General features: G+C 37.0%; 2 protein-coding genes across 2 annotated transcripts; both read right to left on the reverse strand.

The window, feature by feature from the left end:
- Positions 1-10837: 10837 nt before the first annotated feature.
- Positions 10838-15802, reverse strand: LOC139731161 (fibropellin-3-like). The gene is made up of 6 exons (XM_071642042.1): positions 15676-15802; positions 15137-15259; positions 13289-13402; positions 12636-12764; positions 11705-11903; positions 10838-10898 (listed from the first exon to the last, which is right to left on the reverse strand). Exons 1-6 carry the CDS (start codon positions 15800-15802, stop codon positions 10838-10840), a joined length of 753 nt encoding a protein of 250 aa, XP_071498143.1.
- Positions 15803-16481: 679 nt separating this feature from the next.
- On the reverse strand, positions 16482-51161 carry LOC139731162 (uncharacterized). The gene is made up of 22 exons (XM_071642043.1): positions 51092-51161; positions 45353-45514; positions 43912-44238; positions 42910-43023; positions 40842-40955; positions 38212-38325; positions 37795-37908; positions 37081-37200; positions 31038-31151; positions 29942-30055; positions 28749-28862; positions 27680-27793; positions 27131-27244; positions 26558-26658; positions 25884-25890; positions 25362-25475; positions 24957-25070; positions 19976-20089; positions 19192-19305; positions 18740-18853; positions 17735-17848; positions 16482-16609 (listed from the first exon to the last, which is right to left on the reverse strand). Exons 1-22 carry the CDS (start codon positions 51159-51161, stop codon positions 16482-16484), a joined length of 2625 nt encoding a protein of 874 aa, XP_071498144.1.
- Between the last annotated feature and the right edge of the window lie 20928 nt (positions 51162-72089).

A 72089-nucleotide genomic window follows, 5' to 3' on the forward strand; every position in this document is an offset into this window, starting at 1 on the left:
CCCCCCGGAAAAACAGAAGGAACATTAATACTGAAGAGATTACACTTGCGGCAGAAAAACAGCATTTCGTCATCTGCCATTTAGTTAGTGGTATCTACCTTCAGAGTGGATCGTCTCAAGTCTTCACACAGGACCACTCTCCAAGTGGCATCGACACGTGTGTGTGGATGTTTCCCCAAGTCAAACCAGAAGAGAGGGAAGAGCCCTTAGAATTTCGATAAAGGGAAGCTCGTGACATCAGAGGACTCTCTTTCTAAAAGCTTCTGTCTTCGAGCTGCACAAATAATAATGATAATAAATAATAATGATGATGATAATAATAGTAATAATAATAATAACAATAATAATGACAATAATAGTGACCTCGTCTTTCTCTTTTTTCTTTTTGAGTTTCCGTTTTCATCTACTCTAGGGTGATGCGAGTCTGTACACGGAAACTCATAGCGTATTTTCAACGGTCGAGGAAGCGACACGCACAGCCGAGCATACACACAGTCAAGGGGAAAACGTTTTATGGCAATGACAAATATCTACGGATTGTCAATCAGAATAAGGACCCCTGCCTTCGTCAGATTTTTTTTTTCAATCGTCTCGTCTATCATGCAAGATGTATGTGTCCGGCTCTCAAATAGAGTTCAGCGAAATGTGACTATTGCGTCCATTTTTTTCTTTTCTGCCTGTCATTTGTTCATGACAAAATTTCAATGTATTGTAAGGTTGTACTTTAGACGAACATCATTATGTATTTTCTTTGGTTTTACCTGTGCTTTGTAAAAACTAACTTCTGGTGTATTCTGAAGGGGGCGTCGGCACGGGATTTTTGACCGGTGACTCACACACACTCCATTCATGACATTCAATTTATATCAGGGTATAGCAACATGACACACCCTAAATGTTTAGAAATAAACAGGTCTATATGGAATCTTTTGGAATATGTGGAAACATTTTAGTTATATGGATGGTTAAAGTAGGAATGCGACTTCACTGTTATTTCAAAGTTTTCAATTTTCAATTTTCGATTTCGATTTATCATGCAACGCATTTTCCTTCAAAAAAAAAAAGTGTAGGAAATATAAAACAATTAGGGCCTATGTAAGTCCCGGGACAAATGAAATAGTTACACAATGCATAAATTCGTTCTCAAAACAGATAAAGTAGTAAATTGATTGGGAAATATAGTAGAGAAACAAAAATTTACCACAACCATCTATCCACAGTTCAACAGGCAAACATGAAATGCTAAATATCGGACGTCACTGTAAGCAGAGCTTGAAGGTCTAACCGTCCGAAACAAAAGAAAGTACAATTTATCAAAAGGAAATGAAACCCAAAATCATACATTTAAAGCAGCAATGTTAGTAGAACACATAACTCAATGTTTGACGAAAATTGGACAAGCCGTTCAAAAGTTATGCTACTTTAAAATCATGATGCAGTCATCGCTGGATGAGAACATGACTACTCTACCATGTATACAATTCGTGATGTTGCATATGGAATATAATATACAGAAAATATAAAGAGAATTCCAAACATATTAATTTTGTAAGGAACAATATGCATTCCTTGACTTGATACATTATACTAACAAAATTTTTTAGGGTATTACTATTCCCTCACCTTCCTGGAAGACGTAAGTGCTCTTTCATTATGCTAGAATAAGTGAAAATGTGTTGAATTATCTTTTTATTTCTTCGTCTCGTGTCCCATATGTGATCGTCACAAAATGTAAGTGATCGTCACAAAGTGTAACAATTCATAACTTTTGCACAGATAGTGCAATTTTCCCATAAACTCCCACTTCTGTGTTCTACTAATCTTGCTTCATTCACTCAAACTACATATGTATACATACATGATATATATATATACATATATATATATATATATATATATATATATATATATATATATATATATATGATTGTGTGTGTGTGTGATTGTGTTAATATGGATTTCATTATCCTTTAATAAAGATTTTATGTCCATAAGTAGGCCCTACTACTGGTAAACTGGAATATTTAGGGTAGGGAAAGATCGCAGACGAAAGGACAGATGAAGTCCGGAACAATGCGTGTCAGGCTAGATATTCATCCATTCTTTCATTCATTCATTCATTTTATTTCTTCACGGACACTTGTTTCAGCCACATGCTGTTCTTCCACAAGTCAGTGCATGTTTAAAAAAAAAACAGTTACATAACATGATACAGGAACATACTGGAATATAATATACAAATCATACAAAAATGAAGTATACAATAAAAAGTACAAAACAACATCAAAAGACATCAGCATTTGGCTTGCAGGCTACAATAACGATCCCTATACCCCAAACACACACACGAATAGCTCGACGCAAGATTATTCGCGTTTGAACTTCGAATTATGTCATTATTATGATCATACACGTGTAAATGTGTGTGCAAGTATCACCTCGATCTAAATACATGTAGGTTATCGCCTGAAAGATACATCTTATTCAGTTGACTGGGGGGGGGGGGGATTCCCGAATTCCAAAAGTGAGAATGATATTCCATTCCAGGTTAGCTAAGCACTGATCAGTACTGCCTGCTCACTTAAGCCATCAAGAGCTGCTTCAGAAATCGTCATCTTGTCATCAAATTAGCAAAAAGTTATTTCCGTGTTGAGAAATAGATATAAACGTCAATCTCATTAATTGTTCATGTGTCTTTCAATTCGAGAATCACTTGGAAACTTTCAGAAAGAGATGCTTTTTGATTCTGCTACTTACATCATAGGTATATAAATGACATATGGCTCATACGAAAGACATATGAAAAATAAAAAGACGTCTCCCCAACCACAAAAATGTAGAATTTGACTTTTTTTTACAGTTCTGATAAGTTCATTGTTCACTTTTGAAAAGCACTTTGTTCTCTCGAATTACAGAAAAATAAAGTGCTATTTGTTTTCGCACATGTATGTTAGCACTGGTAGTCGAAGCGTGGTAAAGGCTACGATGTGCCTAGATGAACAGAACCACACGGAACGAAAGTGCCCACTATTTATATACCGTGATGTTGATGTGTGTAAACCAGAATAATTCCCACGAAACAGTATATCAAGCGTGACTAGATGATCAGCTCTGGGTAAACTCCTATTAGGCATTATACAGGTGGCTGTATTCATTAACCCAAATCTGTGACAGGCATCCCTGTGCCATGATTTTCCCCAAATAATGTCAACTATGTAACATGACATTTTCGTCGCATCATATCCAATAGATTGTAACAAACACGGAAACTGTTACGGAAAGTGATAATGAAAAATCTATGATGTATGAGCAAAATCGTAACCTGCCAAACACACGTTGATCTTGATAAGGTTCTCCTTTGTTTGATCTTACCGTTCTGTGTACCCCCACTGATCATTTTTCATACCCTGCAAGCTTGATTGTATAAAGCCACATTTATTGTGCACTAGCTGCATTGTTCCCAGCACCAGACGAGGAGGCATCTTTTTTTTTAGAACGCACGCACTCACATTCCATTACACGCAAACATATCGTGTATCTATGCATATATCATGTGTGTCAGTGCATGTGTGTTCTGTGTGTGTTCATGTTTGTACGTATCCGATGATATCGTATATTGTGTCCTTTCGTCTTTTTTTTAACTTCAACGTATTTCCAGCATACAAAATAGAAATGTATTCATTAATCATCAACGGAGCTGAGATCCCATAAAAAAAGGCTGCATGTTTTATTGTTCAGGGGACGAGATAACATTTTTCTCATTTTCACGGGGTATGCGAACAATCTCATCAAAAGCACCGTTGGCTCCAATGCTGGAAGAGGGAACATGAGAAGAATAACTTCTTTTGAGAATTCAAAATGTATACACCTTTCAACTTCCTCTTTTGTGATCTTTCTGCATTGGTGATCAAGGAAGAAAACAGAAGGGTTAAAGCGACATCATGCTCTCACAGCATGTGATGGCATGCAAACTCCAGGAAAGGACACAATAATATCTAGATTACATTGCTACGAAATTCAAATGAGTCAATGTTTGTCCAGAAGTCAGTAACGATCTGCATTTCTAATGAATGAGTGAATGAGTGAATGAATGAATGAATGAATGAATGAATGAATGAATGAATGAATGAATGAATGAATGAATGAATGAATGAATGAATGAATGAATATACCGGAATATAAGCTTTACATGTTTTCTTCTGTGCGCTTTCACAATCCATTATCCCTTTTTGAGTCAGAAATTCCTGGTCAATGAAATCTGACTGTGCAAACTTTGACTTCGACTGAAGACATGCGCTCTCTGTGTTGCATATTTTGAATTGAAAGGTGTGGTGTTTACGTTTGGTAACTGGAAAGATTGAGTAAGAAGGTGGACTCCTCACACTTCGAGTAACACAATAATTCCATAAAATATGTTAATATTCTGATGTTGTGTTTTTTTTATCTTAATTGAATATGACACTAGCTATGAACAAGCTGTTTTTTAATGTAGCTTCGAAGTTTTAGTGTTTACCAAGGTGAGTGTATATAATACAAACGCAATTGTGATGTCGAGCAGTGTAAATATGAGCATATATTATTCTCCGCTTGTCAAAGAAAGATATTCAAAAGAATGTTTACCTTTAGGATCACAAAGGTTGCGATCAATGCCAGAGTTTGCCCTTGAACAACGGAAATCGCTCTTTAATTTCAGTAGAGTATAGACAACAAACAATCTTTGGAAGTGCACACATGTGAAAGCACAGGTACACACACACACACACACACACACACACACACACACAGAAATATAAGATCATTACATATATATATATGTATATATAAAGTAGATTGTTGATGAAAGAGCTAGCTTCATTCGTTATACCGTGTATATCATTTAAGATATTGGGCATAAACTAATAAAACCTATGCAAGTTTGTGGTTGATTTGCCTCTGTATCAGATATTCCTAGATACGAGTGCACGTGAGTGTAAACATATTTTTTCTCTTTCTGAACAGACCTAACCATTTTTTATGTAAGAGGTGATGCATTCATCAATTCAATTCAATTCAATGTTTTATTTCATTTTTCGACAAAAATATAAACATCACTTTTTTTGTAACAGAAAATAAGGTGCGTAAACTATGTAACATGAAAAGAATGTACAATGATTGTACCACCTTACAATAATTATACACTATCATAAAACTCAAGTGATTAGAAGTAACTAAACAGTATGCAGATTATTGATAACTCAAATATTAAACCCATTTAATAATCACGTAGGTGTGTCTACTTCAACACCATTATTTGCGCTGAATGTGGAAACATCTCATTGCTAAAAGGCGTGGAGAACACACACATAAAACGTCTAGTCAGCTATTAGTGCGGCGTGACTGATATCCGTGTGTACATGGTATGTTTGGTTATCAGTGTTTACTAATATGAATAATCACTTATATTAGTTATCCTGTTAGAAACAGGCGATGATCATGGTTGTCTCCTTTCAGCCGAGTCGTAGGCATATTTTACTCGCGCTATTAGCATCCATGCTGACAGGTATTTGATTCGACAGCTAAAAGATGCCTAGTTATTTGATGTGAAGACAAAAATAAGTATGGGCCTTCAACTGGTTTTTGATGTTTTGTTTTGTTTTGTCTTTTGTTTTTGCGTCTAGTCTGTTTGTCTATCTGTCTCGTTCTAGCTCTCTCCATCTCTTTTTTTTTCTCTTTCTCTTCTCAAGTGGGACCACAGTGCTACACTGGGTAGCGGTTTCTCGGTTCGAATCCCGTCCGGAATGATTTCAAGGGATTGTTGGATATAAAGTTACACAGGTGTGGTGTGAGAATTTCGCGCAGGGCGTGAGTGCATGGGGTGATGATATCGGCGGCGCCCCCCCCCCCCCCCCGGAAAAACAGAAGGAACATTAATACTGAAGAGATTACACTTGCGGCAGAAAAACAGCATTTCGTCATCTGCCATTAACCTTCAGAGTGGATCGTCTCAAGTCTTCACGAGGACCACTCTCCAAGTGGCATCAACACGTGTGTGTGGATGTTTCCCAAGTCAAACTAGAAGAGAGGGAAGAGCCCTTAGAATTTCGATAAAGGGAAGCTCATGACATCAGAAGACTCTCTTTGTAGAAGCTTCTGTCTTCGAGCTGCACAAATAATAATGATAACAATAATAATGATGATGATGATGATGATAACAATAATAATAACGATAATAATAACAATAACAATAATAATAATAGTAATAATAATAATAATAGTGACCTCGTCTTCTCTTTTTTCTTTTTGAGTTTCCGTTTTCATCTACTCTAGGGTGGTGCGAGTCTGTACACGGAAACTCATCGCGTATTTTCAACGGTCGAGAAAGCGACACGCACAGCCGAGCATACACAAGTCAAGGGGAAAACGTTTTATGGCAGTGACAATATCTGCGGATTGTCAATCAGAATAAGGACCCCGGCCTTCGTCAGTGTTTTTTTTTCAATCATCTCGTCTATCATGCAAGATGTATGTGTCCGGCTCTCAAATAGAGTTCAGCGAAATGTGACTAATGCGTCCATTTTTTTTTCTTTTCTGCCTGTCATTTGTTCATGACAAAATTTCAATGTATTGTCAGGTTGTACTTTAGACGTACATCATTATGTATGTTCTCTGGTTTTACCTGTGCTTTGTAATAACTAACTTCTGGTGTATTCTGAAGGGGGCGTCGGCACGGGATTTTTGACCGGTGACTCACACACGCTCCATTCATGACATTCAATTTATCTTAGGGTAAGATAGCAACATGACACACCCTAAATGTTTAGAAATAAACAGGTCTATATGGAATCTTTGGAATATGTGGAAACATTTTAGTTACATGGATGGTTAAAGTAGGAATGCGAATTCACTGTTATTTCAAAGATTTCAAAGTTTTCAATTTTCAGTTTTCGATTTCGATTTATCATGCAACGCATTTTCCTTCAAAAAAAAAGTGTAGGAAATATAAGACAATTAGGGCCTATGTAAGTCCCGGGACAAATGAAATAGTTACACAATGCATAAATTTGTTCTCAAAACAGATAAAAGTAGTAACTTGATTGGGAAATATAGTAGAGAAACAAAAATTTACCACAACCATCTATCCACAGTTCAACAGGCAAACATGAAATGCTAAATATCGGACGTCACTGTAAGGAGAGCTTGAAAGTCTAACCGTCCGAAACAAAAGAAAGTACAATTTATCAAAAGGAAATGAAACCCCAAATCATACATTTAAAGCAGCAATGTTAGTAGAACACATAACTCAATGTTTGACGAAAATTGGACAAGCCGTTCAAAAGTTATGCTACTTTAAAATCATGATGCAGTCATCGCTGGATGAGAACATGACTACTCTACCATGTATACAATTCGTGATGTTGCATATGGAATATAATATACAGAAAATATAAAGAGAATTCCAAACATATTAATTTTGTAAGGAACAATATGCATTCCTTGACTTGATACATTATACTAACAAAATTTTTTAGGGTATTACTATTCCCTCACCTTCCTGGAAGACGTAAGTGCTCTTTCATTATGCTAGAATAAGTGAAAATGTGTTGAATTATCTTTTTATTTCTTCGTCTCGTGTCCCATATGTGATCGTCACAAAATGTAAGTGATCGTCACAAAGTGTAACAATTCATAACTTTTGCACAGATAGTGCAATTTTCCCATAAACTCCCACTTCTGTGTTCTACTAATCTTGCTTCATTCACTCAAACTACATATGTATACATACATGATATATATATATACATATATATATATATATATATATATATATATATATATATATATATATATATATGATTGTGTGTGTGTGTGATTGTGTTAATATGGATTTCATTATCCTTTAATAAAGATTTTATGTCCATAAGTAGGCCCTACTACTGGTAAACTGGAATATTTAGGGTAGGGAAAGATCGCAGACGAAAGGACAGATGAAGTCCGGAACAATGCGTGTCAGGCTAGATATTCATCCATTCTTTCATTCATTCATTCATTTTATTTCTTCACGGACACTTGTTTCAGCCACATGCTGTTCTTCCACAAGTCAGTGCATGTTTAAAAAAAAAACAGTTACATAACATGATACAGGAACATACTGGAATATAATATACAAATCATACAAAAATGAAGTATACAATAAAAAGTACAAAACAACATCAAAAGACATCAGCATTTGGCTTGCAGGCTACAATAACGATCCCTATACCCCAAACACACACACGAATAGCTCGACGCAAGATTATTCGCGTTTGAACTTCGAATTATGTCATTATTATGATCATACACGTGTAAATGTGTGTGCAAGTATCACCTCGATCTAAATACATGTAGGTTATCGCCTGAAAGATACATCTTATTCAGTTGACTGGGGGGGGGGGGGGGGGAATTCCCGAATTCCAAAAGTGAGAATGATATTCCATTCCAGGTTAGCTAAGCACTGATCAGTACTGCCTGCTCACTTAAGCCATCAAGAGCTGCTTCAGAAATCGTCATCTTGTCATCAAATTAGCAAAAGTTATTTCCGTGTTGAGAAATAGATATAAACGTCAATCTCATTAATTGTTCATGTGTCTTTCAATTCGAGAATCACTTGGAAACTTTCAGAAAGAGATGCTTTTTGATTCTGCTACTTACATCATAGGTATATAAATGACATATGGCTCATACGAAAGACATATGAAAAATAAAAAGACGTCTCCCCAACCACAAAAATGTAGAATTTGACTTTTTTTACAGTTCTGATAAGTTCATTGTTCACTTTTGAAAAGCACTTTGTTCTCTCGAATTACAGAAAAATAAAGTGCTATTTGTTTTCGCACATGTATGTTAGCACTGGTAGTCGAAGCGTGGTAAAGGCTACGATGTGCCTAGATGAACAGAACCACACGGAACGAATGTGCCCACTATTTATATGCCGTGATGTTGATGTGTGTAAACCAGAATAATTCCCACGAAACAGTATATCAAGCGTGACTAGATGATCAGCTCTGGGTAAACTCCTATTAGGCATTATTCAGGTGGCTGTATTCATTAACCCAAATCTGTGACAGGCATCCATGTGCCATGATTTTCCCCCAAATAATGTCAACTATGTAACATGACATTTTCGTCGCATCATATCCAATAGATTGTAACAAACACGGAAACTGTCACGGAAAGTGATAATGAAAAATCTATGATGTATGAGCAAAATCGTAACCTGCCAAACACACGTTGATCTTGATAAGGTTCTCCTTTGTTCGATCTTACCGTTCTGTGTACCCCCACTGATCATTTTTCATACCCTGCAAGCTTGATTGTATAAAGCCACATTTATTGTGCACTAGCTGCATTGTTCCCAGCACCAGACGAGGAGGCATCTTTTTTTTTTAGAACGCACACACTCACATTCCATTACACGCAAACATATCGTGTATCTATGCATATATCATGTGTGTCAGTGCATGTGTGTTCTGTGTGTGTTCATGTTTGTACGTATCCGATGATATCGTATATTGTGTCCTTTCGTCTTTTTTTTTAACTTCAACGTATTTCCAGCATACAAAATAGAAATGTATTCATTAATCATCAACGGAGCTGAGATCCCATAAAAAAAGGCTGCATGTTTTATTGTTCAGGGGACGAGATAACATTTTTCTCATTTTCACGGGGTATGCGAACAATCTCATCAAAAGCACCGTTGGCTCCAATGCTGGAAGAGGGAACATGAGAAGAATAACTTCTTTTGAGAATTCAAAATGTATACACCTTTCAACTTCCTCTTTTGTGATCTTTCTGCATTGGTGATCAAGGCAGAAATCAGAATCAGGGTTAAAGCGACATCATGCTCTCATAGCATGTGATGGCATGCAAACTCCAGGAAAGGACACAATAATATCTAGATTACATTGCTACGATATTCAAATTAGTCAATGTTTGTCCAGAAGTCAGTAACGATCTGCATTTCTAATTGAATACCTGAATATAAAAACGACCTTAGTTCAAAATTTGGCTATCGTCCTTGGAGACCTTTCACGGAGTCATACAAAGATAGACAATCAGTCAAATGAATGTTTTACAGTTAAATTTGTATAATTAACCTTCCACTAATTGGAAAAAAAGCTAAAAGCATTGGGAAATTATTAAATGATTTCCATTTTTTCTAGATTTTCTGGAATGGATTTGGGTCGTTTTTATATTCAGATATTCAATTTCTTATTTAACTATCTTAAAAAGGACAAATTCCTATCTGTTTTACTCGACAGAAAGATGCCTTTTCACTTTTGGCAAACCCGGACAATATTCTCCATGAACATGATGAAGGCAAAGTTTACGAGGCCTTGATACTAAGTAATCCTTCCCCAAAATAATAAAGATGATAAGAATAAAAGTAAATAGATAAAGATAAATATGATGAAAAAAAAACCTCATTACATGTTCAAATTCAAAGCTTAATGAATTCTTCTGGAGGGGTTGTTCCCCACCAACTACTTGACATATTCAACATATTGGTGTATTCTTTTTATCATTTTCATCTCCATCTAAACCATCTCCATGTCCTCATTCCTCTCCTCCTCCCCCTCCTCCTCCTCCTCCTCTTTCTGCTTCCATGACGACTACAACTCTTCATCTTATTCATCTTTTTTTTCCAGAAGAGCCATTTCAATAATTTATTGATAAATCATTTAAGACTACCATAACCTTTATGCCAATTAAGCACATATTTGGGGATAGTTTACTCGCAGTTTGAATGTATGGGACGCAAGTATGACTGATTAAATATTTCAGTTGCTTATTTTCTCTTTGTTTTTTCTTTAAAGTGCCTCTACGGTATTTCAGCAGGGGCGAGACTTTGTCTATAGCGTGTCCACCTGTCTTGCCCAACCCTGCAGAGAGAGAAAAAAACAAAACAAAACAAAAGAAACACAAGAAAAAAATTAGTACATGTGCAAATCCTTGAATTAGGGGTATGTGGAAAACTAAGACCGTGCATATGACAATGGAAAGAGTTTGAGATGAAAAATGATAGAACACTGTATATATTATTTTTACAGAAGTAGTTATGAGAAAGTACATCAAGACTTATTGACACAGCCATGATCATGATAATAACATTACATTATTGTGGAAGTCGCTGATAGCACATTGAACCAACTGCCTATGGCTACAATCTGATTGGATTCCCTAGCTATCACAGTTGATGTTTCATGTACTTTTCCACGAAATCAAAAATACAAGACCAGAAATATGAATCTTTAATTTCATGCATTTGAAGAGTTTTCCTTCTAAAATTGTCGTGTTACTACACTTTTTGATATGAAATCCAGCCGAACCGAAATTAAGGTAAGGTAAAAAGGTTTTTAATGTTCCATTTTACGGACAATGAAAGGGTAATGTTATTTTCAGCACGAACGAATGGTGGCGCTGTTACGGATCGATGCAAAGGCAGATTTAGATAAATTTCATCTCGATATATGCACATACACAAGAAAAGGCCTTTAAATGCTTGACAAAAAATGTCGGGTTATACATCCAAAGTGGACTCACTTCAGACGAAATTCCCCAGAAGATCATTGCAAATCACTTAATTCCACAGCACGTTACAAATCATCGCGATAATTTTGGCAGAGTAGCACAGATTTTTAATGGGGTAGGAGACAGTATTTTTGTTTTCATCAACATTATGTCTTACCTGAAGGCTTTCTTAATATCCTTACAGCTTTCCACGCGAGTGCTTGAGGACCACGTGGTGTGGAGTACCTCTTCGGTCCCGCACAGCATGCACTGCCCGCTCCATATCGTAGTCATCTGGCCGGAGTTCTCCGACATCGTGAACCCGAGAGTTGAGGGACAGCGGCGTCTGTTCGAGTACCCCACTAAAAATCCCGAAGCTACAGTAAATGTTTATGAGACAATACATGCAGATACGCGTGAATCGACTTATTTTGTAGTAACCTGGATGATAGATATTGAGGATTGCCGGCTCACACAACAGTCATATTTTGTTCTTCTTTCTTGCGTTCTCTTCGGACAAGTTGAAGTTGTGCTTTTGACACTGTTTGATTTCATGACGCAAGTAATATCATAAAATTTGCAGTTATACCTTTCAAGTGATGTCTTCGGGAACAGGTTTCGAATTGCATTGGCTCATAATGTATGTATAACATGTAAATAATTTTATGCAAACACTCATAGGCGCACTTATATACACACTCACATAATCTGGTCGTTCAGCTTTCATCTTTATAGCAAAGAGTGTCTAACATTGCAAATTTGTACTTACAAAAGCTATATATTATATTAGTCACAGCATCTTGGCTTTTTATACAAAAAACAAAAACAAAAAATAATGATGCCTCCATATATAAGTTCATTGTTGCCATAACTGTGGATGGGTCACCACTCTTTTCTAACTGTAAGAAGTTATTCTTACTTTCCTGTTTTATGCCTTTCTCTAGGGCATTGATACTACAAATGTATCAGGTAAATCTGGTAAAGACGGTATAAACGCCAGGAGAATAGATCTAACACCTGCAAAGGCAGGCCAAAGTGATGATGTTCTCAGATCAGACATTAGATATAACCTGATTATGATTAATTAGACAGGTGTTGTTGATACATACGCATGTTTCCCTGTGAGACCTCGATGTCGGTGATGAATTCACCAAGGATCAATCCTGTATTTGTGTGCGTTATGGTGATACGATCATTGCACGAGTTAAACCACGTTCCCTCGATGTCACAGAAGCCAACTTTTAAAAGAGAAAATAGAACAAGTAGATCTTTAAAGTAAGAGAAGAACAATACGGAGTCAAGGAGACATATCCGTTGTTATTGATATTTCAGCTTTCTGCCGTGTCGTAACTCGAAGCATACGTCTTCTAAGGGTTTACAGTGAGCATTATATGCATACTCGTAAAATCATAGAGATTAGATATTTGTGTCCCCATACGATCTCATTAATCATGTCATTTTATTCACTGTAAACGTCACAGATGAATACTGTATGACATTTGAAATCAACGAGAACAGTCATGCAATTGTGGACGCATTCCAAGCTACCCATATCAAAACTTCTTTTGACGTTATCGTCATAGGCCTACTTGTGCTTCAAATATACTGGAAGAGAATGAAGGGGGGAAAACCCAAGATGGTGACTTATGTAGCTGTCAAAAATATTCTCCAAAGATGGTCGACTTTAGTTACGCAAAACGATGACTTTCTGTTACCATGGACCTGCTGTTACAAACTAGAAAGATATGCGCGCGACATTTACCCGTTTGACAGTTGACCCCGCTATAGCCCTGTCGACATTGACAAAGGTATGAGCCAGGCATGTCGATACACGTCCCTCCATTCTGACATGGTAGGCTGCTGCACTCGTTGATATCTGCCAAAAAAGATTACATAATATATTGCCAATTTGGCCAATAAGACAAGGTTAACCCATCAAGCTCCAGCCGCCACAAACACACACGATATATAAAATCATAATGAATACTTATAAGGAAATTAAGGAAAATCATTTTAAACATTGCAGAAGTCTCAATGGCGGAAAAAAAAGGGGAAAAATTCATATGATCCGTTCGACCCATTGGCGATTTCATCTGGCGAATTTGATGCGTCCATTGCTTGTATGGACATCATCGAAAGTCGTGATATATCATCTTCTTCAGGAGGGGTGTTCTTTAGAGAGAAAAGATTCTACGTAAATGAATCTCTGACACTTTAGTTTCTTGATCAACATGGTATTAAGGATTTCTTGTTTAATTGCGCCAGCCGCTCACTCAGTTGTAAACTTTTTATCCAATCGGTTGTTGAATACCATGTAACTTGTTTATGATCTTCTATAACTTACACCTATAAGTATTGTACATTACCACCCTCTTCACTCCTGTAAATTGTTCTGTCTGATTACTAAACAAAGAGCTTATGTCGCTCAGAATTACGTGCAATGTCTCTTTTTTTCAAATGATAGAACTTATTGATTTCTCGAAGCAACATAATTATACAGAGGATGGATGAAATACATAATTATTACTTCAACACCATATAAAGCCATTTCTTTGGTACAGACAATTTAAACACTTATCTGTGTTTTTTTCATTTTGTTTTTTCAAATATTCAAGTAACTCCTTACTAACAAAGATACAATAAAGGGATAAACTTTAATTATAACGTTTTCTACCATCAATGCACAATACATAAACTCATTATAAATGCTATATTATTATTCGATGGATATCATGCCGAAAACTATTTATAGTATCTTTATTTCTATCATGCGTGCAATGGTACACAATAATGCAGACAAATGGCTGCACCCAACCAAAAGTGATTTGCCAGGGACCTACGAAAGCAGCTGATTATTACCAGCCCGCCTCCGTAGTGCAGACAAGAGTATTTTTCATTCACATAGTTATTCAATTCCATTTCGAATATAGGACAAAATAACTCTCGGCAGTCCAAAAGCCCGCCCAGGCCCACCCGACATAGCGACGACGAGTGCACAGTGGTAAGTTCCACAGGACCATTGCAATGTACAGCTGAAAAAGGAAATTCGTCAATACTAATAGGCCCCATGGAAAGAAAATCTAAAAATTAGCCAACCACATGACCCCGCCGTCTCCACGCTCAGGCAGGCCTCCGGCGGACCTCCAGCAAGCCATTGGGTCGCCAAGGACCTACCCTGCCCGAAAGCATGCATACATTTACTTACACAATAAAAACGAACTGCATACAGTTGAATAAACCCGCTGGTTTATTTCATGCATACTACTTCAACAGAGGTTGCCACCGGCAACCCGAAGAATCCCTTTCGAGCAAGGATGATGTCTCTTTGCAAACACCGATGCATTTCCCAAGTTATTGTTGTTGTTTGTTGTTGTTGTTTTTGTACAGTGTCATCTGTTATTCACAATGAAAGCAAAACATTCGCCAAAGATTTTCCCTTATGTGCCTTGCATTAGATAATTATTTTGTGAATTTCTTTTGTGTTATTGTTTTTCATAAAAGCAGTCATTCAGTAGTCGGAAACCCAGTATTATTGAAAATTGTACACTGTCGACGCAGAGCTTGTAGAAAGCCTACAAAGCTGGAAATGTTTGCTGACTCGACGACATACCGATTTCGCAACTTCTCCCGTCGAATCCGGGACGGCACTCACAAATGTAGTCGTCCCTACCACTTCCGGTTGAGACGCACGTTGCTCCGTTAACACACAGCCAATCCCGGCAGGCTTGGAGTACTGAAGAATATAGCACAGAATATGGAAAGCAGGTGAAATTTCTACATCTCGTATCAAGACTAATACATAAGTTGTATCGATCTCTTAGATGCATTTTTCATGATTATCTAATGTTTATTACGATAGTCATGCTAACTAAAGTGTAAGTCGTATTACTCGGACAAAATATTTATACTGCTCATTAATTATGATAAACCTGTATTACATTCATATTTATCACGAATATAAAATGTACCTAAGTTCCATATTTTGTATATATTTTTTTTGTGGTAAAAGTTTGTTCAAGAAAAGTTGTCCAAAGCCACTAAATAAAAGGAAATGAAATGAAATACGAAAGAAAACAATCATTGGTCTGTGGTTATCCCTCAACAGTAGAAGGAAATTTCACATTCTCCCTTTCTTTATATGTTTTTTACCTGACGAACAGTCGACGCCGGTCCAACCTGCTGCACATGCGCAGTTAAATCTGTTGATGCCGTCTTCACAGGAACCTCCATTCTGACACGGGTTACTCGCGCATTCATCAACATCTGGGTTGCACATTATGAACGACATTTTTATGGAATCTCAGGAGTCATATGTGAAGTGAATTTGATAAAGTCTACCTCTTGAGATAATAACAAATCAAAAAAGGATTTCTACGAGTATTTCATATAGCAGTCATAATCTGATTCCAAATCGGACTATAGAGCATCATAAATTTTAGGTGAATAAGTAATCTATTTCTTAGCGTTTTTGTTGATTTGATGCGCTAAATCATTTGTTAATGGAGCCACAACACGGAACTACAGTAGCGCCATGATTTGTTGTACCTCATGTAAACCAATAATGTGTGTTCTACACATTCAATATTGCCAGTTGCACCAGTGTTTGAATCACGTTTGTTATGTTTCATGACTCAAATTTCTGAGTCTTTTGAGCTTCTAAAAAATGAAACCACAGGCACTCAAAGAGGTGAAACTGAAGTTTGAGAAACGGATGAAGTCATTACAAGAAAGAGTAGGAAAGAAGTTTTGAATCATCAATTAGGCTCTTCAGTCAAGACAGTATACAATAATTGTTACTGGTCGAGAAGGACACGTAAACCATAGATTGAATTAAGATTAAGCTCAGATCTTAAATCATAATCTTGGGAATCTTATTGGACAACTGCAGTGTATCTAATGTCAATAGCATTAATCAAAGAAGACTATTGATATAGAGAGTGACGTGAAGCCACGCCCTAATTTGTACCTGTCTGGCAAAGCTCCCCTTCGAATCCCGGCAGACATTCACACGCGAACATGCCGCCATCATTTCGACAAGAAGCACCGTTTTGACAAGGGTTGCTGGCGCAGTCGTTATCGGTGTCTGTGTACGAGAAGGGTGAATATTGTATTGTAAAATTGTAAAAATCGTTTGTTTGTTTTTTTGCCCAATAGCCGTTATATTAACAATGTTGCGTTTCGAACCAAATAGTTAAAGTTAGAACCATGTATCGTTATTGAACACTAATTGTTTAGTCAGTCCCTCCTCCGCCCTTGCTCTTATTCAGACTAAAGAGTTATCGTATGGATATACGACGGATGGATATGGGACGTCTTTCATGCGAGTGAATGGACGTATATTGATACATCGTATATATACTAGTATGTTGGTACAACATAAATCGAAAGAATGGATTTAGTGTAATAGAGAGACTCATTTTCTTATGAAACATAATAATACGCAAGGTCTGCAGCCATTAAGATTATCGTATCACATGCATGTATATTAGGACGTATGACTATGTCTGAATGGTCTCATATAAATACATGTACGTTGTATATCCGAACGTCGTATGAACAGACAATGATTTGGTGTTTCTGAAAACGATAAAAAATGTAAGAACGAAAAGTACCACCTATTCGTAAGAAACAATTAATGCCCTCACAAGAAGGCAAATTCTACAAGAAGGAAGAAGACCAAAACAAACAAACAAAGAAACAAACAAACAAACAAACAAACAAACGAATCAAATCAAATCAAAACAAAAAATAAAGAAAAACACATTAACATACCAAGGAAACGAAATTGTGTCTCCGGGTATTATGACTACCTATCTTATTCTATGTCCCTTGCCGCAATCAGCTGCACCAGCTCATAAAGCAAGACAGGTTGAAAACACATCATTCCATCTTTCCTGTCATAGGCTTGATCCTTCAGCATTCTCAACATAGCTGAGACTATAATAGATCACTGCTTTCGATGTGTCATTCTGCCACATACATCTTGCTGTTGTGAATTTGTGCATTAATCATGAAAACGCATATCGTTAGGCTTCGTGGAGTTCAGCTGTGTTTACTTTGGATTTCATTACGACATTGCAAGGAGATTGCCTTAAATAATTTTCTTACATTTTATAAATGTACCTTTGTGTGTATGATATGTCGCAATGTATGGTCAAGTAAATAGATAAATGAATAAATAGATGAATAGTAGATAAATTTCGCTCACAATTGTTGCAGTTGATTCCAGTATAGCCAGGTTGGCAGTCACACATATAAGCATTGATGCTGTCCAGACATGTGGCGTTATTCAAACATGGCATGCTCGCGCACTCATCAATGTCTAGAATATTTGGGGAAGACAAACAGAAAATAAAATGAACATAATAACAATGCAGGGATTTTTTTAATTATTTGGAATGATACTGAAATGGGCTTTGTGTATTTTTTCGTCCAACATGTCCAACATCTCACACATTCAATTCCCTTTTCTCAAACGCGCTCTTCTTTTGAAACCTACTTTGCATACTTGTAAACTTAATCGAATACATGTCATTTAATTTGTTTTGTGCAACGATCATTTTTCCACTATAGGTCTAACAGCTCTTTGTCAAATCATTATGAAAAACGACTAGCCTTTGGTGGCATGTGAAAAGAGAGAAATGTCAAATAACACATGGATGTGGACGTGCACATATCAGACAAAACAAAACTCGTCATTTTCCATATAGAATTCCTCAAAAGTCCGATACACACCGTGACCCAACAACGCATGTTGCCCCACTGCATTGCAAGGATTACTGTCATCGTATACATATCAGTATTTGAGAAATGAAACCGATATCAAATCCATGGATTTTTTTCTTTTACGCGTAGTTGTTTCTTTTGTTAATGTTCAATGTCAATGGTCATTAGCTTTATTTTCTACAAAACGCTGGGAATACATCGTAATATGCGCTGTATACATTGTTCATATTATTGTTATCTACAGCTGTTTAGTATACAGGATTGATCACAAGCATGAACCTTCCGGTAGCCGTATAGTAATGTAATAAAGCTGATCAGAAAGTGTGATTAGAAACCTGTTTTTAATGATATGTAATTCTCAAACTAATATCAGTGGCTACAGTGTTAAAAAAAATCGCTCAAAGAGAAGAGACTGAACAGAAACCTAACAAAATAAAAACAATGTAAACATAAAACCAAACAAACATAAAACAAACATCACGCGCACTTTGGTTACACGTGGCGCCCGTGAATCCAGATGGGCACGAACACTGGAATCCGTTGATTACGTCATCACACATTCCTCCATTTTGACAAGGGGTGCTAGCACATTCATCAATGTCTGTTTGACAGGGGGAAAAAAATCAAAATTTGCAAGGAATGCAATATATAGGTAATATACACTCAGTCTTAAAAAAAATGAAGTAACTTAACGGCTAAATACGTTTGTGATTATGATATCACCAAAAATATACACTTGTGAAAGTAGTCGAGGAAACACGTACAGATTAGATTAAAAGAAAATAAAAAGTTAGCTATTTACACCATAGCGTGATATGATAAAAAATATACAGTATTTATAACATCTACGTCCATGGTCACATAGTGTCACAAATTGAGTAAAATGTTGCATATTTCACTATCAGCAACGACCAGTAAATCGCAGTTTGGTCTATTTACCAGTGTCACAATTGCGTCCAGTGAATCCCTGGGAACAGTCACATTGGTATCCACTGATCCCATCTCGACAGGTGGCACCGTTTTGGCAGGGACTACTGGCACACTCGTTTGTATCTGAGAGGGAGAAGCAGAAGAATCAAACTTTTCCCCCGCTTTTTTTTTTTCGTAAAACACGCTTTGACTAACTTTATGAGTTTTTCATATCTGCAGTAAAATCTTGAGGCTGGAAATCGATCGACTAAAAAGATCAATCATACGCATATTCATTTTTTGTTAGAGTAGATCAGCAATCAAAATTTTCAACCGTGTAAATTTCTCCTGTGCACAGTAAGACTAAAATAAACCCCTACACAACAAACACACATAAACAAGGATAACCCGCACCTTGATCGCACATGATGCTCCAAAATCCAGACGAACACTAACGCTGGAATCCGTCAATCTTGTCATTGCATGTTCCTCCATTTTTACAAGGATCACATTCATCTATATCTCTTCCAATGGGAAACATTCTAACATGCGACTGATTATCATGAATGGTTGATACAAGGAATTTTGATAAATGCATGTAGTTGCACATGACAAACAAACGTAGAACTTTAGATATCATAGGCAGCTACCTTCCATCGTGGGTAGTAGGATCTTTGTTTGTTTGATTTTTCTTGAAGGTTTATAAACATTAAATCTAAAGACTGATATCGACTCCTACAGGTTATATCTATTCAATACATGTAACTATAGAACCTTGTTACCTTTCTTTATGACGTCAGACTTTTTGTCTTACCTGAACTACAGTTGACTCCAGTATATCCAGACGGACAGAGACACATAAATCCATTGACGCCATCTTGGCAGGTCCCATTGGCTCCACATGGATTGCTGGCACATTCGTCTATGTCTATCAAGAGTGAACAGGTAGAGTGGAATGTTTAATGTACATTCTGTTTATACACATATAATGATAATATAATAGATAAAATATGATAATAACAATAATAATAATAATAATAATAATAATAATAATAATGATAAACGCAAACAAGGGGAAACTGACCAGAAACGAAAGATTTTCTATTAAAACTTGAGCAAAGAAGATGGGATTCCATCGGGATTCGAACCACAGGCTTGCTAGCCCGGTGCTCTACCGACTGAACTATAGAAAGCACTAGTAAACCGTTCGTCCCAGAAACCCTTGATTCTCAATGCTCGAATGGTCAGAAGCTATGGTGTGTGTATGTGTGACACAGACACACAGACACAGACACAGACACGCACACACACACACACACACACACACACACACACACACCATTAACCATGCATAAACCCGAAGGATGCAAATCAATTTGGGGGATAAATGCAAGGGATAACTGAACTGATGCAGCTTTTTGAATGTAATATAAACGCAAACAAACATTGTTCATAGAGTTCATTCTGCAGAGCCAACTGTGATGGTAAACATGTCTACCTATCACAGCCACGACCGCTAGCTCCATTATAGACAACAAAACCAATGCAGACCAAACACAAAATATATATCTAATGTTTCACTCATTCTGGTACAACTGTAATGGTTAAGACATGCCTATAAAACAGTAATACATACTAAAACCACATTATCATCATCATCGACAACAACAACAACAGCAACAACTCTTATCACGACTGCGTTGGTATGTATAGGCCTTTTGTCATTTCCAAATATAGCCTACATAGTGTTTAAATGCTTAAATAGTGGAAGTTCAAGTTACATTCAAATTGTGTGTATTCTTTTATTAGTACAGTACTGTGATTTTGAGCGGAAGTGACGTGTCAAAGAGTACACGGGAGAATGACAAGCGTTATGGAAAAAGGAATATTTGTGTCTCAAAGCGAATAGTCAGACATGTAACAGTTTTCTGATGAGCAAAAGTGAGCAGCCTCATCTTGTCAGCAGTATTTGTGTGAGGCGTGGATTAGACCTCAAACTTCAAGTAGGCATACGGAATTCAAGACAGGAGCAATTTGAGCCTTGCTAAGTGATGGATTGGGAGTGACTCTTGTATTCTTACACTTTGCGCAAATAATGCAAGCGAAAAGCATCAACACCTATAACAGTGGAATTCTTACGCAATCCGTAGGGCTCTATAGAAAACCCGGCTGGCATTATCCATTGACCACTCATGTCTATTGAACCTCACTCCTCGACCGTACCTAAAGATTACATGGTGTTTAAAGTTCATTTTCAATGAAGGGTAGCGTCTATCAAAAGATCTATTGAAACTGTCATCCTTTTTCACAACCTGTTGTTTAGAGAATCACTGAAGGAGCTCTTGGATTGTGGCTTCGAGGGGGTTAACCCATCAAAGTTCCTTTACAGCGACGGGTAAATCTACCAACAGGTGTATTGAAAATGTCCTCACTATATTCACAACCTGCTGTTTATAGTGAATCATCCGAACTCTGGGATTGTGGTTTCGAGGGGGTTAATTCTTTATTTTGCGGCTGCATTGTGAGCACTTGATTCGGACAATAAAGGGTGTGGTCTTTACACGCAAGTCTTTTTCACATTACCCCACATAATGTAATTGTGCTGTTGCCGGTGTCCTCTCTGGATCCATAGAGAAAGCGGCTGGCAAGAAAAGCCTAGCTACTCGGGTTTGTTAGACGCTCTACTCTCTAGATTTAGGGGGAAAACGGCTGGCAAGAAAGCCTATGCTACTCGGGATCACTCATGCAGAACACCCAGAAGTCAATAAAAGAGATGCAACCCCCGAATGGTTGGGCGGAATTCTCCCTGATGGTCTCCGTGAGTGGGCGTGTATAACACAAGACCCCCCACCCTGCACAAAACCAACGCACACGACAGACACAGGATACCCAACCACCCACCACACAGAGGGAGGTGAAACAAGTGGAACACACCCTCCGAACAACATCAACACGGCGATAATGCCTTGTGGAACAAGCGGAAATCACTACTACCGTAATCGCGAGGAGAACACAAAGTCTGGTGCCACAGTCAAAGTCAGTGTTTTGAAATAGGCCTACTATTCAAGGTGGAAACCAAAATGCTGGTACCACAGTCAGAGTGAGTGATTTGAGATATTCAAGTTGGCAAAACTGGTTTTACCCTGTTTCGAGGTTGCTTTAAGTCGATGTTGCGTCCTTGAGGTTTTGAGATATTCAAAATTGCGGTTCAATACCTATATAATATCCTAATAATAATAATAACATACATCGTATCTTGGTGATTTACAGTAAGATATCTCAATAGGATGTCTAACACTTTATATTACGCGAAAAAGACGTAAAATTTAAATTTCAAAATGGCCGCCAAGATGGCTCCCAAGATGTGCATTTATCTATGGTGTTGTTAAATTATTGGACGTGTGAAAAAAGTTTGCCTATTCTTGATTTAAACAAGTGCCAAATTGTGTCTCGCCCATTCGCGTGCAAGAAATTAATATTTTTTCAACTCCCAGAAGTTCATTGACCTGCCTATGACCTTTGACCTTGTGGTGACCTTCAACTCCCCAAGGGACATTTACCATCCAAGTTTGGTCACAAACAGACAAAGGGATCAAAAGTTATGAGCCATAATCGAAAAGCGCCATAAAAATTTAATGGGCCCTAAAAATTTGTTGACCCCTTTCTGTGACCTTTGACCTTGTGATGACCTTTGATTCCCCAAGGGATATCTACCGTCCAAGTTTGGTCACAAACGGACATACGGATCAAAAGTTCTAAGCCACAATCGAGCCCTAAAAGCTTAACATTTGGCCCTAAAAATTCGTTGACCCCTGTCTGTGACCTTTGACCTTGTGATGACCTTCAACTCCCCAAGGAACATTAACTATCAAAGTTTGGTCACAAACAGACAAAGGTATCAAAAGTTATGAGCCATAATCGAAACGCGCCATAAAAACTTAACATTGGGCCCTAAAAGTTCGTTGACCCCTGCCTGTGACCTTTGACCTTGTGGTGACCATCAAATCCCCAAGGTACATCTACCATCCAAGTGTGGTCACAAATACACTTACGGATCAAAAGTTATGGCCCATAATCGAAACGCACCGTAAAAACTTAACATTGGGCCCTAAAGTTCATTGACCTCTGCCTGTGACCTTTGACCTTGACGTGCCCTTCATGTTTGGTAAAATGTGTAACTTTGTATAACCACCCTTCCCTCCAAGTTTGACCGAAATTGAAATCCTCAGTAAAGAGTTATTCAAGTTTTACGGACGGACGACGGACGGACGGACGACGGACGGACAGACGCCGCAGGCGATCCCTTAGTCTCTCCACACCTCCGGTGGGCTCGACAAAAACTAATTACTGAGGACTTGGAAACAGATCTTTATTTTGGTCGATCTAATTTGATTTGATTTGATTTATTATGTTACCCTTTTTTTTTTACTGATTCAAATGTCGATATGGAATGTCACTATATGAACTTCAATTAGGTAGAAATGCCTTTCTGATAAACCCTATTCTCCATATGTGTAAATTGGCAGAGATCGGTACTCACACCAACACACACACGCACACACACACACACAAACATACACACATTTCTTCTGCGTGACCGCAGCCTCGAATCTTAACTGTTAACATTCTTACTTTTCCATGTTGTTTGTGTTTTTTTATGGATCTTGTATCTGCGAGCCTCTTGAAAATGTAGATGCGGTGGATATAGATTATTTTTTGATTGAAGATTTTCCAAATGTTCTATCAAAGGTTGGCACCATGTTGTTGAATCTCAATTCTAAAAATTCTAAAAAATGCCCTAGTGCGAGTGGGGCATACCCCCGTCTCCCTTTGTTCCACCATGATTAGACTAGTACACAACGAAGACGCACATGCGGACCAAGGGGTGACATACACCACGTTTTACAGCCAATCACATTGCCTCTGACTTCTCAAGCTTTTGATTTTTTGTTGAAAAAATCCAGATTTCCAACCAAAAGTGTGCATCAGAATATTGAATTTCACTTCTAAGGATGAATATTATGTTACTTTGTGTTGCAGGGGCGACCCCGCCCACATCCTCTCCTCCCTTGCGTGTGCAGGTAGAGCACAAGTTTTCACAATTCTTGAGGAAATATAAGCCTAAAGGAATTCCAAATTTGGCAAGCAATATTTTGAATATCTCAAAACCTTCAGGGATAGGAAAGTTGCATCACCCACATTCGGAGTCAGTACTCTCCAAAAAGGGTAAAACCAACATTTTGTTTCAATTTTCACAATTCGTAAAAGAATATGATATTTCAGATACTGGCGCCATTTTGGACGACCTTTTTGGTGGTTAGTTCGTCAGCCATCTTGAATATCTCAAAACTTATTAAGAATAAAAGAGCGGCATCATCCAGATTCGGAATCAGCACCTACGAAATAGGGTTATACCGTCTAATTGTTTTCGATTTTCACCGCTTATAAGTAAACATAATAAGGAGTTTCAATTTCTTGTGGCCAATTTGAATACCTCACAAGGACCCTTGAGGATGCAAGAGTTGCATAATCCAGATTCTTATTCAGCACCCTCGAAATAGGAGAAACCGCCGAAAAAAATAAAAACATTGAGCAGATGGTAAAACGAGGTTCAGCCACTGCACCCAGACCAAACAACACAGTCACACTCATTACACACACATACGCACATACGCGCAAGCATATCATGTAAGCAACTTTACTGTCTATTTCAATAGACCAAAAAAAAAAAAAAAAAAAAAGAGAGGAAAGTCTATTGAAAATGGCAAGATGTGCTGTCAGACTTTATGTCTTACCTGAACTACAGTTGACTCCAGTATATCCAGACGGACAGAGACACATAAATCCATCGACACCATCTTGGCAGGTCCCATCGTCTCCACATGGACTGCTGGCACATTCGTCTATGTCTGATATGAATGAACAGGCAGATGGAGATGGACTTTTATATTTCATCATAATTATATACCACGCCGACACTTCGCGTTGAACCACATTTTCTATAAGAAATACTATACTTTCACATATTATTAGGAAAGAAATAGGAGGGTGAATTACTAACATTTTAGGCCTAGTTGAAGTTTCTTATATACACGTATAATGCGTAACATCATCTTGATCTTGTCTAGTCAAAGTACTTGGCAATAACTAGCATTGTGTGACAGTCACAACAATGAATAATGCATCGTTGTCTTTTTTACCAGTGTCACAATCTAGTCCAGCAAACCCCGTGGGACAGTCACATTGGTATCCATTGATCCCATCTTGACAAGTGGCACCGTTTTGGCAGGGACTACTAGCACACTCATTTATATCTGGGAAAGGAGAAACAGAGGAATGAAACATTTTTCTAATCTTTCTAAGAATGAGATATGACCGTATCTATGAAGGCTATCGAGCCATCACCTGGAAATGTACTATGGTGTATTAGCTGATCGTTTCAAAAGTTGCAAAAATGTAATGATTTTAAATTATGAAGGCACATAGAATTGAATCACCCACGTATGACATCAGGACTTATTCACGTCCTGACATACAGTCATTGGCTCTGTGAGACGTAATGAAATCTTGATAATAAATACACTTGGAAAATGTGTTAACCGGAGATATTAATCCACATTTGATGTTTTGTCCTATACATGATATTTGGAAGTCCACTACCATTGATTGATACCAGTAGACCAGTACGTCATAAGCTTCGTAAGTTTTTCTTGACCACAAACCTCTGACCTGCACATAATCATATGCAAACATGAACATAAATAACACATAATGTCTTTTTATCTACCCGTTCCACAATCTAGTCCTGTGAACCCGGAGGGACAGTCACATTGGTATCCATTGATCCCATCTTGACAGGTTGCACCGTTTTGGCAGGGATTACTGGCGCACTCATTTATATCTGGGAGGGAGAAGCAGAAAAACGAAACTTTTGTTTACCTTTCCAAGGACGAGAAATCACCATGTCTATGAAGACGATCCAGCCATCACATGGAAATCTACTATGGTATATTAGCTGATCATTATATTCAAAAGTTGTAAAAATGTAATGGTAGGCCATTAAATACATACATACACGTGTATAAAGGCACGTTGAACTGAATCACCCACATATTTAATGACATCAAGCCTTACCTAAAGTCATTGACTCTGTAAGAGGTAATGCAGTCTTGATAATGAAATGCACTTGGAAAACGTGTCAACCGGAATGATTACTCTATACATTTGATGTGTTTGTCCTATACATGAGTATCGAAAACCACTACCATTAGTTGATGCCGGTATACCGTAGCTTCGTAAGTTTTTCCTGACCACAAACCTCTGACCTGCACTTGATAATATGCAAACATGAACATAGATAACACGTAATGTCTTTTTATCTACCCGTTCCACAAACTTGTCCAGTAAACCCTGGAGGACAGTCACATTCGTATTCATTGATCCCATCTCGACAGGTGGCACCGTTTTGACAGGGGCTACTGGCACACTCGTTTATATCTGGAAAGAATGAAACATTTTTCTTTTAGTCTTTCTAAGAGCAAGGTGTGATCGTGCCTATAAAGACAATTGAGCCATCACATGGAAATCTAGTATGATATATTAGCTAACCATTTCAAAAGTTGTAAAAAATGCAATGATTTTAAATACATACAGATGAAGGGACATTGAATTGAATCACCCACGTATGACATCAGACCTTAGATCCGTCCTGACTTAACGTCACTGGCTCTGTGAGAGGTAATGAAATCTTGATCATGAAATACACTTGGAAAACGTGTCAACTGGATAGATTAATCTATATTTGATGTGTTTTGGAATTGTCCTATACATGAGTATCGAAAACCATTACCATTGATTGATAGCGGTATGTCGTAAGCTTCGTAAGTTTTATCCTGAGCACAAACCCCTGACCTGCACATAATAATATGCAAACACATGCATAAATAACACATAAGCTCTTTTTATCTACCCGTTCCACAAACTTGTCCGGTAAATCCAGGGGGACAGTCACATTGGTATCCATTGATCACATCTCGACAGGTGGCACCGTTTAGACAGGGATTACTGGCACACTCGTTTATATCTGTCAAAGAAGAAGCAGAAGAATTAGATATTGTCTTTTCCCCAAAATGAAGGGACAATTATATCCATTCAGGTGATCGAGTCACATGGAAGTGTTCTAGATATCTACACAGTACTCTGTATGTATCATCAGCCTGCTTGTATATTTAAATGCCGGGGTCATAAGCATTACCTAAATACGACCAAACATTCTTCTTGGAACAAGTACTGTGGAAAAAGATATGGAACGCAAAACATACACAAAGAATTTGGACACAATGAATGACAGACTTGAAACATCATTTCATGATACAATAAAACTAAACTGCGCACACACGTATCAATATGATTTTGTCGTAAGATTTAGAAAAAAAATGATATCAAGAGAAAAAACCCAGATTTATGCGTAATTTATCGCAGAACACGATGAAAAAGAATTCTTTGTGTTCCTATTTACCGGTATTACAATCCAGTCCAGTGAACCCCGGGGGACAGACACATTGGTATCCATTGATCCCATCTTGACAGGTGGCGCCGTTTTGACAGGGACTACTGGCACACTCGTTTATATCTGGCATAGGAGATGAAGATGAATTAGACATATCTGTTTGTCTGATTCAAGAACAATTTACAACTACAAATAGTGGGGTGACCAAGACACTTCTTATGTAGGCCAAAGTTTAAATCTATGGTATTATACGTCACAGGTCCATGCATGCATCAAGAAAGACGCCAAAGAAAGCTGCTACATAGTTATTGCTATGACAATCTAAATAAATTATATATATATTTATAGTTCGTGAAGGCCGATCGAAATGATGCAAGTACATGTATGAGAGTCTTAAAATCTATTGGGATAGGTGCACTAAAATTGTCTGGCGTTATTGTCTCTGTACTCTTCAAAGTTAATGCAGAGTTTGTCCCATGTGTCATGCAACTTTTACCTGTTTGGCAGAGCGAATCGGTGAACCCATCAGGACACAGGCAAGTGAAGGAGTCTAAGCCGTCCATACAAGTGCCTCCATTTTCACATGGTGAGCTGGCACACTCATCGATGTCTTTGTGTTCAAGAAGAGGCAGATACAATAGATAGAAAGCAAAAGGCTACATTGATGAACGTCAATTTGTCATTTTTTTTTTAATTTAGCTCGCAATACAGCAAGAGAAGAAGCAATCTTGCTATGATGACCTAGGAATGCCAGCGATTCTAAAACTTTACTTAAAGCGGATTGCTGAAAAATTCAATGGATGAACTAAAATATTAAGTATCTTTAACTTTGCTTCCTTGCATTTCTTAATATAGGAGGCAGGCAAAAGATGATATCACATGTTTTCACATGTGTCTTATTTCGAACTTTCTTCTAAATCGAACGCATGATACCTAGTTTGCTTGGTTGCTTGTTTGTTTGTTGCTGTTTTCAGTGAACACAAACATTAATGATAAAACTTAATAACGAGTTTATTTGCACGAATTTCATTGAATTGCAGAAAGTAATGCATTTCTAAATCAAAGTCATTTCTTGTACCTGAACTACAATTTTCACCAGTGTAACCCGGAGGACAGTCACACACAAATCCGTTTACAGCATCTACGCAGGTTCCACCATTTGCACACGGATTGCTGGCACACTCGTCTATATCTGTTGGAAAACAAAATGACGTGAAAGGGATGGTATAGTTTAGGTTAAAAAGCGGATCTAGGTTTTAATCTTTTACAAGATAATTAGGAACCACTTATATGAAATAAGAAAGAGCAGGAATTCAAAGTTTATTTGATGAAATCGGTTTTGAAATGGCTGAGATGTTAAAAAAAAACTAAAGTAAAATAAAGTGGTCCTGATAAAAGGTGGGTCCCACCTTTCCCATCTGTTTTAATGTTTCAAGAATAAAAACAACTACAAATAGAAAACGATCGAGACACTTCAAAACGTGTGCTATAGTGTAAAAAGATCCAGGCATATATCAAGAAAAAGGCCAACAAAGCATTTACTGCTATAATAATCATTAAAAAAAAAGAACTTTATCGTTAGAAAGGAGTAATGGGATTGGTCTAAAGGCATAAATGAATTATGAAATTTGTGCACTTGTCCGGCGTAAGCGTCTCTGTACTCTTCAAAGATAATGCAGAGTTTAATTGTTTCATGTGTCTTGTAACTTATACCCGTCTGGCAGCGCGACTCGGTGAACCCATCAGGACACAGGCAAGTGAAGTAGTTTAAGCCGTCCATACAAGTGCCTCCGTTTTCACATGGTGAGCTGTTACACTCATCGATGTCTTTGTATGTTCCAAGACAAGACAGATAGATAGACAAAAGGAAGCAACATTAAAGTGCGTTGACTTGTCACGTTCATCATACTTTGCAACAGAATATAAGCGATAATCTATTTTTACATAATACATGGCTGAAAATATGTATGGATTATTTGTTTTTAGTCACAATGAACCTAAATGAAAGGACTTATACCTCGTTTCCTTAAATTATCTAAAACAAGAGGTAGACAAAAAATGATATCAGACACTCATCACGAGTTTCATTTCGAACTTTTTGGTAAATGAAACGCAGTAAGCAAACCTTACTTGTTGTTTTTTTTTGTGTGTGTGTGTTTGCTTACCACAAACACAAACATTTATGACAAAACTTGATGATGCGATTATTTTTACAAACTGTCATTGAAATGCAGAAAGTAATATATTTCTAAATCAAAGTAATTTCTTTACCTGAGCTACAATTTTCACCAGTGTAACCCGGAGTACAGTAGCACACAAATCCGTTCACAGCATCCATGCAGGTTCCATTATTCACACACGGATTGCTGGCACATTCGTCTATATCTGTTGTAAAAAAAAAATGACATTAAAGGTAGTAATAATACGCAAACAGATGCATTCGTGGTCGTTATAAAATTTTCTTTCTTCCAGTGATTTTGTTTGTTTGTTTGTTTGGTTGTTTGTTTTTGTTTTGTTTTGTTTTTTTTTTTGGGGGGGGGGAGAGGGGGAGGGGTCATCCATGACCCTCGCTCAAAGCCTTCCAAGTTAAATATGGAAAATTCGCTTTGCATAGTTTAGCTGACACAGGTAAAGGATACACTTTTAGGAGCTTCATGTTGTTTCAAAAAAAGGGGGACTACTTACGTAAAAGAGACATTAATTGCTTTTAGTCTTGATATTCTAAAATAAATGTTTATTTTGTTAACATGGTTAAGAAATTTCTTGATGCAAAGTGATGTATCAATTATGCAGAGCTATGATTTTAGTAAGGCCTGCTTGACAAAACCCCTGCTTTGAAGCTCATCATTAGTAAACAAACATACATACATAATACATACATACATACGTACGTACATACATACATACAACAAAACACCGCGAAGGGAATTGCGTCGGTATTTTGAATTAGATTCGTTGACATCATCAAGGGATAGCATCCCTGCATCACAATATGGCACAAACGAAAGGGAGCACATTTGAGTATTTTGCCACTACGCCTCAAGCTCTTCATGCTGTAAACAGATTACTGCAGATATGAATAAATCAACTATCTTTAAAAGTGCTTAAAAAAAAGGTAGATCAAAATGATCAATATGACACTCTGGCAATTTTTGTTGAGTGGCATAGACAGTGGTTCGCAAAGGAAACACACGTACACACACGCACAGTCACACACACACACGGACGCACGCACATGCACACACAGACATAAAAATTCTCATACTACACACACAAACACATGAACACAAACACGAGCACAAGAAATTTAAATTTAGGCTGACTTTTTGAACCAAAAAGCATTATCATTATTTTTTTTTCTTTTTACCAGTGCCGCAATCTAGTCCAGTGAACCCCGGGAGACAGTCACATTGGTATCCATTGATCTCATCTTGACAGGTGGCACCGTTTTGACAGGGACTACTGGCGCACTCGTTTATATCTGGGAAGGGAATGTACAAGAATATTTCATTCGTGAATGTATTTTTTTTTTTTAGCCATCATGTCAAGTCGGAGATAGTTTCAAGTATAACAAATGTTGACGCCATGCATGGATATATTATGACTAAACATGTCAACTGTAGAATAAAATGTGTGAGAAACACTAGAAGATAACTCAATACACTCTACACGGTTTTCGCGGGGATTGCTTGAGCATTCGTCGATTTCTGTTGAGATCACATCGATTTATCCTCGGAGGGTTTCCATGGTGGTTCAACATTTGGTGGTGGGTGGTTTCACGGTACACCATGATAATTCTTTCTTGGATGTGAATGAGTGTGGCCCTAAAAAGTACCTAATCAAAATGAGAGACATTGTGATTTGTATAGATTTATGTTTTCTACTGATTTTCTACTGATTACAAGAGATAACCGGTACTTGAAAAAAAAAAAGAAAAAAAAAGAATTGTAATATGATGCTATTATGCTAAGATAAAGCTTATTTTGATTAATATTCCTGTGTTGCTGTTCATTCAAACTGAACGAGCCACTCTCAATATTGCAAAGTTACGAAGAAAATATATTTTTTTTCCTTTTCATTTGATTTTCTCACGTTGAGACTAATTTCTTCTCAGACGTGTTATGAATGTACGACCGCTCTGTATTAAGGTTGACTTATCAATGATTTATTATGATAGTCTGCCAAGTAGGATGATTTAAAACATACGTGTTTATACGGTGCACACAGAGCTGCATATTATGGTACTTGTGACACCTAGGTGTAATACATAGGTAATGATTGTGTTCTATTGTTTCATTAATGCAGTCCGAAGCGTGGCGCCTCCCTGTCACGTGGTTGTTTGTTGAAGCCTTTATTGAGGTACTGCTTGGCGGTCTCCTGCCTCATCGGCGGGGCGTGGCAGAGGGCACCATGCTGGTGGTTACTGACCTACGTTTCCCTATACAATTAACTCACCTTTTTCTCATTCCTTCATCTGCGCGTTTATACTGTGTACACAAAGCTGAATATGCTATATTTGTGACACCCAAGTGTAATACACAGGTGATGATTGCGTTCTATTGTTTCATTGTACATTGCAGTCCGAAGCATGGCGCCTCCCCGTCACGTGGTTGTTTGTTGGCGCCTTCATTGAGGTACTGCTTGGCGATCCCTTGCCTCATCGGCGGGGCGTGGCAGGGGGCGCCATGCTGGTGGTTATTGATCGTTCGCGCTGTGACCATACAATGGTGGGCATTCACCCATTCGCATTCAACCAGTGTTGTATCTATGTCATCCCATGTACATAAATTTGTGAATGTAAATCATTCAATTCAAGATGTCTGCATCTGGTATGGGAGTGGTGTTTTATTTTTTTCCTATTTTTTTTCTATCACTCTCTGAAAATGGTTAATGTAATACTCATAAATGTCAAGGGACATTTTACCTAGTTTGTTTTTTTTTTTCTTTTTCCTTCTGTAACCTGATTTCTTAACTGGTGTAGGCCTATTCTAATTCCTATTATATAGTAGAGCAAGGCTGAAGACGCTCTTTGATAATTGTTAATACGTTATTCTGTAATATATGTGGTACCTCGTGTATGGGATTAATGTTACATTGACTCTGTTTCCAACTAAGATGTAGCATTTTCTTTCTTTTTAGTCTCGTACATCACAGACATTCTAGATGTCAAAATCCCCTGTGCTGCACTCGACAGGTGCCCTCGTGGACACAAGCAATGGCAATCACGCTCACCCTGTACTACACAATCCAATAGACACTGCATTCAATTCAATTACTGATGATGATTTTTTCGATACGGTAGGACCTTCTTTGGCAGAAAGAGAAGTAAATATTGATCAAAATAATATGTTTTTCGATAATTGTGTTTCAGATAGTTTTAATACATCGTCGAAAGAATTTCATTATGACTTTGATATAGAAAACCAATTGCAAAGCCCATCTTCAGAATATCTTACTCTCAACCAGTTTAATAATGTTGTCAAGGAATATGATCACACCATTTTTTCACTCATACATCTTAATATTAGGAGTATTAATAAACATTTTGAGGAACTGAGGTTACTTTTAGATGATCCCATCAGGAAAAAATTTTCGATAATAGGTTTAACCGAAACCTGGCTTTCCAATGATTTAAGTCTTCCTTTCGCCCTCGACGGATATGATTTTGTAGTTAATAACAGGCAAATTAGGGCGGGTGGGGGCGTTGCTTTATATGTTTCACAAAAGTATGATTATATAGTTCGTAAAGAGCTCAACTGTATGACTGAAGTTATTGAATCTCTTTTCATTGAAATTACAGTCCCTGGCAGTAGAAATATAATCATAGGTGTAATGTATAGACCACCCAGTGCGAATATGAAATCATTTTTGGAATATTTTGCGAATCTAATGAAGGATCCAGTTTTTATTCATAAAAAATGTTTCATAATGGGAGATTTTAATATAGATTTACTGAAACAAAATACAATCTCACAAGATTTTATGGAAATATTTCTATCTGCTTCTTTCTTACCTTTGATATCTAAGCCCACGCGTATAGTTAATGAATCCGCCTCCCTTATTGATAATATTTTTTCTAATATTCTGCCGTCTCCTGATTCTCTTATATTACTTTCAGATATTACAGATCACTTCCCCATTTCGACTAGTTTCTTTTTAAATGATATCATTGATAATAAAGCTAGTTCTTTATTTAGACGAAGAATTACACATGAAAATGTAGCCAGTCTGGGTGCTAGTTTAGACAGGACAGACTGGTCGTCTATTTTTGACTCAAATGATGTGAATTTGTCATTTGAATATTTTATGCATATTTTTACTCAACTCTTGGACATTCATATTCCAAAACGAAGAGAAAAGTCATCCAACTATAAAAAGGTACCCAGGTTACCTTGGATTTCTAAGTCACTTTTGCGTTCAATAAATAGAAAGAATAATTTATATTATAAATTTAAAATGAAACCTACTGAGCAATCAAAACTGAAATATACTAGTTATAAAAATACTTTGACGAAAATTATACGTATTGAAAAGAAAAAAATATTATACTAAGCAGTTACAATTTTATAAGCATGATATGCAAAATACATGGAAAGTTTTAAAGCAAGCAATGAATATATCAAATAACAAGTCGAATATTACCAAAATTAGATTTGATGATAAAATTCATGAAGATCCTCATTATATTTGTAATATTCTAAATAATCATTTTTCTTCCATTGGGGAAAATCTTGCAAGCAAAATTCCATCTTCAAATAAACATTTTTCTGAATTTTTAGGTCCACCAAATTTAAACTCAATATTTTTTAGTCCAACATATAGTCAGGAGATAATCAATATTGTTTCTGATTTTCGTTCCAAAAAAAGTGCTGGGCACGATGACATCAGTAATTTTTTGCTGAAGGGGGTAATATCTTCAATTGCGGATCCTTTATCTCATATATTCAATTTATCTCTTTTTTATGGTATTGTTCCTGAAAGTATGAAAATAGCAAAAGTCATCCCTTTGTTTAAAAAAGGTGACAAATTAGATGTTAATAATTATAGACCAATTTCTTTGTTATGTACATTGTCCAAAATTCTTGAAAAAATTGTTTACAAAAGAACTCTTACTTTTTTGAAATTCAATAATATACTCTCAAATACTCAGTTTGGTTTTAGAGAAAAACATAGCACCTCACATGCATTATTGAGTTTTGTTGAAAAAGTAGCACATGCTATCGACAAATCTTCACATCTCATAGGTTTGTTCCTGGACTTCTCCAAGGCCTTTGACACCATTAATCATGATATTTTACTTAATAAACTACAACATTACGGAGTCCGTGGGAAGGCCTTGGAGTGGTTCAGGAGCTACCTCTCGAACAGGAAGCAATATGTCTCTTTAAATGGTTGCAATTCACAAATGTTAAATGTTAAATGTGGGGTCCCACAGGGAAGTTTATTAGGTCCGCTTCTGTTTCTTATTTATATGAATGATTTCTGTAAATCATAAGATATTCTTTCTTTCATTCTCTTTGCGGATGATTCAAATTTGTTTTTTTCGCATAATAATCCTTTCACCTTAGTAAAGACATTAAATTTTGAATTAGAAAAAGTTGCTCAATGGATAAAAGCTAATAAATTATCTCTCAATCTCCAAAAAACAAAATATATGCTTTTCAGCAACTCCATTGAGGCACTACCTGCTGATATTATTTTTGATGGCACACCACTGGAAAATGTTTCTCATATCAAATTTCTGGGAATAACAGTTGATAATAAGCTTTCATGGAAATTTCATATTGATAGTATATGTAAGATTATTTCTCGAAACATCGGTATAATCAACAAGATTAAATTTTGTCTTCCTTTGTCGTCCCTGCTTACATTATATTCATCCCTCATATTGCCTTATTTAAATTACGGTATTCTTGTATGGGGAAATACATATCAAACTCTTTTGGATAAATTACTTCTGCTACAAAAGAAGTCACTGCGTATTATATGTCACACTGCATATTTGTCTCATACTGATCCGTTATTTTTTGAAAATAAAATATTTAAAATTAAAGATTTGTATTTGTTTAATTTAGGACAATTTATGTATAATTACAATACAAATAATCTTCCATATATATTTGAATCAATGTTTTCAAAAAATCAATCTGTTCATAATTATCCTACAAGGCAATCCAACGAATTTCATTTACCATTTTTTAGGACTTTGCTGGCTCAGCAAACCTTCATCTACGAGGGGCCTAAGTATTGGAACTCACTTCCCAACGACATAATAACAGCACAAACTTTGAATTCTTTTAAGAATAAATTAAAATTCTTTCTGTTGAAATCTTATGATATACAACCAAATTAGCTTCGGTTTCATTCTCTCAATCAAGTCGTTTGTTTGTTTGTTTGTTTGTTTGTTTTTACAAGTATTAAGATATCACACAGAAATCATCTTTTAAGGAAAACAATCTGTCTAACATAAGTTTACCTCAGATATTTATTTTATTGTACCAGTAACAGTGAGTCTATTCTCTTTCTCTTTTTTCTTATATCCGTTCCTATGCATTCATACCGGCATATGCACCCAATCAATCGCAATTTCAAACCAGGGAGCGTTGTATTGTTTTGTTATTGCATTTTAATCATGAAGTACAGTATGCTTGTGTCCACGATGGCGCGTGTTGTACCATAGTCTTATTTCCCCCTTTTTTTTGTTCTTTTTTTTTCTTCTTCTTTTTTTCCCCTTCCTAAGTTAATTTCATGTCAGTTGACATTGGTTTCTTTGACCTTGTGTACGTATTTTTTGAGGGTCCCATACCCTACAAGCTTTGCTTTTTAAGTGGGACCCTCCATTTCCATTCTAATCTTTGTATTAGGTATATACCTTAGAAACGAAATTCTGTTGTTACTCGTGACCATTTGTACGTTTTCTTTGAAATTGTTATAAATTTGTTCTGTAAATGTATTGTATATATTTTTTCTGTTTATTCAATGGAAATGGAAATAAAATTGAAATTGAAATTGAAAATGTATTTCCTCAATATCTTCTCTTTTTTTGCAAGGAAAATAGAGATCACCCCAAACACGAATTCTAGTTGTGTCCGAAGAACATACTGAAACAGCAGGGGAAAGTAATGACATCACTGACAGTGCTAATACAGATTTCTCCATTATGTAAAGACTTCTATCCTAAAGACATCCTATTACAAGAAGTAAAAGATCTCTGGACCATATTGCATACCACAGTGCGATGAGATGTGAAGGTACTTAGTCTTGACGCCCGTCAACAGAATGACCGACAGAGGAATCGGACAGGAACTTTTGCCATCATTTCAATAACACGTTAAACTGGCTTCCTTAAAGTTGTGGAAAGGTGATAGATCCTCCCACGTTGTAAATAAAGTTAAGTCAATCTCCCGTACCTTCACTGCATGTGGGACCAGTGAATCCTGACGCACAGGTGCACTCATAAGCGTTGACGAGACCGTCGTCTGAACACGTGCCTCCATTCCGGCACGGTGAGCTTGCGCACTCGTCGATGTCTTTACGAAGAGCATAAGAATAGGGGTCCATTCAGAGGAGGAATATCATGGGAAGGTGAATGGTTCATTTAGGGACTATTCTGATTTTGCTTCAAAGACAGGTTAAAGAAGTCTCCATTCCATAATACATTAAGCTAGTTTGTTCACAAGACTCTGATGCTATCATTTCAGCAAAAGCGAAATGTGCGATATGCAAATGCAATATTCCAGAGCACAGCGTGTAAGGTGACTAAAAAAAAACCCCAACTTATCACTGTGTAAACAAAAGGGTGATGACATCGTTCACCACAAATCATGCAATAATTCACTGTCAACATTTCGAGGATTAAGAAAAAATGATGGAAAAACATAAATTAATCATGTTTCACACTTGTAAAAATAGATATTAAAAACATAGTGGGATCGTCATCATCGTTAGAGGTCGCCAGCACAGACGGGGAGCTTTGAGCTATCTCGTTCTTCATCCACTTGGTTGAAATCATTTCCTAAAAAGACAGGCCTTGTATTAACAAATTCAAGTTATATACAAGTTGTGATATTTCACGCGTTCATGTTCTCACAAGATGTATGAACTTTACCAAAATGTTCACGAACCTGTTAAGCATCGCGAGCCTGTGAAACCCTGGGGGCAATCGCAGGTGTATAGAGCCACACCGTCAGAACAAATCCCACCATTCTCGCAAGGGTTGCTGGCACAATCATCGATATCTTTTCAGAATGAGAGACACAGAGGGAGTACTTATCGACATAGAACAAAATACATATTATACACAAATAAATGAAAAACGAAAAAATATACAATAAGTATAGTACATTAGTTTACCAACACAAGGAAACATAGAGAATCACATCTTATTAGTAGCTTTCCCGTCGTATTAGGAGTTCTAGAACTTATCATCAAAGTTGAAAGAGAATAAACGTTTTTGATACACGTTAGAAATACACGCTAAAAAAAATGATATGTCGGTTTCATAATAGGAAAAAAGCAGAATGAAGTGTTAATCGCCTTACTTGTGTCGCACGTTACTCCAGTGAACCCCTCGCTGCAATTACATGCAAACATGTTGACTAAATTGGTACATTCTCCACCGTTTTGACAGGGATCGCTTGCACATTCGTTGATTTCTGTTGAGAGAAATTGTTGTATGGTCCACAATTATTGATGTAATCCTTACATTGGTATTGGGAATAAAAACATTTGATAAATAACTGGCATTTCTAATACATTTCTCTTTTTTTTTCATAATGTAGGCCAAGGCACTAAGTCAGACCTCCTAATTGGCAGTGGACAAGAATGAACTGATCTCGGCATCACATTGCATACCATAATTGTAATGTGATGTATGCTGGTATTCAAATTTTAATCGTTACTCTCGTCAACAGAATGACCGCCAAAAGAATCGGAGATGAACCTTTGCAAGGAGTAAATAAGCACGTGAAACTGTTTCATTCAATGTTGTGGAGAGGTGATAGATCCTCCCCTGTGACTGTGTGTGGAAGAGCTGGGTACATGGCCTGGAAAAGAGGTTCAAAAATCAAGTCATGCCAATCTCCCTTACCTTCATTGCACGTAGGACCAGTGAATCCTGATGGGCAGAAGCACATGTAAGCGTTGATGAGACCATCGTCTGAACACGTGCCCCCATTCCGGCACGGAGAGCTTGCACACTCGTCGATGTCTTTGAGATGCCAAAGGGTGAAAGAATAAGAAGTCCATTTAGACAAGGAATAGGTTGACGATGGGAAGATGAATACTTCAGATAACGATTCTTTTTATTTTATTTTTATTTCCTCAAGGAAAATTCAATTGAAACTCCATTCCACGAACTAACAGGTTTTGATATACCAATTAGAACCAGGAAAACTTAATTGATATCGTAGAAAGAGGAAGGTTACGGAATTGTGTATACATTTTCACATTACATTGAAACAGAAATATCGTTGACAATCACACATGCAGAGTGAATGGGGAAATTATGTCATGCCTTCACAAGTTCCCCATCGGCTCGCATTTTTGGTCGGTCGCTTTGTTCGAAAAAAAGAGGAAAAGATGGTTTATCATAACGATGTGTATTATGTATTATGTAACAAAATGATGAGATGAAAACGATGAAAACATCATCTCGTTTGCTTTCCAATTCGTGACTCCAGATTATATCACTATTATAAACATCTGGAACTCAACATTTTCTGAACCGTTTTTATCCTTTTCCTGATTCTGAATTGCTGTTCTGGTTTGTATGATACACAGGACCAAAGGAAAGAAAATGGAGGGCGCAGGTGTGTCCACATCACAGGAAAAAGGGCTTTATTACGATAGACGGGAACAAGCAAAAACCCAATCATGAACTCGACCTTTATGAAACATCACTATTGTACACCTGATGATCATCATTTTTCGTTGTCGAAATTGCATCCGCATTGGGCCGCTAGTCACCTTGGAACAAAGATTCGCATTAGACCACGAACTTCCCAGTGAGAGCAAATGTTTTACTTGCAACAGGCTCATAGATATGAGAGCGCTTTTTTTTTTCAGATGAGAAAAATCAAGAACAGGAATATGATCATACATAGCTACTCCATGTAAGGCAAATAATAAGATTTTTTTTTTTGACATTCAATGTATTTGCATGTGCCTATACTTTGTGGAGCCATGAGGTCTCTTTCGCGTCGAGCTAAAGCACATTATTGTCATCATTATTGTCAGTAAAAAAAAAAAAATGTAGTAATAATCGTTATTATCATAACATTGAGAGGGAGAAACTGTGTGTATGATGTACTTGTAGCACAGATCTGCGCCATTTGAATCTGAAAGCACAGCTAGAACAGATCTACAAATAACGAAAGCAAAGTAAGTTTAATGCTTGACTTATAGAGTTCACATTACCAGTCTGACAGCGCTCCCCCGTGAATCCGAGGTTGCAGGTACAGGAGTAAGCGTTGACCAGATCATTGCAGCGACCGTTTGGTGAGCACGGGTTTGACTGACATTCGTCGATTTCTATAGTAGTCAAATTATTTGGGAGACAAATTTTCCATTTACATATTAAAACAACCTTGCCAATTAGAGGGGAAAATTTGACAATAATCTCTTTATAATCATCTGATTTGCATGTACATGGGAAATCAAGGTATATAAGAAAATTTGAAGAAGAAAACTAGATGTGGAGTGTTGTAATGTTTGAAGTAGTAAGAATATAATGCAACGTTTCTTGAATTTAGAATGTTTATATGTTCATGTACTATGAATTGACTTGAAATTAATTGAACTATAATTGTAAACTTGTTTTACGTGGCCTCATGCCAAGATGGAATAGAGACTTAAAAGCGAGTAATCGATGGATGTAAGCCTATACATCCCATCCGGAGGACTGTCTAATATCAAATATTGGGAATTAATGTTAGCTATGCTTGTACGTGTATAAGATGAAGTGATTCCAGCGACAATCACAGTATAACACCTATTGTACAAATATCATGCTGTATGTAAATAATTCCTCTGTATTGATCCTCATCGAAGTATCTAAAAACGTGCAAATGTGTCACAGAATATCTGCATTACGCATTTATTTTGACCGACCTGGATTTTCCTCTTTAATGTGCGTTAAAGTCGGCTGTTTGTCTGATCTGCTTCTAATTACCTGTCTCACACTGATCGCCAGTGTATCCATCAACACAGAGGCAGGTGTAGCCATTGATGCCGTCGAAACAAGAAGCTCCATTTTGGCACGGATTCGGGTCACATTCATCGATATCTGGATACGACAGGGAATTCTTACTTTCAATCCATTATAAGCAACCAATTATACTGGATACGTCAAGAACAATGATAATACTATAGCATTAATGATTATGCAATTCGTATGTTCCACACAGTTGTCTGTGATGAGTCTGCTTCTCATCCCGCTTCCCATGTATTCACTTTCTCTTCTTTTGGGTCAGCATGACCCTTCATTTACATATTAACATAAGTTAATAGATCTTGAACATCAGCTGATGGTTGATCCTTTACCCTCTCTGGATGGAGGATATATATTTTCCAATCTATAAAGCCGATTAAAAAGATCAGAATTTATGGCTGGAAAACATCATTGTAGAATACTTTGTTGACCGTTTTACCGACCTTCTTGTGGATTTATATCTATCATTCTTAACAGACAATATCGATGATAGATTTTCCTAGTGAAAGTTGAGAATGTGAGAATGACAATTGAAACCAAAATATAATGGGACCGTCATTAACCGTCAACCTACAACCACGATCATTTGACGCAAATAGTTGTCAATTTATTTCACGAACGTACTATCTTCCTTATGTCTCATCCGATTTTTGTCATCTTTGTATCGTTCTGTAGGGAACATTTTTCTCTTTCCTTTGAAGTTATTTATTTTGGGATGGATTTCCTCTTTAATTTAGGGATATTTTTATCACATGATAATCACATCTAACACATTCTAATCACTGTAACTAGAAAACTGAAAAGGGTAAGCACTATTTGGCCACCCGTCCCGCTTCATCATGAATATTCATCAGGCAGTAAGATACTGTACTAGTAAATGGCAGAACGCTGGATATTTGCTATATGAGTGTAAAAACGTATCGCCGGGAAATGTAAAATTCTCGAAAATTGCATCGACGGGGGATGTAAAAACGTCTCGCCGGGAGATGGAAAAATGTTCAGTTTTGCCGAGAAACTTAAAAACGCTGCCGGGAAAAGTAAAAATTATGTATTTCCACGGTATTACGGCTACCGGTAGATGATGAATATTCATGATGAAGCGGGACGGGTGCCCAAATAGTGCTTACCACTGAAAAGAGGTTGCCAGTTTGATGAATGGATTAGTCTTTAAGGATCACTTGTTTCTTACTCAATTCACAAAAGGTTCCAGTGAATCCACCCAAGCAGTCACACGTGTACTCGTTCACTCCGTCAATGCAAACACCGCCATTGATGCACGGGAACGAAACACAATCGTTGATATCTGCATTCGATATAAAGTATTCCGCGGAAAACATCGTAACTATGAAAATATCTATGTGAACGCAACACACCATTACTTAAAGGTCTGCGAGCATAAGCTCTTCTTAAGGTGTAGTCCTTTCTGAGTTCCACTTGTTATTCGTTTTCTAAAAAGACATGATTGCTCCGAATCGAATGGATTTTTGGCATATGACGCTGGTGATAACCATTAAATAAAAAACGAGGTAATAATATCATTTTCCGAGAGTGACGAAACAGCAAAATGAGATATGTCTTGGCTTGTGCTATGAACAACAGTTCTGCGTATACACGTATTCGAAATGTTTTGTGGTGCTGGCTTAATTAGTTTACACATAGTACCTACGTTTCCGAGGTAGAATAGAGGAATGAAGTCAGTTTGATACTCGGTCCTGTCCCCGTTAAAAAACTTGGTGAGCAAGTGGGGCTTATTTTAACACCTAGCTTGGCTTGTGGGATTTCAAAGCACCAAAGGGGACCGGGTGTTCCTTCTAACAAATCTGAGGTCTAACAGACGCGATTTTGGCTCAACTTTATACTTAAACGCGTTGGTCACACATTATCGAAACCAGATTATCAAAGTACTGGAAAAAGCTCCCATTACAAGTATACGACCATGACGACTGTATCAGGTAGAATCACGGAATCTTCCTCACATATAGGAGGTAACTTCAGTAGATTGCCACAGACTCTTATGATATTGTCTTACTTATGGTACAGTTCTCCCCCGTCCATCCGGGCATACATGAACACTGGTAGTCGTAGAGGAGATCCGTACAATTTCCTCCATTAAGGCACGGATCTTCGGCACATTCATCAGTTTCTGGCCAAAGACAGAAATATTTTCTGTGAGTGTATACATGGTATAAGTGATACTTTTATAACGGTCAGATAGTTGGTGCATTTTTCTCGGATGGGTCGTACACAAAACAACATCATCGAACACTGGCAGACAGTGCATCATATATGACATACAAAAATCGTAGAGATCATGTAAATCACTAGAAAGTGATTGGAAGGTAAAGAATGGTAAAAAAAATACAAAAGTATAGAATTATGTTTTTAAGTCAGTTTTAATTACAATCAAAATTTCGATTTGAATTCATTGCCATTGCCATTTATTTTCAAGAATACAATATACAAACCTTAATACACTAATGATAATTTGAGTTGTGGTAAAATGTTAAATTTGAGAGAAAAATTACTTTTTAAAAACTTTCAATAAATCATTTCGATACAGGATACCAAGAATTGTGCATTTTTTGTTTCACAATGCTAAAACTATAATGCAGGGGACCGTCACGATGACATACATAACGGTGCTTACAGAGATTACAGCGTTATCCTAGTAACAAATCAACTATGTGCTCTACACACGATAGAACGGTGTAGAAAATGAAATTTCTATTACCTACTTGACATTTGATGATGTTTGATTTTTCTCTCTCTGAATGTCATAAAAAAGACGAGAAACATTTAATCTGATATTGGGATATTGTAGATTTGAAGTTAATACTAACAACATCTTCAATTAAAACTTTTGATGAAGTCGACTATCCATGTCAGGTAGACATTTTTACCTCTTCGTCCCTACTCTGTCAATAGATATCAATATGAATAACAGCTATTGTAAATATAGTCTCAAACGTCAAAATTTGAGGATCAAGATGAATTATATAGAGACGTGGACTTAAGAGACTGACTTTCATACCTGCTATGAAGGTAATATTAAACCCTCTTCGTGTTGTGCTCTGAGACAAGAAGTACACCCACGCCTGATCTCCAGTGACAGTGATCTGTGTCCCAGCTCCTGTAACGGATTCTGTCCCGCTGAAGCTGACATTGTAAGTAGGACCCGGGCCTATTACGAGGTGATCACCGGCATCGATCGCCATGTCGTTGACGGTGAATATGATGTCGATGGCGCCGATGACTCGCACGAGATACAGGCATTGGCTCGAGGCAGGATAATCATTGGGATAGTCGGGGCTAGTGATTACCCCGGTCGGGGTGGAAAAATCTTCCCCGCAGTTGACCTCTGCAAAGAGATCAGTGCCAACGAAAGCATTATTATGCACCTTACTTCCTTCACTTGCCACATCAATCATCCGTTTAATTCGCTAGAGAATTTTTCATGAAATAGTGGTATGTTTGTCTGACACACACACACACACACACACAAGATTATAGAGAGACAGACAGAGAGAAAGCGAGGGGAGGAAGGGAAGAAGAAAAATGCATTCGTGATCATCATTCTCTCCCTCGATTATTTCGTCACTTCGTTGGTCATTCGAGTGTCCATCATGTCATTGTCTCAACTCTTACTCCGTCTTGACTATATAGCACACTGAAACGTCATCAGTCATTCCCTTTTCTATATCTGTATCATATCATTTCAAAATACCAACTGATAACTCGCTATTAAAGAGAGACAGAAAGTGAGGAGAGAGTCTAAATACATTTGCTCAGAATATTTGAGATGTTTTGAAAGGTACGTCAGTAATTCTCCGCTGGGCAAAGCTGCCTCTCCCCGACACCTCTCATACACACACACACACACACACACACACACACACGTTTCATCTTTCATGCACTTTCTATCTTCCTCTTATCGTTATATAGTTCTACTCTATACTAAATTTTAATTACTAAATTGACAGATACTGATCACATTATGTTATAATGAGTTTTAAAGTGACTGTGCAGTACTGGTTGAGGTGGGGATTCGTGTTTTGAACATTCCTAAGTGAGATAATGATAAACCTCTTATGAAATATGAAAGAGCATGCAATTTTAAGAAGGGTTCAACGTTTATTTGATAAAAATTGGTTTTCAAATGGCTGAGATATCCCCAAAAGTGATGATAATAAAAGACCACAGGTCACGCTTTTAATTAGGGTCTCTTTTTCACCCTGTTTTTGGATATCTCAGCCATTTCAAAACCGATTTTCATCGAATAAACTTTTGATACCCCTTAGAATTGCATGCTCTTTTACATCTCACACAGTGGTTTATGAATAGGCTATCTCGCAAAATGTTAAAAGCTAAATCCTCGCCTCGACCAGAACTGTACACACCCTTTAACAGAATCTGCTTCTGCTTCATTTACCTGAAGTGGTTTCTTGAATATGAAAGTATATAGGACAACTTACCAAAAGACTGCTCGCAGGTGTCTCCCTGATAGGCGAAGGTAGTAATGAATTCCCCTCGAACTACCTCACTCCGTACGCAGTGGCAGAGAAACCTGCCCCCTCCTGAATCGCAGGCGGCGCTATTTTCACAAGGATCGCTATCGCATGGGTCTGCCGGTGGATCTTCATTTTATGAAAGGAACAAAATAGTGAATCTTTAAAGACGGATTAGTTTTAAAAACAAGTTAAAAATAGCACACGTTTATCAAATCCAACACAATAGCATATGTAAAAACAGTACATAGTGTTAGACAACGTACATACTGTTTTGTCTAGCTCCATTTTTCTCGTATTGTTATACTGCCTTTTATATTGCGACAATGAGGATGGAAAGCGAACGAAACCGTAACGTAATATATATATATATATATATATATATATATATATATATATATATGGTTACTAGTACTGTACTAGTTGCAGCCCGATGAAAAATTCCAAAAAAAAAGGGGTCATACGGTTTCTCAGTGTTTGCCCTGATTCTCTTGAATGTACGTAGGCCTACTATAACTTGCTGTGCATGATTCACTGCAAAACATACACAGCTAGCCTTCTTTTCGTAGGAACATTTCGCCAGATGCACTGCAACTGTTGTTGTTGTTGTTGTTATTTTCGTCTTCAGATTCGATATACACAATTTGCAAGAAAAATACATAACGGGGGATATAACAAAGAACAGGGGATTGCCCATTCAGCCATATTTGCAATATTATGACTGCTCTTCCACAGGGTCCCACGTACACTGTACAGCTTCCCTTCCAAAAACCTGTGCAAAGTAGGTAATTTTCCTTGTCTTCCCTTCCAAAAGCCCGTACATAGAGGTTTAAATTCTGACCTATTTCCATCCTTGGTGTGTCTCTAAGAATCTGGAGGAAGCATTCACTAGTATTATGTGGGTGTGTTTTACGGCCTTTTTATTTTTTGAAGGAGGGAGCTGAAACGCAGTGCGGAGTAAAGAACTCTTTTTGTTTTCAAACATTGTGATTGTGATATTCAATGAATTTTGGTAAACACATTTCTACTAAAAAAGTAATGACAGAGTCGTGCTTACATAACTGGTAGACTAACAGCAAAAGAGCAAGATAATTGTCATTTCCATCATAAGCTAAACTAGTTTATTATAATAATTGAGGTTATCAAGCAATATACGAAATACATGTACAATGCATGCAACCAAAATAATCAGATAATGCGTGGGAAATCCAATTGAAGTAGGGCTTGTATTTACATGGATTACTCCGGAAATTTAAATAAACATTGGGTGCTGTTTTTTTATTAATGACAGGAAGTTAATGCAGATTTAACTTTTTTCCCCAAATATGTTACTGTTTAATTATGTTCTCCCCGAGATACACAGATTCAAATTACGATAATGTCATTCTAATCCACGAAGCTCTGAAGTTCAATTATTGTATACGACATGATTTTCAGATAAGCTCCAACTGTTGCACTGGAAGTACAATATGAACACACACCCATTATTATATCGATATTATACTCTGCAGTCAGCATTATGATCGATGAACGTGAGGGGCGGCAGGAAGGAGTAACATAATCGTTACATCAGCGACCATCTATTTCACCGGCGGGTTGCCTATTGTGCCTTACAAAAAAAAAGGGGCACTTCGTGGTATTTGTGGCGTCCCGCCACGTTCCCATACAGATCCATTATTTGCTAAATATAAGATTTTAAAAATCAAAGATTTGTATCTTTTTTTTTTCAACTTGATCAGTTTAATTTCAACGCAAATGCACTGCCCTGTATATTCAATTCAATGATTACACGGAACCAGTTTTTTTTTTTTTTCATAATTTTCCCACTAGGCAATCTAATGAGTTTCATTTACCCCTCCTGAGAACTTTATTGGCTCAGAATACATTTATATACACAGGCCCTAGATTCTGGAATTCATTAAGCTGCGAAATGAAACTTTCCTCTGTCTTTTTTTTTTTTGGTCTTTTTTTTTGGTCTTCTTTTAAGCGGAAGTTGAAATCCTTTTTGTTAAACCCTCTCTGATGTTTCGTTTTCATTAGGTAAGTCTCATCAGCCACAGGGTTCATCATCCAACCATCAATCAATTAATCTCTGAATTCATTATAATGAAATAGCCATCATAATCTTTGCACGGTGTGCAGCCACCAGCTGTTTGAAGCACCTCTTCAATTCCCTCTTTCGTTTCCTTGATCAGCGTGTAGGCATTCTCTTTTTTCCTTCTTTCCTTCCATTTTTCCATCCATTCTGTCTAGTCGTATTATGTTGCTGTGCGTCTCCTGTTTTGTTCCGTCTTGTCTTGAATTATATTTTTGCTAGGTATATACAAAAAAGAATTTCATTAGATTCTCCTTTGAGTGGTCCACAATCTACAAGCTTGCTTTTTAGTGGACCTCTCAATTCTTTTTTTTTCTCAACTGAAACATAGCCTTGTATTATTTTTGCAAGTATGCATGCATATATATATATATATATATATATATATATAACACTTTATTTGTATCATTTGATATCATTTGCAAAGTTGTATGCATACGTTTGTGATGTAATTCCTAATTTATATTGTGTTGTGTTCTGTTGGAAAAAAGAAGAAGAATGAAATAAATGAAATGAATTGAATTGAATTGAATATAAAGCCCGAAAATTCGACATTGGTCTCTGAATACTCAGTTCTCATTTTTGGCCGATACATGCCATTGATCATTAATACGTTTTTAATTTTCTGAGTTACGTCTGATTCCATCTTTTCATGGACCAGAGCCTAGATCGCAGATTTCCGATTCTAAAAATAAAAATGCTCCCACGCGCGTGGGAGATTGGATACACCATTTTTCATAATTGATCACGTGAACATTAATAGTAGTAGTAATGGTAATGATGATGATGATGATGATGATAATGTAATAATAGTAATACTATAGTAGTATAGTGATAGGCCTAGTAATGATAATAATAACAACAACAATAATAATAATAATAATGATAAAAGCGATAACAATAACAATAACAATAATAACAATAACAATAACAACAATAAGGTCTACTTTATCCAGCGTAGCCTCTTCAGTGTTGTTACCGCTCTCTGTACCAGAGGGCCCTGCCATTTTTACTACCTTAGCGTTGCCAGGTCCCCACTTATATCTGGGTCGATAGGGACATAAGCACTGGGCGGGAATCGATCTCGAGTCCTCCAATTGGGAGTCGGGAGTCATATCCACTATGCCACGGTGCACCCATCATAGACGATTAAAGGAGACCTCCAGATTATTTTTAGACCTTTATATTTGAATATCTATAACTTTGTTATACCAGGTACAGAGTTTTAACATATATAATCTTTCGTATAATAATGAAATAAGGAATGAGAATGTTTTCAAAATTCATAACAATCACAATGAACAAGGATGACATAGCAGCTTCACATAAGAATGCGTCATTGGGTACTCAAGGAAGCAGAACAAAAGAAAAAAAAAGTGTGCGTACTATACAGATTAACTTGTTAAGCAAGTTAGATTGTAAAGGAATTACATTGCTTACATGACTGGAATATGTGAGCCTCCTTTGTCATCATCCTTGCTCAGTGTAATATGTTTTGGGTTTTTGCCAACTTTGTGTGTGTGTGTGTGTGTGTGTGTGTGCGTGCGTGTGCTTATGTGTGAAGGTCTGCGTGTCTTAGTCTATTTTCTTCGCCTACACCCTCGTTTCTCATTTGGGAATTCGTTCCTTTTTTCGTGTCTGATCAGTCTTTTGCGTTTCCATACGGAGGGGTAGAGCTATACACTTCCTCATCACCCCTCATACAACAAAGCTGCAGACATACAGAGATGGATAATGGTAGGCACCCCTACATATTAGCGCATTTTTGTAGGACAAAGTCAGAAACCCTGATGGGTTAAAAACCCGCTGTTTAGGAGGACCAGTGTGCATTTCACGCGCGACTGTAAGCATGGCAATTATCTTAATCCCTATAAAGATTGTTCAATCACTTTGTCGCAACTGCTCTTTCGCGTCGTTTGTCTTAAACCACAACACACACAATTCATGCTTCTTCCTGGATACATTCAGAGATTTGCGAATGAAATATCTTTCGAACTTGTCCACATTCTGGGTCGTGATTTGCTCATCATAGTGTTCTCAAAAACGTCTTGAAACGCACGCCATTTCCGAATACGTCGTGAGAACTATATAAGCACAAACTGCGCAGAAATGATTTTCGGCTCCATTTTCAGGACACATTCGAATAAAATCTTTTCCGAATGTTGGAATTTTGCTATTTTTTCAACTGTCGCATCCTTCGCATGCAAATCCATCGCCTGCTCAGTGAAAACAGTCCTTTATGCGCAAGCTATAGATTCAGAATGACGGGAACAAAGCTTTGTCCACAAACTTTTTTTCAGTTTATATGTCAAAAGGATTGAATGAAAAAAGATCCAACACTATGCGCTTTTCCACACTGGGGGACATGGCTGAATGCAGTGGTATTCGCAGGACCTGTCATTGTGTGAATCTAAAAGCACAATACCGGTCTTCGTCGTGGGTAAACGAAACCACCGCTCTCGGGAATGTTTCCGCATGCATGGGTGCCAATGTGAGAATGAATGGGTAACTAGATACACCAGGCAAAAGTGTCATAATATTTGTTAACTGCCCGTGAACTGTGGGCAATAGGCATACTACAACTCTCCCCCACCCTCTTTTATATCTTTTACCCTTGTATACTGTAATTATAGAGTTAACATTTAGAAAAATCTGGTGAAAATAACATGAAGGCTAATTGCTCTTTTCCGCAACCTGCATCTGCAATTTGGAGAGAGCATAATTGGTAACGAAAATAAAAAAAGTATAATGTTGATCTGGACAACGAGAACTGTTCTTTTCCTTTATTTCTTTAATCATCTATTTATATTTTATTTTCTGGGGGCCCCCAATGCAATTGTGTCTTTTGCTGGACTGTATAGGCCCTACAGAGATCGAACTGCAGGTAACATTAAATTTCCTATGGTGATTTCCGCATGGGTGACACCGTCCGCCAACGTAGCGAATGAACGGGGTAACGACTTTCAGAAAGATATGTGACAATACTTCGTCTGCTTTCCCTTTCCCTTCCCCCAAGTCATCAGAACCAAGTGTATTATGAAAATAAAAACCAAGGACTGAATGTATTTTGTTTATGCCTTCTTCCGCTGACAGTTCATAATCTATGCATATGATGATTATAAACATGTGATCATTGTTATAATTAGAGGTATACTTTTAAGATTAATAGGAGCAGCAAAAAATACAGAAGCAGTATGCGAAAGACTGGACTTCCGTTTAGGCCTCATCACCTCCATGTTCATAAGAATGCTATACACATGTAGGGCCTGCATTTCCACACACATACAAATATTATGGTAATCATACACACAAATATAAATGATAATCATACACACAACACATACATTTATGAATTTGATACGCATTTAACAGTAGTGTAGTGTATCTTCCCACATTAATAATATGAACAATTTTGCAATGAATATCATGAACATGAGATACTGATGTATTCAGAACAAAAAAAAATGAAACATAAAATAGCACGTATGACATATTCTGTGATGAGGGAGGATAAAGTAGTAATTGTGGACGGCAGTCCAACCGTTATAATGATTGCAACTTGTTATTACAGGAAACAACGCTTGTTGCAGTATGTAGAAATCACTCCTTACCTGTCTGGGTCAGGGCTACATCTGCCACAGCCAAAAGTACGACCATTCCAAGTAGAGACACAAAATCCATGGCTCAGGCACTAATGCTTCACTTTCACCGCTTTAAAATCATTTTTGTCCCTCCTTGAAGAATGAACGGAGACTCGGTTAAAAAACCTGGATTCTTCAGTCCTTCCCTAGGGCAGGGAAAACGACTGAACGTAGCCCTCCATATTATGCGACATCGCTGGGTAAATGTTTGCCGAGTTATTTTGCACTCGTATACTGGGCCCGTGAGTGCCTCTCTCGCTGTCCATTTCTCTCCCTTTCTCTCTCCCTCTCTTCCCCTCTCTCCTATTCTTTACTCGTTTTGACGGGAAGAGGCGTAGTTTTAGCTTTTATATAATGCGTGCTTAGGCGTGCATGGCGGCAAAAACTAAATGCAATACACGGGTTGCAATTGTATGTGATCACGGAAAAATGCCGTCAGCCTTGTTTGATACAGGATCTCGCATTTGAACAATACCTACTACTAGTATTCTCAAAGAGGTCGTGCATGTACTATTGGACCTATTCTCGTCATTGTGTTTAGCGAACAGGCTCAAAGCAAAAACCCTGTTTTGTAAAATGCCACAGATGATACTATATTTTTCACTCGGGCGGCTAATATGTTAGGTAAGTATATCAATCTGTTAATCCAGTCAAATGCGTTCTGTGTAGTCATCTTTCTCCCTGATCCACCTCTTTTGCACTTCTTAACATGCCGTTACTTATCCCGCGCTGATAGAACATGGAATTTGGAAGTAAGACTAGCTTTTACCCTTGAATGCAGCTTTAAACATGGTCACATTAAAATATGGCAATGCTACTTTCTTTCTTTCATTCGTGCCTAGAGAGAAGTTGAAAGGCTTCCCTTCGTCTCTCGACCTCTATCAAACACACAACTGCACACACCACACCTACACATTAGTATTGCTTTCTCTCTAGCTCTCAAAACACATGAAACCCCAAAGTTGCATGTGTTCTACTGCGGCTATTTGCATACTCCGATGATATGTTTTTAAGAACACTATATTATTACCTTGCCCGTTTATTGCTTCGCATTGCTCTATCATCTTAACCTATTGTCAGTAATTGTGGGAAATATGCATTTAAGGAACAGACCATGAGAATTCAATTATGACATTGTATAGAACGGTTGGATGAATACGTAAACTATGAAATTAATGACGACACTGTTAAAGAACGCACACAAACCTGTAAAAATAACAAAGCCAAGTAATGACAATGATAATTTTATTCATCTTACACGTAACCTTTGCAAAGGCATTGCAGAAAACGATGAACACATTACTGTACATTAACATTTCAAAAGTTCTTGTACATCATTTACACTAGTGAGAGAAAGAGAAAGAGAAAGAGAGAGAGAGGGTATATGCAACACATGACATAATGACCTTCTAAGAATTTGAAGGATACAAGAACATATTCGCACACTACATGATTCGTATGAATACAAATGGATGAGATATAATAAAATGACCAAAGTCGAAGAGAAAGCAAAACAACAAAGCAAATAAAAGGATGCATAAAAAAAATACTAATCGGCTTCGGCAAAAACGTATAAAATGCAGATGCATTCGACACAAACACACAATATTAAGCACGGAATGCTTGGAAATATAGGCTTGAGCATTAAACACTGAATGGTCGCATGCCACCAACCGTGAAGCAAGTTTAATCAAACTGTCTGATTGGTTAAAAATTAAATTCCGCAAGACTTGATTAAATTAGGGAAATTGTACAAGTTCCCGCATAACATACATGTTAGGCCGTAAGAAACATATTCATTAAGCAATACTTTCCTTTATTTTGAACATTTTTAACGGATTATGAAAATAATTGAATAAACATTTGAAGATTGCACAAAGATGCAACCCCTTATTGTGCGAGGTTTGCATCTTCTCAACGCAATTGGCGAACGGTGATTACTATATCTGAATCTACATAATTATCACAATACAAGACTACTCTCCTCTTCGTAAAGAGTTAATTCAGTGAAATATTCTCGAAATGCATGTCTTCTTTGAAATTCTCATAAGATGTCGTTTGAGAAAAAAAAGTCTGGCATTGAATGTTATAAAACACTTCAGAGAGACAGCGTTTCACCATTTGTTCACACATTATAATCATCGGCGAGTTGTAGTTGATTCACATTTTAAAGAGTACCACTAAAATCATCGCAGCCCTAAATCGTTTTTACTTTCTTTAATCACAGATAAAGGTAAATGTTCTCCTCAAAAATAAATGATACGACCGCTCCTGAAAAGGCTGCACCAAAAGTTTATCATTGTGTTCGGGTTTTTTTTTTTTTTTTTCCAATTACAAATTATCACAGTCAGCTTGGATCATAATATCATATGGTTTGCTGCGTTTTTATTAGCATGTATACGAAGTGTTTATTAACGAAAGTTCATGCGTTAAAATGTCAACAACTCATAAAATATCGAATCCCCATATTATCACTTCCGTAAAACAAAACTGGGGATTTAGATGTTGATCAATAACTGCAAGAAAATATCAATGAAAATTATATATTTTCGAAAGAGACAGTACATGGCCATCCTCGTTAGGTTGATTCGTTTACTGTGGGTTTGGGAAATATATTCATTGAAAGGCGGTACGTAAACAACAACTACAGCCATCAGCAATTTCTTAAAGTATTGATATGTACATTCATTTTTGTTTAAATCGCCGTAGCTTCCCTTGAAAAATTACGATCGTTTTTGCAGGCGCATTGACTAGTTATTATACAGTATTCCGAGCAAGTTGAATTTCAAGTTTTCAAGTTTCAAGTTTCAAGTTTATTTCATATTTCCACTTTCTCAGTGAAGGGATCACAAAATGATTGACAATAAAACAAAAGTACAAGATATATACAACCATATCTTATGTTTGAAAAAAAAAAAGACAAACAAACATTAAACACAAATATAAATGGTCATTATCATCTGAGGATATCACAAATCAATGTAAGAAATATGATGGGGCCTACATAAAAGCAATGATGCTTGTAAAAACTGTAGGTTCCCGAATTTATAGGCGTGAAATTATACGGAGAACGGACATGTTTATCTCGACCAAGTTAAATAGATTTGGAAGAACCATCTTTCTATCGGCATACAATAGTACTGTGAAGTAAAAACTTCAAATTGATTATCGTCGCAATTTGTTGATGCACTTCTTTGCCTTACGAAGATCATGGAAATAGATTGTAGATGTTACAAATGTATGTGTCTTAATTGGTAAAGGTGCATTATTTGAATATATGAACTCAGATTCTCTCTCATTCCATGTGCCCGATGACCCGCCCGGCTCCTCCAGAAAATCCTTCAACTTTTTGCCCACGTCATCCCCCTTTCTCCTATACATTTCTTCACTTCAGTGCTTCCTGTCGGAGCATGCTATCCATATCATCCGTGCGAAGCAAATCCGAAGCCCGAATTCTCTCCTTCATCAAACTTCCTATAACGCATTAAAGTCACTATACGTTCCTGGACCACGTTCATAAACATTTTTCATTTCTCGTTATTTTAAGCACCCAACGCAATTGAAGGACAAATCGTCAACGAAATGGAGGCGTAACCTGTTGAGTAGATCTGTCATCACCAAAATCATTTTATTAGACCTAAAATTTGTGGACACTTTATATTCTATGAAAATCGTGTTTACAAATTGCACTTGTTGTGTTTAATCTTCCTTATGTGTTCCTTTGTACATTTTTATGAGAAATGTGCATGTAAAATTCCAATCTGTTATTACTTGTTGGCATCAAACAAATTGGAAGACAACAAATCCACTGCGGATAGAGGCGAGGGAAAACAAAAATCATTTCAATTTGGGAGGATCCCAAAGTCAGCATACAAGTGTTGCAGGTACATTGGCATGGCTCCTTGTGCAAACGAAACTTCCAGTAGGCGTAGTTTTCACATAGCAGTCTTCGGTACGTTTTGCAATTAAGTCATTACTATAACAGTATCAGTCACCTGTAAGAGGTGTGGTCTTCTACGTGATCGAGGAACAGCAGCCAATGAGAGGTCGGCCGAGTTAGGGGTTGCACTATGCGGCTTGGCATTGAATGCTCGATGAAGCAATCATAAGCTTGAGCAATCTTGCTTGTAGAAACCCCAACAGACCAACTATGGTACAGCCTACACTGTGTATCTATCGCGAAGACCCTGTGAAAGAGAAAAGACAGAGTTTGTCAATCAACAACAGCTTTTGATAGATATTAATAACAATATGATAATAATAATAATAATAATGATAATGGTAATAATAACAATAATAAATAATTCTTATAAAGCGCAAATAACATCTTATATCTGGTCTCAAATAACAGTCTCTGTAAGCGCTTGAAATATACATACAATACAGACCTGCCAACCATTCTGAATAAAAGAGAAAAGAATGTGAATTTTGACTTACTGGTATTCCCAGCTCTTGTTTCAATACGGTATAGGATTTACGAATTTCCTTGATAATTTTACTACGCATTCTTATGGGAACTGCTCTTTCTCTTTCGAGCCACATCATTCCTATTTTTCAGTCAGAAAGGTTGGGAGGTCAATATTTTACATTTCAGCCTCGGCTGGATCTCATAGCATCCGATTTTTAAATGATATACAATGTGGGCGTGAAACATTGGGGAAAATTGTTGAGGTGAATTTACGGATAAGCAAACAAAATCAATCAAGGGCGCAAAATCCTGAATGAACATGACTCGCAATATTACGTTTCGTGCTCTTCCTACCATAGCGACAGAGCGTCTTGATAACAATGACCCGTGCGAAAAGCAAACAGCAAAACATATTGGGATCGGCATTAAAATGAACGATTATAATAAAGATCATGACAAATAGAATCCCGTTTATCTCTTCCTTTTCCTCCCTACCTTCTTATTCTTCTCTTTTTCTCTCTCTCGCCATTCCACGATTATTAAATTCACACCGTCTGGACCTCACTTCGCCTTGCACACATTTTTGATCGTATTTGTTCAATTCAATGTGGTCAATCACAATAGCCACGTCAACTTGGGTTTGTAACTTTTATTTTTTCATTTGTCTATTTGTTTGTGTCTTCGATGTTCTTTTATGTGGTCTTTTTTTTTCCTTTTCTGTCTTAATGTGTATTTTTTTGTGACTGGTCGTATGCACAGACTCATTATTTCCTTTTTTATTTATCTTTTTTTTTTTTTTGCAATACCAACGACAGCTTGGGCTTAATGGCTTAATCTTTCTTTGGACACGTCTTGCACATACGGTGTAGTACCAAGTATACACAATCCTAAGACACATGCCAAACGACAAACAAGACAGTGCTCAAATGAAAATAGTCACATTAAAGGTAAAAGATACTTACGTTTTCGTCGTTCTTCTTTGGTTCTCCTGGCTCTGCGACTGCTTTTCTGGAGAAATGAAATAAAGCAGGAACAGACCTTGCGAATGTGGATCAGCACTATCTGTCGGCCATTTAAATACGTCATTTAGCCTTTCTGCTCTTTCATTCCTTCTCCATGTATAGAAAACAAAAAAGAAAACAAAATTAAGGCAATGATCCCAGGGCCAATATGGTGTAATAAGGAAACTTTGTACGTATGCCATATTATTGTAAACACGTGGTGCAAAGACCTCTCTGCGGAGTGTTACAGACTCATCAAAGTGACAATACAGAAAATAACACTGATGATCAAAATCTAATACTGAAAATCACAAGCTTTCGCAACCGGGCAATCCTTATCTTCAGTAATCTAAATTAAACATAAAGCATGGACTCACATGATGCTCGTCACTCTGGTATTTTGGTCCACGCGATGAAGAAAGAGGGAAGGAGTATTCATTAGCTTTCTCGTGGATTCCACGTCCAATTCGTGCTGGTCGTATAACCTGTAGGAAACAAAACATAATCAACATTACAGCATTCTCTCGTCGAGTAACACTGTTTTTCTTCAATCCAATGCACAAAACAACATTTTCATTTTACTTATATACCAAGTGGAAAGCATGGTCAGACAAAGATAAATATAGATACGTTTGGTAACTTTTCATTTCACCTCATCTCTTCAGAGGCAATCACTTGCGCACACAGACTAGATTACAAAAAAAAAAAATATGGATGGAAATTATGTATCTCGGTCTGACTAATAGAAAACATTTTTGTATGATGAAAGCATTATTCTCTTTTGAAGTTTGACGTGCATGCAAAGATTACAAGACTTGAATCGATTCTGATTGGAAAACACGCCAAAAGACGTTACCCATTATATAAAACCGAGACCATTGCTATAGGGAAAATTGTGCTTCAACTCTTTCTCCTTAGACGAATAGCGTGTATTCATGTTGTATTGAATAGATATCCCTCTCATTCCAACAGGGTTGTTCAAACAGTGACATTCCCTGCTAATTGTATATTAACGAAAGAGAAATAAAAGCAAACGGCTGGAAAAGCAATTAATTGCCTTTTAATTAGGACAGCTGACATGTCATGCACGTGGAGGCCATCATGCATGTCATATTTACGGATTACACGAAAAGGCACTTACCTCCATCTTCTTCCATGCGCTGTGCCTGCCACTGCTGCTGACTGGACGAGAAAAAAAAAATGACGGCAGAAGAAGAAAGCATAATAGGAAGGAGAGCGATGGAAATAAGAAACAGGTGGTGCAGCGTCAGAGCCGGGACCTCATCAACAAGAGCCGGATCCAGTGAAGATGACGATGTTCAGATGACAGCAGAGAAAGGCCATGAGCGGAATGTGGAGGAGAGTACATGTACTTCGAAGAGGAGGAAGATGACTTGGTGGAGTGTGAAGAGTGCAATCGATGATACCACGTCGTTTGCTCCAAATGGATATCTATTAAGTTTTCAGGTCTCATCTCTTCTCCCCCTTATCTCGTGTAGGGCTAATCGCCTTTTGGTTCTCGATCGAATTTCCTTTATAATATTACCCAATATCAGACGACTGTATTGCTATTTTCATGAGATGATAGGTTCATGATTAATGTCATTAAAGTATTATGTAAGGTTCTTCAACATTCTAGGGTGCGTTGTCGCAGATTACCGAATGTTTATAGATGAACGTCACTTTGCATTAATACCTTAACTATTTAATTTATTTATCTACTTGGTTTTATTTTTTACGAAATCAGTAATGGAGAGCGTATGATACAGAAAGTTATCTAATCTCCTTTTATCCATGTAGGTTACTGCCATAAGTCTGATTATTAAGGGGTTACATTTACATATGTATGCTAAATTATTATTCGATAATTTTACTCTCTAACCATTTCATTCTCATTTTTATATTATTTGTACTCCTTACACATTTCTTTCCCGAGCAAGGTTTAATTCATTCACGCATTCACATTGCCTACGTGTTATGCTCTTGGAGGTCTTATGCGGGGGAAGCCAGTTATTGCGAACACAAAACTCTCTGCTAATCTAGACCCCGCGGAGATTCATATATACCCCGAAAATGGGGACAAAAATGAAAATTTCATCGACAAAAATTTGAACTTTCATTTTAGGATTATCAAAGTTGTCACTACTTTCGGATTAATGAACTCTCTTATGACGTAAGTTTTGAATAGCAAACTTTTGGATAATCTCCAACATTATCATGACTAAACATTTTGAATGGATTGCTAGCGTGCAACTGTATATTAAACCGTAATACCTTATCTGATTTATAGCTTATGTTGAAGGGTGTAAAATATGGCGTAGTGAATGCTTTTGCTGCTATACACATTTTAAAACCATGATTAATGATTAATTTTATAAATACCTTAGAATTTTGAATTACGTGTAGTTTCGTTTGTTCAGCGTACTGGTTTCTTTTTGTAAATCTGAAATAAAAGTTAAATGTATGAACATGTGATGTTAGTCATATCGAATGGATTTAAACTAAATATCATTGCCCTCCTAACAGGAAAAATTAATAAGAATCGTGCTCATACATTAAGAATTAGCATTTCTTTCACATATCCGTAGATTTGAAAACGGAAAATAATGTAAACTTTATCAATCACAGTAGATTATGTTACAAATCTATTTAGTTTGATTTGCTGTATACTTTGTATTTCTTTTTTTTTTACGTACTATGAATTAATGACAATTATGGAAGGGTAAATATACATGTGTCATTTTTCCGTTTGTGCAACTGGATCTATCTAATGTTTCCATTGCGTAGACAGTTTAAAACCTTGCTGGTACAATAGTATTCCTACATGATTTTGTTTTGTTTAATCTTCAAGTCTGTGTTTGCCTTAGCAGTACATTATTGCATCATTTTGCAGGTCTTCTCTACTTTTCCTTGGGCATTTGTATATTGACAACAAAACATTAATATTATAATTACATAATATTTCTAGAGCTATAGTTACATAAATGATTTAGGTCACTCGTCAAAATCTCTTCATACTTTTTTTTTCAATATGTATTTTAGGCCTACTAATTATCTAAAAAACAGTCATGTCATAATTTCTCCTGCGCATTAATGCTCATCATTATTTTCAGACATTATTGACTTATTTCTCTTATGTATCATTCACTATGTAACTTCATAGCAGATAATAAATACAAAATTGCTCGCTTTTAAACAATTTCATGAAGCTGAAATAAGCCAGTTTTAAGTTATGATCATTTTTATGATATGCACTGTAGGCATAAGTTTCTCAATATTTTTTGCTAAATTAGTACATGTGATAATTTAATGGAAGCCTTTTTTATGTTACCTTTAACTAAAATTCACTACTCAGTATGTGTATTTTTTGTAAAACCTCATATGCTGTTATTGCTGCTGTAGTCTTAATGTGCAGCATCTCAATAATGCCAAACTTGCTTGATCCTCTTCATATCCTATATCCAATGTCACAGCTCCTTCCATTTTTTCTCCCTCCCCCACCTCCCTCTTGTTTGGTTTATCATTTCAGTCCTTCATTCCTCAATATATTATTTTCACTCATCTGCATATAGTATTCTATATTCTTTTGGGACCTCATTTATCAGGCTCTTCCTTTTTAAGGTCCCACACAACATTCTATGTATACATCCACGTGTTTCAATTTTGTAATTATATTCAAAAACAATATTTTGCACATATCTCCATGATTTTTTTTTTGTTACATGTGAATGTTTAGCGAAATCAATTGAATTGAATTATACTATACACGCAAAGCATTATTTTACCAATCAGTAGTAATTTTTCTCCTAGCAAATTATTTTATGCATCTTTTTTTGTTTTAACTTGAAAAGACAGATTCAAATTATTCCTTAGATACTTAATATTTTAGGGACTGAGTATGCAAGATACATAGTTATAAGACTATAAATTCATATTTAGGTTTATAACATATTGAATTATGACTGAGTGAAAAATATAAGCTTGTCTTTTCGTATTTATTTCTCAATTTATTGTCAAGGAAGTAGACCAAGTTCAATATTAGGCCTACTTCGTACTATATTAGTTCATCAAGTTTTCAGATTTATTTGCTTATTTTTGAATGTCATTTGTGCATTTTGATTTTCGCCAAGATTTGCAATCTACATTTTTCTTCATCTTTCTCAACTCTCTTTTGATCTTAGACAACTCGTGCTTAAATTAGTCTTCTTCTTAAATTTCTCTTCTTCTTTTCTGATGTTCTTATTTTGGTTCTCTTGGACTTGTTCAAAATGAGAAGGCTATGATAAATTAATGACTTATGAACCAAGTCATGCTGATTGATTTAATCATTGTTTGTTTTAAATAGCCAAACGGTTATATCCAAATAAAAGAGTTCGTGGGTTTTACGTAAAGAGTTTTCTGTGCATGAAGGAGTGATAACTGAGGGAAATGGACATGGTCAGAGCTGTGATGGAAGGAGCAAGTCTTTGGAATAACCGAAAGATCAAGTATTTAGGGTTGATCGCACAACGTTCGGTTGAAGATGAAGATCGCAAAATTAGTGAACTACTCTACTATGCACAGGGATACAATTCCAATGAATACAGGTAAACTATGAACAACGAAAGGAAACTTGAGACAATCACAGCTGCAAAGCGGGTCGAATAAATAACCAGGTTCATTCAATAGGTCGATTAAGTCGGCAAAACGGTAGAATATTGATAAAGGAGGAAGGAGAATCCTGGTATGCCTGCTTCTGTCAGTTCGAAAGCAAACCAGCAATTCAAGCTCGTATATTGTAAATTCGATACTGACAATGTGTACTTCTACTCAAAAGAATGAACTCATGACAGCCATGCATCTCTATCTGAAAGAAATGAAGGCTACTACCACAGTAGGATGCAACACACAGCAAAAGCTCGATCTAGAGGGGGAAATGTCTAGTTCCAAGGGTGTGTAATAAACGATTGGGAAGTTGATTCTGTGAACACCAGGGGTTAAGCCACCCTCGTTTTATCTTGGGCGGTGTCAATTTGACCACAGAGGGTATGGGTGTATGCAATCGCACAACAAATTAATGACAATGTTGAATATTTCGAGAAAAACACGCACAATTTTCAAAGACCTGAGATTTATACGTGACGATGCGACGCAGCATTGGGAAATAGACGGCGAACTGGTTTACGACGGAAAGAGGATTAGATAAAAGGTGTGCTTAAAACTAACACCTCTGTTATACGAGATTTTGGAATGATCGAGCGGCTGATGCAATGCAAACCCAGGGCAAACTGAAACTGCTGAGAGGGCATAATTTTACAGTCAAGGAAAGAGCAAGATCAGGAACGAAGAAGAAGACAACGTTCGCAGAGTGCACAGTACAAATGTGTATATAACCATTGATAACGAAGTTGAAGAAACTGCGGAGGCGTTTGAATGAATGAAAGTGACGTCACATTTGGTAGATAAGACAAACAAAAATAAATTCGAAATGCTGAAAATACAACTGAAAGCTCAAAAATGTGTATTCAATTAAAGAGTAGAATACATGATATGATAAATGCTTTAGAAAAGGGTAGGGGAAAGTCTTTGGAAGAACTCAAAGATCAGGTACTATAATGGTTTATCACCCAAAGTGAAACGGGCACTTTTGGTTGAAGGCGAAGATCGCGAAATCACTGAAGCACTGTATGCACCGGACGAAAAAGTGAATAATTACACATTAATGAACTCTGAAAAGGACAAGGAAAATAGAGGCAGTCAGAGCTGCAAAGCTGGCCAAATAGCTAGACAGGTTCAATCCGTGGAATAAATCGGTGAAATGATAAAAAAAAAACAGTTAAATGAGGAAGATGGGAAGTCCTGGTATACTGCTTTTGGCAATAAAACAAAACGAAAAATAGAAGGCATTCTTTTCAACTAATGTTAATATCGTCTTATTTTATCAAGATGAAATGACAGGCTCGCAGGCTAATATGAAAGAAATGACGGCTCCTGACTTCCTTTGGAACTCAAAAAAAGGCACACGTTTGACGTACAGGGGGAAACGTTTAGTTGACAGGGGGTGTAATCCGCGCATAGGAAGTAATTCTGAGAACTCCAGGGGTTATGGAAAAAGCTACTCTCGTTTCAACTTTGACGGTGTCTATCAGACCACAGAGGGTATACTTTTTAAAATACTTCTTAATGACTGATCTTACTCTTCACCTCATCTTTGGTCGTATTTCGGTAAACACTTTAGAGAAACTTTATAGTACTAGTCAATGATGGAAATTGACATAATAATTCTAAAATATTATGTTGCTCTTATGTTTTTACTAGGTTTATTTCGAAAACAACTTGGCAGTGGCAGGATTTTACAGTTCTGAAATATTATGTTCTTGTTATATGTGATGTATATTTCTATTAAGTATTTTTTTACGTGATTACAGTTCAGTTATTATATTTCATATCATGTGTTCTGCAATGGTGTTTTCCAATGATTGAAGTTTTAATTAATTCCTCAGATAAAGATTTCAGGAGGCTGGTCCAAAGAGCAGACATTTCGCAAATTCTATGACAAGCCTCTGCAAGACGAGGGAAAGTGTCTGTAGCAGCTGATTATGAGGAAATGATGGCCTCAGACCCAGGTAATTTTAGCCTACATTTTCCTTGCCATTGTGCATGCCTAAGATTGTTCAGTTGGAACAGTGGAACAAATGTGACTTCTGTGCTACAAAATCTCACTGTGAGTTCTTGCGTAAACTCACGAAATATAGAATAGACAGATTAAACGAGAACTTACCAGTTTGAAGTTTGATCTTTATTTTATGAGGGAGTTGGAGAAAGAATTCACAGTCCGTCCTCTTCCTCCCATTCCTAAATATGATCCCAAAATGTATAGATCAACTTCTAGTAAGTTCTCAATCTTTCCACTCTAGCAGAAGTCACATCTTGTTGCTACTAAGTATGACTGTGCGCGCGAAATTTCCGGAATTATTCAAAGGATTCTTTTTGTGATGATCTATCAACTGTGCAATGGAAAGCAATTTATGAATGTACTGATCCTGATGAAGCTTATTAATTATTTTATAATATATTCCTGGAGGTCTGCAATAAATACGCACCAGTTCAACAGATATCTTTTAATTCAAAGAAAAGGTCAAATCCATGGATAACAAAATCTATTAAAAGTTCATACAAAAAAAAAACATGTTTTATATTAAAAAACCATCAAGTCTGGGTTTGATGCAGCACATGTTGACAAATTTAAAATATATAGAAACACATCGACTTCAGTAATTACAACAGCTAAAAAGCTCTACTATGGAAAATTATCTCAAAAAGAAAAAACAATGGCAAAAAAAAAACCTGGAACCTTATAAATGAACTTCTGAAAAAGACACCTTCGCAAAATAACACAAGAATTGATGAATTTGTCAGGAAAGAAAATGATGGGTCAGATGTAAACGTTACTTCATCGACAGATATAGCAAGCACTTTCAACGATTTTTTTTTTTTTTTTTGTAAACGTAGGTGAAAATTTAGCAAGTAAACTTCAGATTAATAATGACAACTTTGCAAATTTTTCTCGGTCCGCATCAACAAGAAACATTCTTCTTCTTGCCAGTTGTGAGTTCACATGTCAACGAAATGATTTGTACTCTTAATCAGTCTAAAGCAAGCGGGTATGATGACTTACCTGCTAGAATGTTAAAGGATGCAAAGGAATTCGTCAGCGAACCTTTAGCATTTATTCAAAATTATCATTTTCGAGAGGTATTTTCCGAATAAGCTCAAAATAGCTAGGGTAGTGCCAATTTTTAAGAAAGGAGATAAAAGTAATCCAGGTAATTATAGACCAATTTCGATTTTACCGATAATAAGTAAATTATATGAGAAGTTAATGAATAGACGTGTTGTAGATTTTTTGGAAAAAAATATGAAATTTTATATATACATCAATATGGATTCAGGCATGGATACAGTACCAAACATTCACTTATAAATCTAATTAATCAAATTACAAATAGTATTGATGAAGGGCGGTCAACGATCGTAGTTTTTATTGATTTTGCAAAAGCTTTTGATACGATAAATCATACAATTCTTCTTAAAAAGCTTGAACATATACGGAATCCGAGGTTTAGCTTCACAATGATTAAGGAATTATTTAAAAGACAGGCAAAAATTTGTATGTTATAATGACTGCATATCTTCAAATAAAGTGATCTCGTGTGGTGGTCCTCAAGGATCTGTTTTGGGTCCAACACTTTTCTTCATCTATATTAATAAATTGCCCAATTCAACTTCATATTTCAATTTTTGATTATTTGCCGATGTTTCCAATCTTTTTCATACTTTCAATACAAATGAGTATAATATACACTTAGCAAATGTTTGTAATAATATAAAAGATGTGATTACATGGTGTAATTCAAACAAGCTTACAGTTAATATCAATAAATCTAAGTATCATGATTTTTCAAAGCAGGCGTAGAAAAATTGAAATATTTGGCCAATTGTCAATTAAAGCATCCGTTTTAGAGTCAGATGATTCAATATCTGTTCTCGGAATCTGTATTGATGAAAACTTAAATTGAAAGAAACACATGAATAATGTATGCACTGTTTTAAGCCAAAAAATAGGACTTTTGTACAGAATACGACACTTCGTCTCTAAGCAAATACTGTTACTGTTATACAATGCTTTTATTCTACCTCACATAACCTACGGTTTGGAGGTCTGCAGAACATCTGCAAAAGGTCTGCAAAAATCTGTGTAAAGTTTTGAAGCCCTCACCTAGTGCCATCACATAAAGCAAACGGAATCGAAATCAGGTTAGAAATGGCGAAGCATAGGAGTAGCATTTTGTAGCCAATGTACAATACAGGTCAAAAATCAAGGTCAAAGGTCAAAGAAGGCAAAGGTCAAAATTCTGTGTAGAAGTTTTGAAGCCCTCACCTAGTGCCATCACATAAAGCAAACGGAATCGAAATCGGGTTAGAAATGGCGGAGTAGCATTTTGTAGCAAAATGTACAATATAGGTCAAAAATCAAGGTCAAAGGTCAAAGAAGGCAAAGGTCAAAATTCTGTGTAGAAGTTTTGAAGCCCTCACCTAGTGCCATCACATAAAGCAAACGGAATCGAAATCGGGTTAGAAATGGCGAAGGAGTAGCATTTTGTAGCAAAATGTACAATGTAGGTCAAAAATCAAGGTCAAAGGTCAAAGAAGGCAAAGGTCAAAATTCTGTGTAGAAGTTTTGAAGCCCTCACCTAGTGCCATCACATAAAGCAAACGGAATCGAAATCGGGTTAGAAATGGCGAAGGAGTAGCATTTTGTAGCAAAATGTACAATATAGGTCAAAAATCAAGGTCAAAGGTCAAAGAAGTCAAAGGTCAAAATTCTGTGTAGAAGTTTTGAAGCCCTCACCTAGTGCCATCATATAAAGCAAACGGAATCGAAATCGGGTTAGAAATGGCGAAGGAGTAGCATTTTGTAGCAAAATGTACAATATAGGTCAAAGGTCAAGGTCAAAGGTCACGACTGAAATTCTGTGTAGAAGTTTCAAAGCTCCCATGTAGTGCTATCATATAAAGCAAACAGAATCAAAATTGGCTCATAAATGACAGAGAAGTAGCAAATTGAAGATTTTGATCACACACGGACGCACACACGGACACACGGACACACGGACGGACGGACGGACAGACGGACGGACGGACACACGGACACACACACGTACGGAGCCCGTTTCATAGTCCCCTGCTCGAAAAAATCCATAAAAGAGAATGTCGAGAGTGATAACATTCCAAAGTTTCAGGCATCACTCAGCACCTGTATTGTATGAACTAAAATTATTGGATGTATTTAAGGAATATAGATACCTAATTGAAATATTTATCTACGATCTATTGAATAATAACCTACCGCATAAAGTATCGTATTATTTTTCTCATTCTCATATTGACCATACGTACGAAACAAGAAATAAAGAAATGTGCAATTTTAAACTAAAAACTGTCAGAACAGAATTAGGGAAGCGATCAATAACATATGCAGGTGTTAAAACATGGAACAATCTTTCAACTGATTTACGTTATACATCCTCTCGTAAAATATTTTGTAAAATCTTCAAAAAGAATTTACTGGAAGAATACACATAATTGCAATAAACTTGTTTATTTTGTAATCCATAAAACAAAAAATTCAATTCTAGTAAAATAAGTAACGTAAATACACTTATCAATTTCAAAATGTTAATCTTGTCCATAGTGTAAATATACTTGTTTATAATGTAAATAATTTTCTCGTTGAATTTATATTCTTCTTCTGTATTCAAGGGCCAACGTCCACTAGCGTTGCTTTTTGTTGGGCCCTTTTACCAAATTTGTAAATATATTTGTACTTTCATATTCATATTGTTAATAAGTTTGATTCTATACTTTCATGTCTTCTATTCCTGTTAATTGTATTATTATTATTGTATTCTCAATGATTGTATAAATTATCTGTGATTGTAAACGTGAACTTAAAAATTTGGTAATAAATCATTCATTCATTCATTCATTTAGCATGCATTCCCATGCTTCCAGTAAACGTGTAGTGCGCATTATTCCTACAGTATCCGTCCAACAATTTGCTGGAAGACTAGTGATTTTAGAAAGGAAAACCGCAAAATATTATGAAGACGCAGACAGAATAAACGATGCGACGCAACGTTGGCTTAAAAGTCACGAAACAGACTGCGAACCGATTGACGACTAAAAGAGCATGATTTTTTTGTTTGTTTTTTAAGTCTGCCTAAAACAAACGCCAATCTCTATTTCAAGAGAGATTTTGGAATGCTTGATTGGCCGATGAAATGCAAACCCAATTAAGGCAAACTCAAACAGCTTGGAATATGTATTCAAGAAAGAGTAAGATACAGAAAGGACAAAAAGACAACGTTTGAAGAGTGTATTACTATTGAACTATTGTAAACGAGGTATTTTTATGAATGGAAATAACGTCATGAAGGATTTGGTAATTCAGACAAAGATAAAGTACAATTGCTCAAAATACCAGTGAAAGCTCGAAAATTGCATTTGGTGAAAAGAATGAGAATAATATCCTCAATGAAATCACAGAAGCACTGCATGTGTACACCAAGTTAATTGGCTCAATCATGCAATGCCTTGCAGACGAAACCCAGTAAGGAGTAGCATGCCCCGAGATGGTTAATTGAAGAGTAGAAACACAATGCTCGTCCATCATAATATATTTTCTCTGTTATAGATGATGCAGTGTACTATTTGTCGAGAGGACAAACCTTCGATGACAACACTTTTGACACACCTACATCTGTTAAAACGCAACTTTAACCTTACAATGTCGGTATTGCAGTTACGAATCGCGCGGAAGGCCTGAATTCAGTAGACACTACCAACGCCAACACCCCAGTCACCGTCAAAAGTCAAATTATGCAGACTACAGGATAGCGACCTGGAGGTTTATGCAGAAAGAGCGAGAGGAGGAAGAACCGCGGAGAAAGCGCAGGCGGGAAGCAGAAAGGAGGTCTGAAGAAAAACGCATTGAAGAATTTAAAGGAGAATAGGAAGAAAGACAAAAAGACGGAGGGAGACAAGAAGGGAGACAGAAGGGCAGAGATAGAGCGAGGTGGAGAAAAGAAGAAAAATGGAAAAACGCAGAAAGCAAAGCGAGGAACGAAAGAGGGAAGAAAGAAAGGTGGAAGAGAAGCGGGATGAGAGCAGGAAGAGAAAAACAGAGGAAATCAACAGCGATATCCCTAACCTGCCAACCATCGGCCTTGCCTGGACTGCGATGAGGGCAGCCTATCAGCATAGACCTACATCAACAGTCAAATGCACTATCCACGTCCACTGCATCTCCCACACTAAGTGGATGCATCTATACATCATCTTCCAGGTCGATTGCACCCAAGGTCTCTGATCTGGGAGTCGAGAGAGGAGACGCCGGGGGATTCATCCACGTCTCAATCAAGAGGCCCCGTACAGGAAGATTGAGCTTTAGCAGACTGGTAGTCTAGACTGAGTGGTTCGTGAACCTGAACGGAGAACAAGCGACTTCAGGAAAGGAAAATCCTAACTCGTTATTTTCATAGCGAGAAATCGTTTGACAACACCAATACATCGTTCTAGTAGAAATTTGTTCAAGTTACATTTCAGTTTTTAATCTATATCAATAATGGAATGTACAGCGTATATAAATACACCATTAAATATTACCTGAAATTAGTACAGATTGAAGGAAAGAAATTTGATAAATAAAGTGTACTTTTGTAGTGAGCAATAGATTGAGCGCAATCACTTCTTATGCGGTAGGATGCTCTGACCACAAGCACTTACCAGTTGTCTCTGGAAGATATCTAGATATACTTCGGCTTAAATTATGTAATCTCTGTAACTTGCAGTCAGTAGGAGATGACTCATTATTTACTTGAATGTGCTCTTTTCAACGGAAAGAAATCTTAAGAATTATTTCATCAGCAGACCCAATAAATACAAAATGGATCAGTTATTTAACATTTAAATTAAGACATCATATACTCACATCTCGAACGAATCTTGTTGAACTTTGTCATAAAATAATGAAGCATTTTTATGGAAACAATTTGAATTCATTCGATATTCCTTCGTGAGTTGTGATGTTATTCAACATTGTTGATTGTATTTGAATGTATTACATAGGTACTGCATAGAAATCTTGTAAATATTGTAAACAATATTACAAATTGTATTACTTTATTCGTGAAAAACAGAAATGTTATCATCAATACCACGCATCACGGTGCGCTTATCACACTTGCTCTACTGGCACCTATATCGTGTTTTTTTCTCTCTCTCTCTCGCTTTCATTCTAACTCCATATTGCTTATGGTCCTTCTTACGTCCTTTTCTTCCTTTTTCTTTGACAGTTTTCTGTACTATTGAATAGTTTATTCCATACAGGATCAATTGCATTCGAAATGTTTGAAATAAGTACAGCAAATACACTTTGTAAATATTGTAAATAATTATCATATATCGATTGGACATATCCCCAATACGAATCATGGTGACATGGGATAAATAAATTGTCAATGTCACTGTCATTATCATTGTCATTGTCTCGAGACTCCAAAGGAAGAACACAATTTTTATCTCACGCTCTGATAACGGTTAGTAGGAATTACCACGAGTAAATATTCTAACAACTGGTGATCCCGCATCACACCAGAGGAAACCAAGTTTCATCACTTCAACCCGAAGTCCTCACTCATGTTAGGGACTTCATCATTAATTCATCAGCTCCCAGAGACAAGCCGTACACTCAACAGTACTGAAGGCGGAGCTGATCAGACGCACGTCAGTTTCGGGGCAGAAACGACTTTTATAAACTGATCATCAGCGAGAAATGACAGAACGCCATCGCAACTACAGGAGTCAGTGAATAAACAGCAATGTGAGGAAGCAAGATAAGAAAAGTCTCTTGGAGAAGAAGAGGGTCAAGAAAAAGAAAGGTGTGGAACCAGATGAAGATAAAAGATCCAAGTTCAGTGTTTTTTTCTTTTGATACTTGCATTCAAGACAAGGATTTCAACTCCAAAAGCCATTAGCATTGCCCCGGTGAAGAAGACCAAGGAGCTTTACCTGGCCATGCAGAGGAGTTGGTCTTCCCGCAACTGTTTTCTAAAGGGCATTTTGATTTTTCTCACCAGCGTCCAAGGAGCCTTTCACTCGAAAACTACTTTATGAGGACGCGTCCCACTGCAACCCTGCTGGCACAGAAGCCACTTTCATGTATAGCTTGAACAAGACTGCTGAGTGGATTAATACACTGTCATCTAAGGAGTCGGCAAACATCATCCAAACATCTATATAGGAAGAGAGCCGGGAAGGTCCGGGAACAGTTCAGGGTACGAGTGAAGATCAACAAGAATAGAAAAAGGGATTTCATGAGGGATAAAGAGAAGGAGAAAATACAAAGAAAGAGAAAGTGTCTATAGAGTTGGAGAATTACACCAGGAGATCCAGTACTATACAGCCTTAGGCAGTCGGAGAGGTAGCCTACTAGCAGAGATGATCAATTCCCTTCCATCTCAGAAGAGTAAACTCGATGCCCTGAAAGCTCAACTCCGCTTTAAACAATTTGTCTTACGGCAAGCCCCTCCTCGACGTGACATCTACCGTATGTCTTCCGCACAAAAGGTGTGCAACACTCAGTTGACACTCTGGCAGTGAAGGAGCTTGTACACCACGCCATCTCCCTTCCTTCAGCTTCTGTCCTGGATGATGATGTGCCCACTGCTTGTTGGAAGAAGGGTAATGTTTCAATCATACCTTGCTCAGCATATTGAAATCACTGCTTGACCCAGAAGAACAGAGAGACTGGGATGACAAGATTTCATTCGTCATGCTTGCGTACAGATGTGCAGTACAAAAGAGTCTATTGGAAAGAGTCCTGCTCTCGTGATGTGAGGAAAGGAAAATCACAATACCAGTTCACTTGGTCCTATACAGTCTCCAGTATCTGCAAATACAGAAGAACAAGACTATGACAGATGTTCAAAAAAAAAAACTTACAAGAAGCACATGAAAGAGCCCGAGAGAAGTTAGGAATTGCTGCTGACAGACAAGGTAATCAGTATGACAAAAACACAGTATTTCGTAGTTTTTCATGTAAAACAGTGGGTGTTGCTCTACCAACCAACACGAAAGAGAGGAGTAAGCCCAAAACATACTTTCAATTGGAATGGAGCATTCATGGTGGTCACTAAACTCTGCGATGTGGTGTATCGCATCCAACAGTTAGCAAAAGGTTGTTCACATTGATAGGTGTATACAGGCATGCCTCTAGCTAATTGGTTGAACCGCAGAGTGAGACGTAATGCAGACAGGAACAGAAATCCATCTTCTAGATACAGAGATAATACATAATGTTGGTTAACCCATTCTGATAAAGGAGTGTGTTTTTCTGAAATTTTGCTTTATTACAGATGATATCCATGCGACCAGCCCAGTTGCTGGGAACGATTTGCATTCATTACAGACTATCAAGTCCATCTTAAGTTCCGCCATGCTACTCAACTCACGCTGAAGACATGATAGGACACTACGGGGAGAGACGTGCATCCCACTCAGATAGAACAGGTAGAATACCTCAACTACAGTAAGGCCTATCCAAACTTTTCAAAAGCACAACAGAAGAAATCAACAGAGTCAACAGCAGAAACAAAGAATAGAAGCACAGTGACAGAACATAAGAAATGTATTACACCTTTGAGGACAGCACAAAAGAAGAAATCAACCGAGACAACACAGAAGAAATCCACAACACCCTTGCAGACACTGCAGAAAAAGACACCAACCGAAACACAGAAGAAAAGCATGGTAACAGAACAGGAGAAACTGGACACACAGACACTGACAGAAACGAAGAAGAGAAAGGTACAGACATGAGAGAAACACATTAATCCACAACAGCAACTACGCTTGACCTCACACCAATATGGAACGGGACTAGAGGAATCCGGAGACGAAGAATCGCACAGTTCTGTGGAACTCAAATTGTTTGGTTCGGATCACAAGTGGGACAGAG

The sequence above is a fragment of the Diadema antillarum genome, unplaced genomic scaffold (assembly GCF_040938485.1).
Source record: "Diadema antillarum isolate AM-2024a unplaced genomic scaffold, OU_Dant_1.0 seq00000364_RagTag, whole genome shotgun sequence".
NCBI lineage: Eukaryota > Metazoa > Echinodermata > Echinoidea > Diadematoida > Diadematidae > Diadema > Diadema antillarum.

Bases quoted from the DNA above. Each gene is read 5' to 3' on its own strand.
- LOC139731161 (XM_071642042.1), bottom strand. From the start codon at position 15,802: ATGTGCAACCCAGATGTTGATGAATGCGCGAGTAACCCGTGTCAGAAT. The intron at 15,260-15,675 runs GTAAAAAACATA...TATATTCTTCAG, and splicing joins CGGCGTCGACTGTTCGTCAG to TACTCCAAGCCTGCCGGGAT. The intron at 10,899-11,704 runs GTAAGACATAAT...CTCTCTCTGCAG, and splicing joins GATATTAAGAAAGCCTTCAG to GGTTGGGCAAGACAGGTGGA.
- LOC139731162 (XM_071642043.1), bottom strand. From the start codon at position 51,161: ATGGATTTTGTGTCTCTACTTGGAATGGTCGTACTTTTGGCTGTGGCA. The intron at 40,956-42,909 runs GTAAGACAATAT...TGTCGTATCCAG, and splicing joins GGGGGAGAACTGTACCATAA to ATATCGATGAATGTGACCCG. The intron at 37,201-37,794 runs GTTCGTGAACAT...CTCTTCGTAAAG, and splicing joins AGGCTCGCGATGCTTAACAG to ACATCGACGAGTGCGCAAGC.